The sequence below is a fragment of the Coregonus clupeaformis genome, chromosome 35 (assembly GCF_020615455.1).
Source record: "Coregonus clupeaformis isolate EN_2021a chromosome 35, ASM2061545v1, whole genome shotgun sequence".
NCBI classification, from domain to species: Eukaryota; Metazoa; Chordata; class Actinopteri; order Salmoniformes; family Salmonidae; genus Coregonus; species Coregonus clupeaformis.
In genome coordinates, this window is record NC_059226.1 from 34,355,140 (window position 1) to 34,427,228 (window position 72,089).

The 72,089-nt window shown below is 43.0% G+C and overlaps 1 protein-coding gene, 1 long non-coding RNA gene and 1 pseudogene across 2 annotated transcripts in view; 1 reads left to right on the forward strand and 2 right to left on the reverse strand.

Annotated features, from left to right (window-relative positions):
- LOC123482635 (vesicular glutamate transporter 1-like) overlaps nt 1-888 on the reverse strand; it is a 40,615-nt gene extending 39,727 nt beyond the window's left edge. Inside the window, exon 1 of the mRNA XM_045211026.1 lies at nt 587-888. Within this exon, the coding sequence (XP_045066961.1) occupies nt 587-648 (62 nt within the window). The 5' untranslated portion in view covers nt 649-888. The remainder of the gene's footprint in view (nt 1-586) is intronic.
- Nucleotides 889-7,178: 6,290 nt separating this feature from the next.
- Nucleotides 7,179-30,552, reverse strand: LOC123482577 (annotated as a pseudogene).
- Nucleotides 30,553-36,414: 5,862 nt separating this feature from the next.
- LOC123482644 lies at nt 36,415-37,347 on the forward strand. Its single transcript, XR_006657813.1, has 3 exons — nt 36,415-36,523; nt 36,987-37,109; nt 37,305-37,347. It is a non-coding gene; the product is annotated as an uncharacterized LOC123482644 (long non-coding RNA).
- The last annotated feature ends 34,742 nt before the right edge of the window (nt 37,348-72,089 follow it).

Sequence of the window (72,089 nt, forward strand, 5' to 3'; positions counted from 1 at the left end):
TATTGAGAAGTCATTGAAAATGTATGCCCTTTTTTCAATAATTGAATTGGAATTTCTGTTTAATTCCTGAATTGACTGCATTCAATTCGAATTGACCCCAACCCTGCTATAATCAATGTACACCACTACATTTCGATTGGAGTACTGCACAATGTTATACAGCCTATCCGAATTGAATTTGATAACATACACTTTCTCGATTTGTTTTAGTTTTTCTAGTTTTATGGTGATAATGTCCGCTCCATCTCTGAGTGCACACCAGATGTTGCCATTTTGTCTGTGCCCCTGAGCGCACACTGTCCAAACGAGTCCAGGTGCGCCTAGCATACAGTCCGCGTCACTGAGATCCAGTTATCGATCGTGCGCTATATTGTCTGAGAGTGCCACTTCTTTTTAGTCACTTTCTCGAACAGTTGCCCTTTTGGCCTTTGAATATCAAAAATAAAAGTTATAGGGTGGTAAGTAGTGGGAATGGGTAGCAGATGGTGATCAATTACCGCAGCCTATAGAAACATCTATTTTCAAAAAACGGTTTACATAAAAATAAGGCAAGCCATAAGCAATTGTTAAGAAGTTAAGGAGGTACCTGTGTATCTTTCCCAGATTCTTGGCTGCAACCGCCTTAAACCTGTCTGGTCGGATCTCCATCCTCGCGACTCCCCGATCCAGCCGGTGTGCTATCCCGCGCGCACTCCAGCTCTAAGCGCAGTCTCTCTCTCTCTCTCTCTCTCTCTCTCTCTCTCTCTCTCTCTCTCTCTCTCTCACTCCATTAGTCCATCCCTACCACTTCTTGCGCTCCGACACAACAGAAATTGCACAGCTTGTCATAAAATGTATATTTCTAAATACAATAGCCTACATTTAGATTTATCCTAGTCTAGCCTATAGGCAGGCCTATCTTTATCATTGTACCAATTCGGAAAGTGACTTTTTTTTTTCACAGGGTAGCATAGCCTACACTACCCACTCATAGCCTACACTACCCACTCATAGCCTACACTACCCACTCGAAACAAGATTGTTAGAGCTCTCATCAACCAAATGTAGGCCTATCTATAATTAGGGGTAGCCTAGGCCTAGTCTCTGCTAATATCAAAGCCAAGGCTGCCATTTTAAATTATTTTAATCAACGGACATGATAAAAGTAATAAACGTACTTTTGTCGTTATGTGATTAAAAAACACGATACTAAAACTTTCCATTTATTTTTGACGCGCTGCATCTTCACAAGTCTCTCCACTCAGCGCGTGCATGCCGCCATCTAGCGTTCACATTAGATGGCGACAGTGTTTATGACGCAATTATCTCTCCTTCTTCACAAAGTGTGCAGTTGTTAACTTCCCCTTCACCGATTTGAAGGAAATCACTGGTAAAATAAATATGGTGGAAACTCCCTCTAGCCTACATGCCTCCACCAATCCAATGCTTTTAGATTTGTGGGAAGTAGCCTAGTGAACGAGAGTAGGCCTACACTTCAGGGGAAGGGAGGTGTTATTGGGAAGAGTATTAGGAGCGGCCAGGGGTAGGCTGCCTAGCAGGACCATAGTCAGCAGCAGTTTAAGGGAAGTTCCACAGGTTTTCATTTTGACCTTTTTTCAGCTTCAGCCTACCCACACCTTATGCAGCCTACCCACACCTTATGCAGCCTATCCACACCTTATGCAGCCTACCCACACCTTATGCAGCCTACCCACACCTTATGCAGCCTACCCACACCTTATGCAGCCTATCCACACCTTATGCAGCCTACCCACACCTTATGCAGCCTATCCACTCCTTATGCAGCCTACCCACACCTTATGCAGCCTATCTTTGTTTGGATTTTTAAATATATGATATTTCAGTTTCTCACAAAACTGACAATGAAGTATCTATATTATATTCTACTCTATTGTTCTATTCTAAAACAGATTGCCTCTTTAACATCCAATACACTGTAAAACTCCATCATAACCTCAGAGCCTGCTCATCCACTGGACCACTGCTTTAGAATAGAATACAGTAAAATATAGTAGATATTTATTATACCTATCTCAACCCCCTTTCTCTACCTATCTCAAGACCATGATCAGTTGAGCAGATCCTTATTGGAAATGTGTTAGCGCTGGGATAGAACAAAAGCCTGAAAAGCCCTGCCCTAGGAGGAATAGAAGCCAAAGACAAACACGGAACAGTAAATCACCTATTCAAAAGTATACTTTATTTGGTATATACAGTAGAATCCTCTAATTTGACAACACATACATACTTGAGGTAAGACATCTTTCAAAACAACTCATACATTTGGACAGACAGACAGACACACGCACATGCTCACAGTTTTACATTGACATTGATTCAGTCAGAGGCATACATACATACAGTTGAAGTCGGAAGTTTACATACACCTTAGCCAAATACATTTAAACTCAGTTTTTCACAACTCCTGACATTTATCCTAGTAAAAATTCCCTGTTTTAGGTCAGTTAGGATCACCACTTTATTTTAAGAATGTGAAATGTCAGAATAATAGTAGAAATTATTATTTATTTCAGCTTTAATTTCTTTCATCACATTCCCAGTGGGTCAGAAGTTTACATACACTCAATTAGTATTTGGTAGCATTGCCTTTAAATTGTTTAACTTGGGTCAAACGTTTCGGTTGCCTTCCACAAGCTTCCCACAATAAGTTGGGTGAATTTTGGCCCATTCCTCCTGACAGAGCTGGTGTAACTGAGTCAGGTTTGTAGGCCTCCTTGCTCGCACACGCTTTTTCAGTTCTGCCCTCAAATGTTCTATATGATTGAGGTCAGGGCTTTGTGATGGCCACTCCAATACCTTGACTTTGTTGTCCTTAAGCCATTTTGCCAGAACTTTGGGAAGTATGCTTGGGGTCATTGTCCATTTGGAAGACCCATTTGCGACCAAGCTTTAACTTCCTGACTGATGTCTTGAGATGTTGCTTCAATATATCCACATAATTTTCCTTCCTCATGGTGCCATCTATTTTGTGAAGTGCACCAGTCCCTCCTGCAGCCAAGCACCCCCACATCATGATGCTGCCACCCCCGTGCTTCACGGTTGGGATGGTGTTCTTCGGCTTGCAAGCACCCCTTTTTCCTCCAAACATAACGATGGTCATTATGGCCAAACAGTTCTATTTTTGTTTCATCAGACCAGAGGACATTTCTCCAAAAAGTACGATCTTTGTCCCCATGTGCAGTTGGAAACCGTAGTCTGGCTTTTTTATGGCGGTTTTGGAGCAGTGGCTTCTTCATTGCTGAGTGGCCTTTCAGGTTATGTCGATATAGGACTTGTTTTACTGTGGATATAGATACTTTTGTACCTGTTTCCTCCAGCATCTTCACAAGGTCCTTTGCTGTTGTTCGGGGATTGATTTGCACTTTTCGCACCAAAGTATGTTCATCTCTAGGAGACAGAACGCATCTCCTTCCTGAGCGGTATGAAGGCTGCGTGGTTCCATGGTGTTTATACTTGCGTACTATTGTTTGTACAGATGAACGTGGTACCTTCAGGCATTTGGAAATTGCTCCCAATGATGAACCAGACTTGTGGAGGTCTACAATTCTTTTTCTGAGGTCTTGGCTGATTTATTTTGATTTTCCCATGATGTCAAGTGAAGAGGCACTGAGTTTGAAGGTAGGCCTTGAAATACATCCACAGGTACACCTCCAATTGACTCAAATGATGTCAATTAGCCTATCAGAAGCTTCTAAAGCCATGACATCATTTTCTGGAATTTTCCAAGCTGTTTAAAGGCACAGTCAACTTAGTGTATGTAAACTTCTGACCCACTGGAATTGTGATACAGTGAATTATAAGTGAAATAATCTGTCTGTAAACAATTGTTGGAAAAATTACTTGTGTCATGCACAAAGTAGATGTCCTAACCGACTTGCCAAAACTATAGTTTGTTAACAAGAAATTTGTGGAGTAGTTGAAAAACGAGTTTTAATGACTCCAACCTAAGTGTATGGAAACTTCCGACTTCAACTGTACATACATACATAATCACAGTTCCTAGGGAGCTAACAAGGCCAATGTGTTGTCCATGCAAACCCATCCTCAACATGGATCAAGCTAAGCTGAAACCCATCCTCAACATGGATCAAGCTTAGATGAAACCCATCCTCAACATGGATCAAGCTAAGCTGAAACCCATCCTCAACATGGATCAAGCTAAGATGAAACCCATCCTCAACATGGGTCAAGCTAAGCGCTAAGCTGAAACCCATCCTCAACATGGATCAAGCTAAGCTGAAACCCATCCTCAACATGGATCAAGCTAAGCTGAAACCCATCCTCAACATGGATCAAGCTAAGCTGAAACCCATCCTCAACATGGATCAAGCTAAGCTGAAACCCATCCTCAACATGGATCAAGCTAAGCTGAAACCCATCCTCAACATGGATCAAGCTAAGCTGAAACCCATCCTCAACATGGATCAAGCTAAGATGAAACCCATCCTCAACATGGATCAAGCTAAGATGAAACCCATCCTCAACATGGATCAAGCTAAGATGAAAGTGCAGCATAATAGCACAAGCTTTTTCACAATACACAGTAAAACATATTGCTCCTCTGCCACTGCAAGCAAACCTCTATGGCGTTGGGAAGATTGTAATAAACTCACACACAAAAACAAAGCTGCCTTGATTGTCTGGAGTGCAGAGGCTCTATGCCAATGTGGCCTCTCACGGTCTCAACAGGGTCTGTTTATTATGCACCAAACTGAAGAAAACTGACTGAAACAGGCAGGGGATACCTGAACAATAAGAAACAATTGTTTTCGTTTTCTGTTGCAAAACGTTTTGCTATGGTGTGCCCTAATGAATACGACCCAGCTTTCAGGACGTATATTTGACCCTCAGGTCTTAGTGAACCCAGGACTGTGTATCTGTCTTTCAGTCTCCCTCACTTTTTGTCATCCATTCCCCTGGAGCAGGTATGGGCAACTCCAGTCCCCTGGAGCAGGGATGGGCAACTCCAGTCCCCTGGAGCAGGGATGGGCAACTCCAGTCCTCTGGGGCCGGAATGGTGTCACACTTTTCACCCATACATAGCAAACACGGCTGATTAAACTAATTGCATTCTAAACCGAAGATCATGGGGCTGGGGCAAAAGTGTGACACCAATCAGGCCCCCGAGGACTGGAGTTGCCCATACCTGACCTGGACCAGTACAGTAATGTTTCCGGCTACACTTGACACCATAGGCCTCACCTTGTTATACCATATGAACTATCAATGAAATAAGCTTTGTAATTACCATGTAATAACAGGGTCGTAAACAAGTTCTGGAATTGTCACTACTTTTGGATTCCCTTTTTCGTATGAATTTGAATTTGTATTTTTTTCAAATACAAATTTCAAATACTATTTAAATGGAAAAGAAGTGGAAGATGACTGTAACTGGGTACATGTCTGGTATTCAATCATTACTTCTATTATTACAGTATAGTTACTAATAAGGCCTAAGTCATGTTAAGTGTTGCCATGATGATGTTTGTACAATCATTGAGAAGTCTACATCCCAGTTGTAACTGTGGAGGGTTCTGTTCTCTCTGCAGTCTCAATTGCAGATACTAGCTTTGTTTGACAGGTAAAGCACTCAGAAATCCCAGTTTATATCTATTGACATGAATGCGCAGAGCTAGGTGGTAATCTCACCAGGCAGGATCAATGAGTTAGCCAGTTGACCTGGGTAAACTCAACACTGAGAAATACAGTAACAGTTGACCTGGGTAAACTCCACACTGAGAAATACAGTAACAGTTGATTGTCTTGATCAAGGGTGCATAAACGCAGGTCCTCGACATCCACAGTCTTGCTGGGTTAGTGTTTCTCCCTGGTACTTATGGTCCATTCATGATTGGCTGACGTGTGCACACACCTAGTTTCCCAGCGACAAATCAGTCTCTGGTAACAAGGCAAGGATGAAAAAACTGTCCTTTTCACACTACTGAGCCGATCCGTTCCGAGCTGAGCTGAACTGGGCTGGCCTGGAAAGGACAACATGAAAAGAAAAGATCAGAGCCAGCACAGTATGGTTAGGATCGGAACGATAGTTTGAAAAGGAGTAGTCCGACTTGAGGACTGAAACTGTGCACCCTTGGTCTCTAGATCATAAAGGTTAAAGTTGCAGCTCATTGAAAGTATGAGTCAAAAATACAATTTCTGTTTCAAGTGTTTCTAAATTGGATATACAGTATGTCCAAAATATATTATTAGACACCTAGCTCACTGGTTCTGCCTGGCGACATGACCCCTGGTGGGGACTCAGCTATGGGGATTGTTCTCTTGCCTCAGACACAAGGCATGTTATTTTCTAAACACCCTTCACAAGTTACTGTGGCAGGATATTTGTTTATGGGTGGTCACTGGTCATACCAAGTACCACTTCACAACTTCCCCAATCTTTGCCCCAAATTCCTCTCCTTACTTTCCTGAATATATCCAATATATATTTCAAGTGGCTCTCTGGATCAGAGCCTCTACTTGTCTTATTATACAATATACAAGTTGGACTTTAAAGTCCTTGATACTCAGCCTCTTCGCTTCCCTCTAAACTCCTCACCTACATAAGTGTGTCTTTGGAGCAGAATCAAGTCACACTACAAGAAACCTAAGAATACAATTCATACATATCATTTACCTGTGAGCAGTTAGTTGAAACTGTCATCACAGTTCAAGAAATAGGATCCTGGGTGCGTTAATACGGCAGTTGAACCATAAGGCACTTGTTACAGTACTTAGCAGTATAATGATAAGTCAACTATGATAGGTCACTTATGATAGGTGACTTATGATAGGTAATTTATGATAGGTCACTTATGATAGGTCACTTATAATAGGTAATTTATGATAGGTCACTTATGATAGGTCACTAAGGATACAGGGTATTCCATTGTGCTAATGTTAGATTTCTTTGGTAATATGGATGAACGGTCATATACATAGTTATTCATTATTAAGATTCATTATCAATTAAAAGTCTGGGGATATAAGTGGAGTACTTTCCACTATTTCAGTCAAGAGACGCTCCCTCTCTCTCTCTCTCTCGCTCTCTTTCTCCCCATCTCTCTTTCTCTCTCTCTCTCTTGGACCCTCTCTAAAGTGAGGCTCTCTTTCCCACTGTCGCTCTCCTCTCTTCGTCCCTCGATTCTCAACCCCCTCTTTCACACCGTATCCTCTTCCTCTTCCTCCATATCTTCCTGTTGTGGGAGGAGTCTGTAGTGGTCAAGGCCCAGCGGTAGGAAGCTAGCCCTGGGTCGGCCATCATCCTCCACCGAGGGGGCATGCTGGGAGTTGGAGTCCAGGGCGTCGCTGGAGTTGCACTTGGTGTACCTCTCTCGGTCTATCTCCTGGCCCCCGAGCTCCCCCTCGGGGCCCATGGCACGGTTCTTCAGCCAGGAGTGAATGTAGCCAACAGGGACGGGCAGGGTGGCAGCCAGGATCAGCATGGCCAACATGGCCAGGGCCCAGCCTGGGTACTCCTGAGTTGTCTCTGATGCCTGGAGAGAGAGGAAGACATACACTCTTAGGGTTCCAAAAGGGTTCTTCGGCTGTTCCAACAGGAGAACCCTTTCTGGTTCCAGATAGAACCCTTTTTGGTTCCAGGTAGAACTCTTTAGGGTTCCATGTAGAACGCTCTGTGTTAAGGGGTTCTACAGTGGGGGAAACATGTATTTAGTCAGCCACCAATTGTGCAAGTTCTCCCACTTAAAAAGATGAGAGAGGCCTGTAATTTTCATCATAGGTACACGTCAACTATGACAGACAAATTGAGAAAAAAAAATCCAGAAAATCACATTGTAGGATTTTTTATGAATTTATTTGCAAATTATGGTGGAAAATAAGTATTTGGTCACCTACAAACAAGCAAGATTTCTGGCTCTCACAGACCTGTAACTTCTTCTTTAAGAGGCTCCTCTGTCCTCCACTCGTTACCTGTATTAATGGCACCTGTTTGAACTTGTTATCAGTATAAAAGACACCTGTCCACAACCTCAAACAGTCACACTCCAAACTCCACTATGGCCAAGACCAAAGAGCTGTCAAAGGACACCAGAAACAAAATTGTAGACCTGCACCAGGCTGGGAAGACTGAATCTGCAATAGGTAAGCAGCTTGGTTTGAAGAAATCAACTGTGGGAGCAATTATTAGGAAATGGAAGACATACAAGACCACTGATAATCTCCCTCGATCTGGGGCTCCACGCAAGATCTCACCCCCGTGGGGGTCAAAATGATCACAAGAACGGTGAGAAAAAATCCCAGAACCACACGGGGGGACCTAGTGAATGACCTGCAGAGAGCTGGGACCAAAGTAACAAAGCCTACCATCAGTAACACACTACGCCACCAGGGACTCAAATCCTGCAGTGCCAGACGTGTCCCCCTGCTTAAGCCAGTACATGTCCATGCCCGTCTGAAGTTTGCTAGAGTGCATTTGGATGATCCAGAAGAGGATTGGGAGAATGTCATATGGTCAGATGAAACCAAAATAGAACTTTTTGGTAAAAACTCAACTAGTCGTGTTTGGAGGACAAAGAATGCTGAGTTGCATCCAAAGAACACCATATCTACTGTGAAGCATGGGGGTGGAAACATCATGCTTTGGGGCTGTTTTTCTGCAAAGGGACCAGGACGACTGATCCGTATAAAGGAAAGAATGAATGGGGCCATGTATCGTGAGATTTTGAGTGAAAACCTCCTTCCATCAGCAAGGGCATTGAAGATGAAACGTGGCTGGGTCTTTCAGCATGACAATGATCCCAAACACACCGCCCGGGCAATGAAGGAGTGGCTTCGTAAGAAGCATTTCAAGGTCCTGGAGTGGCCTAGCCAGTCTCCAGATCTCAACCCCATAGAAAATATTTGGAGGGAGTTGAAAGTCAGTGTTGCCCAGCGACAGCCCCAAAACATCACTGCTCTAGAGGAGATCTGCATGGAGGAATGGGCCAAAATACCAGCAACAGTGTGTGAAAACCTTGTGAAGACTTACAGAAAACGTTTGACCTGTGTCATTGCCAACAAAGGGTATATAACAAAGTATTGAGAAACTTTTGTTATTGACCATATACTTATTTTCCACCATAATTTGCAAATACATTCATTAAAAATCCTACAATGTGATTTTCTGGATTTTTTTTTCTCATTTTGTCTATCATAGTTGACGTGTACCTATGATGAAAATTACAGGCCTCTCTCATCTTTTTAAGTGGGAGAACTTGCACAATTGGTGGCTGACTAAATACTTTTTTCCCCCACTGTATATGGAACTCAAAAGGGTTCTACTTGGAACCAAAAGGGTTCTACCTGGGCCAAAAAAGGTTATTCAAAAGGTTCTCCTATGGGGACAGTCAAATAACCCTTTTAGGTTCTAGAAAGCACCTTTTTTTCTAAGAGTGTATAAGGGGGATGAGAGTGAAAGAGAGAGAGAAAAGAAAGAAAGTGAGAAGGAGGGAGAGAGAGAGAGGTATAAGAAGAGAGTGAACAAAGAAGGTGAGTGTAATCAAGCAATTGAGAAAATTATGTACTTCAAGGAAGTTAGGAAGGAAGGAAGGTAGGAAGTTAGGAAGGAAGGAAGGTAGGAAGGTCAAAAGGAAGCCATCCATCTAGCTAGCCAGGAACAGGGACCTGGGCCATTGTAGGGGTATCTCACCGTGGTGTGGTTCCAGGCTGTGTAGGTCGGTCGTTTGAAGACCATTCGCAGTAGACTGGCCACCAGCAGTCCCACCATAGCAAACAGACACACGTACTTCCACAGGTACTTATACAGCACCGGGGGGCGCCATTTCAGCATGATCTCAATGTCATCCAAGAAGCTTGGGAGGAAAGGAGATGCTAGATGTGTCATCATCACAGATCCTGAATCTCAAACCAACCCCTATAGCCTCTAGCCCACTAGACACTTGTGGAGATGTTAGAGGATTAGATAGGTGTCCACAATATGGCAACAGTTCCACCCTGCCTATCAGCGGCTTGATTGTATTTCAGATATCCCTGAACCTGATTTAGCTTTGAGCCTTTTTGCAGATGTCTTCAATACTATTGTGGATAATCAGGCTCCCTTCAAGAAATTAAGGGTTTAAGGTAAATCGAAAGCCTGGTACAGTCCGGATGTATCAGTAGTCATTCATAAAATAGTTGATGCTTGGGTCAAGGCCAGGAACACAGGCTTAGGCCCGGACTGACAAGCTTTTAAGCAACTGAGGAATCATTGTGTAAGACAAATCAGAAAGGCTAAATATTTATCTGACGCCTGTTCATGGTTTCATGATTATCTTAGTAACAGAACTCAGGCCATCATGATTGATGGGGTTAAGTCTGAACGTCTTGAAGTACATAAAGGTGTACCACAGGGGTCGATTTTGCAACCTGTTCTCTTCACTATTTATATAAACACCATTGGTCAATCTGTAGAAAAATTGTAACTTAATCTATATGAAGATGTTACTATGTACAATCTGGGGCGGCGGGTAGCTTAGTGGGTAAGAGCATTGTGCCAGTAACTGAAAGGTCGCTGGTTCTAATCCCCGAGCCGACTAGGTGAAAAATGTTACTATGTAACAATCTGTTCCTACACTGTATAACACTGTACTTTCACAGAAATAATTTCCACCATATTGTATGAAAGTCCCGCCTACTTTCTGGATCATGTCCCACAATGTTTTTGAATGGCCTTCAAGATTATATGATCAAATTCATCAAAACGCGGTCATTTAAAATGTATGTAATATTATATTCGTATTTGTGGATTAATTTACTTCTACCCAATGCCTTCTATGAAGGTTTTCAATTACGAAAAAGAAAATGCAATCGAAAACCTTCATGAAAGGCAACAGCTAGAAGTAAATTAAAGCATGAATACGTATATAATTTTACATACACTAAGTGTACAAAACATTAGGAACACCGTCCTAATATTGAGTTGCACCCCCTTTTGCCTTCAGAACAGCCTCAATTTGTCAGGGCATGGACAAGCATTTCACAGGAATACTGGCCCATTTTGACTCCAATACTTCCTACAGTTGTGTCAAGTTGGCTGGATGTCCTTTGGGTGGTAGATCATTCTTGATACATCCGGGAAACTGTTGAACGTGAAAAACCCAGCAGAGTTGCAATTCTTGACACACTCAAACCGGTACGCCTGGCACCTACTACAATACCGCGTTCAAAGGCACTTAAATATTTTGTCTTGCCCATTCACCCTCTGAATGGCACACATACACAATTCATGTCTCAATTGTCTCAAAGCTTAAAAATCATTCTTTAAACTGTCTCCTCCCCTTCATCTACACTGACTGCAGTGGATATAATAAGTGACATCAATAAGGGATCATAGCTTTCACCTGGATTCACCTGGTCAGTCTATGACATGTAAAGAGCAGGTATCCTTAATGTTTTGTACACTCAGTGTATATCTTAAATGACCGCGTTTTGATGAATTTGATTATATAATCTTGAAGGCCATTCAAAAACAGCGTGGGACATGATCCAGGAAGTAGGCAGGACTTTCATAGCGTATTACACAGGGACATCGCAAATATTTGTGACATAGAAAAGAAAACATGAATAAATTATCCAAAGAAAGGAGTACTGTACATCATTGGTATTATACTAATACATTGGTATTGGCAAACCCGTTTGGACGCCTTACCGGTCAGCTCCGTACACCCAGGCCACAGCGAATGTCTCAAAGACCACCACGATGATCAGGGGCATTGTGGCAGAGTAGTCATCGAACATCGTAACAAAGTAGTTCCCAGAGCGCTGGGTAAACAAAAGTCCGATCACAAAGCCCAGAACACAGCTGCACACTGAACCATAATGACAAAGAACACAGCTACTTAGTGACTCACTGAACCATAATGACAAAGAACACAGTTATTTAGTGACTCACTGAACCATAATGACAAAGAACACAGCTATTTAGTGACACACTGAACCATAATGACAAAGAACACAGTTATTTAGTGACTCACTGAACCATAATGACAAAGAACACAGCTATTTAGTGACTCACTGAACGATAATGACAAAGAACACAGCTATTTAGTGACACACTAAACCATAATGACAAAGAACACAGCTCTTTAGTAACTCACTGAACCATAATGACAAAGAACACAGCTATTTAGTGACTCACTTAACCATAATGACAAAGAACACAGCTATTTAGTGACTCACTGAACCATAATGACAAAGAACACAGCTATTTAGTGACACACTGAACCATATTGACAAAGAACACAGCTATTTAGGTGTATTTGTGTATTCGTGCATTCGTGTGTGTGAATGTTTGTGTATTACCAGTGAGCATGGTCCTGTGGCGTCCCAGCAGGCTGAAGTTGTCCATGAGGGGGGTGAGGATTCCCTGCATGGTGCCGAACATGGTGCTCATGCCCAGGTTGAGCAGCATGAGGAAGAAGAGCGTGGTCCAGAAGGGGCTGGCAGGGAACTGGGCCATGGCCTCTGTGAAGGCAATGAACGCCAGGCCCGTCCCTTCCACACCCTGGGTGTCAGAGAGAGAGGGACAAGAGGGACAAACACTTTATTCTATGTGGAGTATGTTGATATTTGTAACCTGTATTCTGTGGAGTATGTTGATATTTGTAACCCGTATTCTATGTGGCGTATGTTGATATTTGTAACCTGTATTCTATGTGGAGTATGTTGATATTTGCAACCTGTATTCTATGTGGAGTATGTTGATATTTGTAACCTGTATTCTATGTGGAGTATGTTGATATTTGTAACCTGTATTCTATGTGGAGTATGTTGATTTTTGCAACCTGTATTCTATGTGGAGTATGTTGATATTTGTAACCTGTATTCTATGTGGAGTATGTTGATATTTGTAACCTGTATTCTTTGAATGTTTAAGCAATAAGGCCCGAGGAGGTTTGGTATATGGCCAATATACGTGAAAGGACTGTTCTTAAAACACGACACAACGCGGAGTGCCTGGACACAGCCCTTAGCCGTGGTATATTGGCCATATACCACAAACCCCCGAGGTGCCTTGCTATTATAAACTGGTTACCAATGTAACTAGAGCAGTAAAAATAAATGTATTTTCATACCCGTGGTATACGGTCTGATATACCATGGTTGTCAGCCAATCAGCATTCAGGACTTGAACCACCCAGTTTATAATGATATTTGTATCCTGCCTTTCTTAATAAAGTATTGAAATGAAGAGGGTTTGAGCGAGATATGTGTTAGAGAGGGGGGGTTACAATGGAATAGAGAAAGGGAGAGAGGGAGAGAGAGAGAGGGAGGGAGGGAGGGAGGGAAAGAGGAAGGGAGGGAGGGAGAGTAAGGAAGGAGGGAGAGTAAGGAGGGAGAGAGAGAGAGAGAGAGAGAGAGAGAGAGAGAGAGAGAGAGAGAGAGAGAGAGAGAGAGAGGGAGGGAGGAAGGAAGGAGGGAGGGAAAGAGGGATGGAGGGGGGGGCAAGGTGTTAACAGGAGGTTTTAAGGGGTGAAGAAAGAGAGGGAATACAAGGTAGGGGAAACAGTTAGAGGGAGGTAAAGACAGCTCCTTATAAATAACTTAATAAAAAATACAAAGGACTCCTTTCTCCATTCTCTCTGAAAACAGGATTTGAACCACAAGCCCCCTAAAACCTAATATGACCCTCACCTTGCTCATCTCCTCATCCAGGTCACAGTCGGTGATGTTTGTCCCCACCTGGGAGCCGTAGTGATGGTACCACTCTCTTTATTCAGGTATGGTGACGGAGGCAGGATCAGACATGTTGAACCATGACCACCAGTGATGGTTGGTTCCATGTGTGGCCATGTCGTTTAACAGCCCCAGATTTCTGAAGGGTTGGAGGTGACGTAGCGTGAGCTTAGAATTGTAAGGTTCCTTCTGCAAAAAGTTGATTCTGAGATAATTGGCTTTAAAGTTACCAACCCTTATTGTTTTGAATGGTGTGAGCAATTTTTATCTCATATCCTTATTAACTTAACAACATGAGCTGGGGTATTTAGAGTACTACAGTGGCTTGCGAAAGCATTCACCCCCCTTGGCATTTTTCCTATTTTGTTGCCTTACAACCTGGAATTAAAATGGATTTTTTGGGGGTTTGTATAATTTGATTTACACAACATGCCTACCACTTTGAAGATGCAATATATTTTTTATTGTGAAACAAACAAGAAATAAGACAAAAAAACAGAAAACTTGAGCATGCATAACTATTCACCCCCCCAAGTCAATACTTTGTAGAGCCACCTTTTGCAGCAATTACAACTCTCTTGGGGTATGTCTCTATAAGCTTGGCACATCTAGCCACTGGGATTTTTGCCCATTCTTCAAGGCAAAACTGCTCCAGCTCCTTGAAGTTGGATGGGTTCCACTGGTGTACAGCAATCTTTAAGTCATACCACAGATTCTGGCTTTGACTAGGCCATTCCAAGACATTTAAATGTTTCCCCTTAAACCACTCAAGATTTGCTTTAGCAGTATGCTTAGGGTCATTGTCCTACTGGAAGGTGAACCTCCGTCCCAGTCTCAAATCTCTGGAAGGCTGAAACAGGTTTTCCTCAAGAATTTCCCTGTATTTAGCGCCATCCATCATTCCTTCAATTCTGACCAGTTTCCCAGTCCCTGCCAATGAAAAACATCCCCACAGCATGATGCTGCCACCACCATGCTTCACTGTGGGAATGGTGTTCTCGGGGTGATGAGAGGTGTTGGGTTTGTGCCAGACATAGCGTTTTCCTTGATGGCCAAAAAGCTCAATTTTAGTCTCATCTGACCAGAGTACCTTCTTCCATATGTTTGGGGAGTCTCCCACATGCCTTTTGGCAAACACCAAACATGTTTACTTATTATTTTCTTTAAGCAATGGCTTTTTTCTGGCCACTCTTCCGTAAAGCCCAGCTCTGTGGAGAGTACGGCTTAAAGTGGTCCTATGGACAGATACTCCAATCTCCGCTGTGGAGCTTTGCAGCTCCTTCAGGGTTATCTTTGGTCTCCTTGTTGGCTCTTTGATTAATGCCCCCCTTGCCTGGTCCGTGAGTTTTCTCTTAGCAGGTTTGTTGTGGTGCCATATTCTTTCCATTTTTTTATAATGGATTTAATGGTGCTCCGTGGGATGTTCAAAGTTTTAGATATTTTTTTTATAACCCAACCCTGATCTGTACTTCTCCACAACGTTGTCCCTGACCTGTTTGGAGAGCTCCTTGGTCTTCATGGTGCCGCTTGCATGGTGGTGCCTCTTGCTTAGTGGTGTTGCAGACTCTGGGGCCTTTCAGAACAGGTGTATATATACTGAGATCATGTGACAGTTCATGTGACACTTAGATTGCACACAAGTGGACTTTATTTAACTAATTATGTGACTTCTGAAGGTAATTGGTTGCACCAGATCTTATTTAGGGGCTTCATAGCAAAGGGGGTGAATACATATGAACGCACCACCTTTCCGTAATTAATTTTTTTGAATTTTTTTAAACAAGTTATTTTTTTCATTTCACTTCACCAATTTTGACTATTTTGTGTATGTCCATTACATGAAATCCAAATAAAAATCCATTTAAATTACAGGTTGTAATGCAACAAAATAGGAAAAACGCCAAGGGGGATGAATACTTTTGCAAGGCACTGTATATAGGTAGAGAACATTGAACAGAACAAGGCTAGGTCAATAACTCCATTTGGGCAAAATTGCAGATAGAATATTATAATTCCAAGCTCTCAATATCGCAATTCCCTTCAGGTACATTGGTAACATTTTATTTGAAGGTATGCTTACACTCTTAGAAAAAAAGGTTCCAAAAAGGTTATTTGGCTGGACCCATAGGAGAACCCTTTTTGGTTCTAGGTAGAACCCCTTTTTTGGTTCCAGGTAGATCACTTTTGAGTTCCATGTAGAACCCTCTGCAGAAAGGCTTCTAAATGGAACCCTAAAAGGTTATTTCTACCTGCAACCAAATATAGTTATTCAAAGGGTTCTCCTATGGGGACAGCCGAAGAACCCTTTAAGGTTCTAGATAGCACCTTTTTTTCTAAGAGTGTACATATGGACATGTCTTGGATATGTCTCCATAATAATGCCATGATATATAAAGGGATAGTTGATCCAAAATTACAAAATTACATATTGCTTTCATTAACCTGTAAGCAGTCTATGGACAATGCAAGACAACAATCCATGTTTTGGTTTTGTTTACCTGGCCACTGTCTCCAAATGCCATTTTTATTAGCATTTTTCGCACTTCATATCCAAATCATGTTAAAGTAACTTAATTGAGGTACACCAGAGTTTCCCAACTCTGGTTCCTCCAGTACCCCCAACAGAACATATTGTTATTGTGGCCCTGGACATGCACACCTGATTCTACTTGTCAATAATCATTAAGCCCTTGACATGTTGAATTAGGGGTTTTTGTCCAGGGCTACAACAAACATGTGTTCTGTTTGGGGTACTGGAGGACCGAGTTGGGAAACACTGACCTACACAATCAATTGTCGACAGTTTAGGATGATCTGGACATGAGGCATGAAAAATGCTAATACAGGAGATATAGACTTGCATTGGTTTTGTGCCACAAATGCTGAAATATAACAAAACCGTTTGACATAGAAACAACAGATTTTCGGCGGGTTTCTTAAAATAATGTTTATTAATTATGAAATTATGAAAAATATTAAAAACATTCCACCCATGAGGCCACTAGGTCATTTGACTGCAGGAAAGGGCAACGGAAAGCAATATGTGATTTTGTAAATTGGGTTAATTATCTTTTTAAAGAAAAGGAGATTCAACACTATTGAGATGCCAACGCAAACACATTTTAAATTAGAGGGCCTTATTTCAGTGAAGTAAGTTATCCCTTTAAACTGGGCTGAAACCTTCCCCAGCATGAGTCAAGGAGTGTTACATCAACATAAGACGTGCAGCAGACATTACACATAACTTCTCAGTTACATGATCTACACTCTCTCTCTCTCACACTGTCTCTCACACTGTCTCTCACACTGTCTCTCTCTCACTTACACACACACCATCCCCCCTTGACTCCATACTTACTGGGTGACGCAGTTCAGGGCAATGTTCTTGGCCCTGAAGCCCAGCACTACAAACACCACCAGTGATGCGAGCACAGAGGTCATGAAGTTGATGCAAGAGACCATGAGCGCGTCGCGGTGGCAGTTGTTGTGGATGGGGTTGTAGGAAGAGTAAGCGATCACAGAGCCGTAGCCCAGGCCGAGGGCAAAGAACACCTGTGTGGCTGCCTGCCGCCACACCTGCACCTCAGCCCAAATTTCTATCTGAGACAGAGACAGAGACAGAGAGAGACTTTTGACTTTTTGTCTTTCTTTAATGGTACATCCTCATTTCATTAAAACCTCACCCACCCCCCACCCCCTCCTAAAATAAAATAAACAAATTACCAATATCCCCTGTACTGCATACTCACCTTTTCCTCTACCCCACGATACAAAAACAACACCACACATCACAATAACCCAAACCTCACCACCTCTACAACCGTATATCCAGACCATCTTTCCCAGTTATACAGACAGCCCCCCCAACACACCATATCTCTTGAAACATCTCCACACTTTTTATCATTTTATAAAACTCAAATTCCACCCTAAGGCGCGCAGAGACCATCCCATTAAATAATAGTAAAGGGTCTGTTATCCCTCCACCTTTGACCCTGTTCCTCCTTATTATCCAAATAGCTAACTTTGACTGAGCAAACAGAAAATTCAACAACACACAATTTTCCTTTTCCTTATTTGAATACCTGTACCCCATCAAATCAAATCAAATGTTATTGGTCACATGCACCGAATACAACAGGTGCAGACATTACAGTGAAATGCTTAACCAACAGTGCATTTATTTTTAACAAAAAAAGTAAAAATAAAACAACAACAAAAAAAGTGTTGAGAAAAAAAGAGCAGAAGTAAAATAAAATAACAGTAGGGAGGCTATATATACAGGGGGGTACCGGTGCAGAGTCAATGTGCGGGGGCACCGGCTAGTTGAGATAGTTGAAGTAATATGTACATGTGGGTAGAGTTAAAGTGACTATGCATAAATAATTAACAGAGTAGCAGCAGCGTAAAAAGGATGGGGTGGGGGGGGCAGTGCAAATAGTCCGGGTAGCCATGATTAGCTGTTCAGGAGTCTTATGGCTTGGGGGTAGAAGCTGTTGAGAAGTCTTTTGGACCTAGACTTGGCACTCCGGTACCGCTTGCCGTGCGGTAGAAGGGAGAACAGTCTATGACTAGGGTGGCTGGAGTCTTTGACAATTTTGAGGGCCTTCCTCTGACACCGCCTAGTATAGAGGTCCTGGATGGCAGGAAGCTTGGCCCCAGGGATGTACTGGGCCGTACGCACTACCCTCTGTAGTGCCTTGCGGTCGGAGGCCAAGCAGTTGCCATACCAGGCGGTGATGCAACCAGTCAGGATGCTCTCGATGGTGCAGCTGTAGAATTTTTTGAGGATCTGAGGACCCATGCCAAATCTTTTCAGTCTCCTGAGGGGGAATAGGCTTTGTCGTGCCCTCTTCACGACTGTCTTGGTGTGTTTGGAACATGATAGTTCGTTGGTGATGTGGACACCAAGGAACTTGAAGCTCTCAACCTGTTCCACTACAGCCCCGTCAATGAGAATGGGGGCGTGCTCAGTCCTCTTTTTTTTTCCTGTAGTCCACAATCATCTCCTTTGTCTTGGTCACGTTGAGGGAGAGGTTGTTGTCCTGGCACCACACGGCCAGGTCTCTGACCTCCTCCCTATAGGCTGTCTCATCGTTGTCGGTGATCAGGCCTACCACTGTTGTGTCGTCGGCAAACTTAATGATGGTGTTGGAGTCGTGCCTGGCCATGCAGTCATGGGTGAACAGAGAGTACAGGAGGGGACTGAGCACGCAACCCTGAGGGGCCCCCGTGTTGAGGATCAGTGTGGCAGATGTGTTGTTACCTACCCTTACCACCTGGGGGCGGCCCGTCAGGAAGTCCAGGATCCAGTTGCAGAGGGAGGTGTTTAGTCCCAGGATCCTTAGCTTAGTGATGAGCTTAGAGGGCACTATGGTGTTGAATGCTGAGCTGTAGTCAATGAATAGCATTCTCACGTAGGTGTTCCTCTTGTCCAGGTGGGAAAGGGCAGTGTGGAGTGCAATAGAGATTGCATCATCTGTGGATCTGTTGGGGCGGTATGCAAATTGGAGTGGGTCTAGGGTTTCTGGGATAATGCTGTTGATGTGAGCCATGACCAGCCTTTCAAAGCACTTCATGGCTACAGACGTCAGTGCTACGGGTCGGTAGTCATTTAGGCAGGTTATCTTAGAGTCCTTGGGCACGGGGACTATGGTGGTCTGCTTGAAACATGTTGGTATTACAGACTCAGTCAGGGACATGTTGAAAATGTCAGTGAAGACATTTGCCAGTTGGTCAGCACATGCTCGGAGTCCACGTCCTGGTAATCCGTCTGGCCCTGCGGCCTTGTGAATGTTGACCTGCTTAAAAGTCTTACTCACATTGGCTACGGAGAGCGTGATCACATAGTCATCCGGAACAGCTGGTGCTCTCATGCATGCTTCAGTGTTGCTTGCCTCGAAGCGAGCATAGAAGTGGTTTAGCTCGTCTGGTAGGCTTGTGTCACTGGGCAGCTCACGGCTGTGCTTCCCTTTGTAGTCTGTAATAGTTTTCAAGCCCTGCCACATCCGACGAGCGTCAGAGCCAGTGTAGTACGATTCAATCTTAGCCCTGTATTGACTCTTTGCCTGTTTGATGGTTCGTCGGAGGGCATAGCGGGATTTCTTATAAGCGTCCGGGTTAGAGTCCCGTTCCTTGAAAGCGGCAGCTCTACCCTTTAGCTCAGTGCGGATGTTTCCTGTAATCCATGGCTTCTGGTTGGGGTATGTACGTACGGTCACTGTGGGGACGACATCATCAATGCACTTATTGATGAAGCCAGTGACTGATGTGGTGTACTCCTCAATGCTGTCTGAAGAATCCCGGAACATGTTCCAGTCTGTGCTAGCAAAACAGTCCTGTAGCTTAGCATCTGCGTCATCTGACCACTTTTTTATTAACCGAGTCACTGGTGCTTCCTGCTTTAGTTTTTGCTTATAAGCAGGAATCAGGAGGATAGAGTTATGGTCAGATTTGCCAAATGGAGGGCGAGGGAGAGCTTTGTATGCGTCTCTGTGTGTGGAGTAAAGGTGGTCTAGAGTTTTTTTCCTCTGGTTGCACATTTAACATGCTGGTAGAAATTAGGTAGAACGGATTTAAGTTTCCCTGCATTAAAGTCCCCGGCCACTAGGAGCGCTGCATCTGGATGAGCGTTTTCCTGTTGATTTATGGCCTTGTACAACTCATTCAGTGCAATCTTAATGCCAGCATTGGTTTGTGGTGGTAAATAGACAGCTATGAAAAATATAGATGAAAACTCTCTTGGTAAATAGTGTGGTCTACAGCTTATCATAAGATACTCTACCTCAGGCGAGCAAAACCTCGAGACTTCCTTAGTATTTGATTTTGTGCACCAGCTGTTGTTTACAAATATACACAGACCGCCACCCCTTTCTTACCGGAGTCAGCCGTTCTATCCTGCCGATGTAGCGTATAGCCCGCTAGCTGTATGTTATCATTGTCGTCTTTCAGCCACGACTCGGTGAAACATAGGATATTACAGTTTTTAATGTCCCGTTGGTAGGATAACCGTAATCTTAGGTCATCTAATTTGTTATCCAATGATTGAAGATTGGCTAATAGGATTGATGGAAGAGGCAGTTTACTCGCTCGCCGTCGGATCCTTACAAGGCACCCCGATCTACGTCCACGATATCTCAGTCTCTTCCTCACGCGAATGACGGGGATTTGGGCCTTGTCGGGTGTCTGTATGATATCCTTCGCGGCCGCCTCGTTGAAGAAAAAATCTTAGTCCAATACGAGGTGAGTAATCGCTGTCCTGATATCCAGAAGCTCTTTTTGGTTATAAGAGACGATGGCAGAAACATTATGTACAAAATAAATTACAAATAACGCGGAAAAACACACATAATAGTACAAATGGTTAGAGGGCTGTAAAACGGCAGCCATCTTCTCCGGCGATGTTCTTCATCCCGACAGTAAAACCCACCCCCAACCTCTCACACAGACATTCCAACTGAGACATTAAAGGCATTAACCTGGCGCACACAGAAAACACATGAATCACAGTTTCACTCATGACACAGAAAGGACACCCCTGTCCGACTCCCAGTTCAACCCGTGCTAACCAGCTGTTAGTGGCCAGGGCTCCATGTAAAACCCTCTACTGGAGGTCCCCTGACCTCTTTGGTACTGGGAGTTCATAGAGCCCCCTCCATCTAAAACCCACCATATTCTCCGCCCCACATGCCCCCTGCCACTGATGTGCCTTCACTCCTGTTAGGCTCATAATGTTCCTTACCTTAATACAGAGGTTGTAGAGGGCTTTACCTCCCAACCCCACAAGTCCTCCAGACCCCCTTGCCAGTCCCCAGTCTCTGCCGTCACGTGCAGTGACGGAAACATTGGTGGCCCCTCCCCCCTTGGCTGCTCAAACACCCCCCTTACCGGCTCAGACAGTGCCTCCTGGACTTCCCCCAGGAATCTCTCCAGCAGCCTAAGAGATGTTAGTCTTGTTTGTTTTGCTAGGACTTCTGGGGTTTTCCATCCATCCTCTCCCAGCAGTCGCAGGTCACCCAGTCTTAGTAATCCCGCTGCCATCAGTCGCCTCTTCAGGGTGGCTGACTGAACCAATCTCAAAAGGATGACTGGGTTGTGGAAGATAGACTCCTCCCATACCCACAGCCCAGGCTCCACACCCCCTTCTCATGTGGGCCTTAGTAGCTGCCAGGCCCTCAGCACCGCAGAGTAAAAATCAGAGAGTCCTGCTGTACTCAGCCCCTCCAGCCTCATGAGGAATAGCTGCCGATCCAACCCTAATCTGCCAGCTCTCCTCAGCAGCGCGCATGCTGGCTCCCTGCATCCGACATCAGTATGGTACAGCAGTCTCTGTGCCGCCTTTAGTCAGAATGCAGCCACCCTGCTCTCCAGTTCCACCAGGCCCTGTCCTCCTTCATTTACGGACATATACAACACTGCCACCCTCAGCCAGTGATGGCCCGACCAGAAAAAATCCACCAGCTTGCGGGCGAGCCGGCGGGGGGTTGAGGACAGCCAGTTTATGCCACAGGGAAGATGCCACCAGGTTGTTGATTATCAGCACCCTCCCTCTATATGACACTTGGGACAGGAGCCACCTCCACCTGGCCAGTCTTGACACCACTGCCTGTGACAGCCCCTCCCAGTTCTTCCTGACCCACCTCTCCGAGCCCAGGTACACCCCCAATATTTTAAGCCCTTCACAACCCCACTGCAACCCCCCTGGAAGCAGAGGAGGGGCCCTATCCCCCAATGCCCCTCATAACAGAGCTTTGCTCTTTCCCCAGTTTACCTTAGCTGACGAAGCTCCCTCGTACACCTTCAGACTATTCTCTAGTGCCTGCATATCCTGACCATCCCTGACCATCACAGAAACGTAATCTGCATACGCTGACACTGCTATGCCTGTCCAGCACACTCCCTGAAGTCTCCTGCGTAGCAGGCCCAAAAAAGGCTCAATGGCTAGTGTATATAACTGCCCTGATAGAGGGCATCCTTGTCTAATGCCCTGCCTCACCCAGACTGGCCTACTGAGCCCCCCTCCCACCTTAACCATACATGATGCCCCAGCATACAACATCTTCACATAGGCCAAAAACCTTTCCCCAAACCCAAACACAGACATCACATTAAACAGATACTCATGGTCCACTCTATCAAAAGCCTTCTCTTGATCTAAAGAGACCAGACCAAAGTTCACATTAGAACTTCTCGACATGTCCAACATGTCCCTGATTAAGAACAAGTTGTCCGTGATTAAGCGCCCTGGTACGCAATATGTCTGGTCCTTGTGTACTATAGAGTCCAGATGGGACTTTAGTCTGTTAGCGAGGACCTTGGCAAATATCTTGTAGTCCGCACAGAGCAATGCCACAGCCCTCCAGTTCATAAGTTCACACAAGTCCCCTTTTTTGGGCAGGAGAGTCAGAGCCGCCCGCCGGCAGCTCATCGGCAACTCTCCTACCCCGACGCATTCACGCAACACGCAAAAGAAGTCCAGTTATAAAACTCCACTGGGAGTCCATCGACCCCCGGTGCACGGCCGGGGGACATCTGGGTTACGGCCTCTGCCAGTTCATGGGACAACAGGGGAATGTCCATTTCATCCCTCTGTACTAGAGAGAGCTTAGGGAGTTCGGCAAACAAAACCTGAGCACACATAGGATCACACAGTTATGCCTTATACAATTCAGTATAAAACTCCACAGTCCGCTCCTGCATCTCCCCCACCACAGAGGTCACCCGCCCATCCGAAAGCCGTAGACAATGCATACCCTTGGCTTCACCGCTCTGTCTTTCCAAACCAAAGAAGAAGGAGCTGGGAGCATCCATCTCCTTGAGCATGGAGAACCTAGCTCTTACAAGTGCTCCCTTTGCTTTAACCTGGAAAAAACTGCCCAGGTCCCTACGCAGTTCAGCTAGATTAACCTGGATGCCTACATTGCCTTGCCCCACCAGCTCTACCTCCATCTCACTAATACTATGCTCAAGTTCCCCCAATACTCTCCTAGCCTCTGAGGATGAGAGAGCTGTATATTGTTGGCAGAAAAGCCGAATTTGGACTTTTCCCACATCCCACCATTGACTCAGAGATTCATACTCCTCTCTTCGCTGCCCCCACCTTTCCCAAAAAGTCTGGAAACCTGAGCAAAAAGTGGCATCTTGTAAGAGCTTTACATTAAACTTCCAATAGGATGACTGCCGAGGCCCTGGTGAAATAGACAGCCGAGCCATGGTTATGTGATGATCCGAAAAACCCATCGGGAGAATGGTAGCGCCCAACAGCCCATTGCTCTGATTCCTGGACATGTACAATCGATCAAGCCGGGCTGCACTCACCCTAGCCCCAAATACCTTCACCCATGTATATTGTCTTGTGTTGGGATGTCTAGTTCTCCAAACATCAACTAGGTCAACTTGATTAATAATGTCCCTTAACACCCCCACTGAGCCTGAATGAGGCTCCTCCCCATTTCTGTCTTTCGTAAAATCCATCGTACAGTTCCAGTCCCCGCCGACCACCAGCGTCTCCTCAGGCGCTACCTGTGAGAGTTCCTTTCTAAGACACCCAAATAGAAGCCCCCTCTCTCTCCCTGTGTTGGGCGCATACACATTTATAAAGACAAAACCCCTGTTGTAAATTTCTGCCTTTACTACAAGCAGTCTACCCGTACACACCTCTTTGAGGAGCACATTTTTACAGACAGACCCGGTACAAAAAGGACTGCCACCCCTGCACTAACATTTGTCCCATGGCTCAGCACACTTGCCCCTTTCCACCAGAGCCCCCAATCAACTTCATTCACCACATCGCTATGCGTCTCCTGCAGAAACAACATTTGTAATTTTTTTTGTTTTACATATTCACCCAACACACTCCTCTTTCCCGCATCTCTGGCGCCATTAATATTAAGCGAGCCTACCCAAAGAGTCTCCATAAGAAGTGGGAGAAAAGCCAGCAAAGGAAGAGACCAATAGCAAAGCTCAAAAAGCTCCAGTGCCAGAAAGAAAACTTTCATTTAAACAGTGTCTGAAGGTAGACCTTTACGCACAGTTGTGACCCACTTCCTCAACCTAAACCGTTTCCTGGGTGAGAGGACACCATGCCCCTCATTTTTCATAGCATGTTGCACTGATCTTACAAACTTTCCTGGATCGCAAAAAAAAGCCTCAAGATTAACTTTTTTCCCCTTAGTCTCCTTCAGGAACCTTGACAGTTCCGTCACCGTGTACTTTGACCCGTCTGACTGACTGGCTGTCAGCTCTGGACCCATTGAGGAGGAGTCTGAAAAGAAATCCTCCTCATCGGCTTCTTCCTCAGACTCACCTTCCGCCTCCTCATCTCCATCTCCCAACGTGACCACCTGCCCTTCCTCTCTAGTCAGGGCCTCCCCCCCAGAACCAGGCAAAGGTTCCTTGGTGCCTTTCACCACACCAGCCTCTCCCCTCCCACCTCCTTTCTTCTCCCCCCTTTTCTTCTTCCGCTTGACACCCTCCTCCACCCCTCCTAGTCGCTTACCCTTCCCCACTATACTCTCCTCATCCACTAGCATAACCTGACTAGGCCCAGCCTCATCTACATCACCATCCATAACCTGACTAGGCCCAGCCTCATCTACACCACCCTCCATAACACGACTAGACCCAGCCTCATCTACACCACCATCCATAACATGACTAGACCCAGCCTCATCTACACCACCATCTATAGCATGACTAGACCCAGCCTCATCTACACCACCATCTATAGCATGACAAGACCCAGCCTCAGCTACACCACCATCCATCACACAACTAGACCCAGCCTCACCTACACTACCATCTGTCGCATGACTAGGCCCAGCCTCTGCTGCCTGTGTCTCATGGCCCCCTGCACGTTGACCTCGATTTCCCCCACTGGTGCTTGAACCCTCACCTTGTCTACGGCCTTTATGTGGGCACGCAAAGCTCTTATGCCCCAAATCCCCACACTCAAAGCACTGTAGACTATCTGTACTGGCAAAACCTGTGTAGAGCCCCTCCCCATGCCTCACTTTAAAGTGCACAATTAACTATTGCTCATTGTTGTTCAGAAACATGAAAACCTGCCGACAGTACACGAAAACCACTAGCAAACTTACCAAAACGACTCAACTCCTTCCTGATTTGACCATCCGTAATAAACTGAGGCAAATTTGCAACTACCACCCTGGTCGAAGGGGTAGAAAGAGGAGAAATTGGCACCAACACACCCCTTACAAATATTCCACTTGAAATGAGCCTACCCACCAAATTTGCTCTTTTCATGAACACAACCACAGCTTTGTTCATTCTGGATGCGGAATGTATAAATTCAGCTCCTACCTGTTCGCCGACCGCGAGCAGAACCTCCTCCACCTTAATTCCATTATCGGGAACACACCTGAATCCATGCCGTAACGACAGCGTCTCCTCCGCGCTAGGCTGCGAAGCCATCGCTCACACCTCACTGTTCAAAACCCCAGGAAACTAAACCTCTGTCCTCTTCCTCTCTAACTTTGAAAATAAAAAACAGTGGGTACCACTAAAACAAGTGCATTAACCCTCCACCATAGAAAATAGAAAACAAGGATAGAAACAAGAAATTAGTTAGAACAAGCCCTCCACACCAAACACTCAAACTCCAAAAAACTCCCAGCATGCACTGAGAGAGCGAGAGAGAAGAGAGAGAGAGAGATACAGCATAAGACTGAATTCTATTCTATTTCATTCTGTCAATTCAGGAAGTGAATTGAAATTCTGGTCCTCTCTGGTCCTCTTCTCTAGAGTGCTTAATTCTTGTTTTTGTTGTTTTAAAGTGTCTTTGTACATCTTGGAGATTCTACTTGTAATTAAAAGCGCTATATAAATTAAATCTAATATAATAATAATAATAATTATTATTATTATTGTACTTACTTTAGGGTAGAACATGTAGGCGATTCCCTCTATGGCTCCATCCAGCATCAAGCCTCTGATGAGGAAAATGAACAGCACAGCATAGGGGAAGACTGAGGAGAAATACATCACCTATGGAGAAGATCATTACAATTCAAATTTAGGAACCATTACACGTTTTCATCTAGATTCTAAAATAATGTCTATGGATTTGGGAGGGGTTTTATTTCTCTAGCCACATTCCTCAGCTGTATACTGGGACAGGTGGTGGGTCTGCCGTTTTGTTGTTTTTTGAATCTCAGAATGTATCTTTAACTTTACCTATAGGGAGATATAGGGATGGGTTCATGGACACAGACTAAGTCCCTTAAGACTATATTGGATTAAATCAATATTCATGAAATTACATTCTACATTCTCTTTTAAAACTATACATTAAAAAAAAACATTTAACAAGACTAGGCCAACGAAAGAGGACATAGGCATAACATTGAACAATTTAAATGTAACATTTAAAAACACTTTGCTTTTGCCTACAACAGAATTCAGCCGCTTTCTTTCACAGCTAGCGTGTTAACTACTAGCCTACCAGAATCATGGTTAGTGGTGGCTGGGGGCAACACTACTTAGGGTCAAGGAGGGTGGTGACTCCTTATATTGTTTGTAACATGCTATATGTTGTGAAAAAGATTAACTGAGAGCGTCCTTACCTTGGCAGAGGACTTGATGCCTTTGATCATGGCTAGACAGACGATGGCCCAGGCAGCCAGCAGACAGCCTGTCATGATGGGGTTAAACTCGCCAGACTCATCATTGGAGTCTGTGATGTCTAGAGCCTTCCGGAACCAGAAGTATGAGGTAGGGGAGCTACCTGAGCATTCCTTTACTGACAGACAGAGAAAGACAGGCAGAGAGAGAGAGAGAGAGAGAGAGAGAGAGAGAGAGAGAGAGAGAGAGAGAGAGAGAGAGCGCGGGAGGGAGGAAGGTAGGAAGGAAGGAAGGAAGGAAGGAAGGAAGGAAGGAAGGAAGGAAGGAAGGAAGGAAGGAAGGAAGGAAGGAAGGAAGGAAGGAAGGAAGGAAGGAAGGAAGGAAGGAAGGAAGGAAGGAAGGAAGGAAGAGAAGGAAGAGCGAGCGAGCGTGAGATTTATAGAGTTTACATACACAAACTTGTAGAATACAATGTGTCCATTAGACATCTAAACACAAAAATAAGGAGAAGCATGATATGTACCCTACCCTACCTAGCACACACACACACATTACACACACACACACACACACACACACACACACACACACACACACACACACACACACACACACACACACACACACACACACACAGTCTTGTACAACTAACCTTGTGGGGACAAAATGCTATACTACACACACACAGAGCTAGTGAATACCAGTGTTATTGGTGGTTATGTCGATGGGACACTGCTCCCAGGGTAGAAGATACTGGAAGGTGTTGCCCATGTAGAAGAGACTCCATGCGATGATGACATTGTAGTAGAGAGCCACAAAGAAACACACCTGAGGAAGGAAGGCAAGTGTTAATGGAGTTTTTAACACATGCTAGCTGCACCTGTAGACTTCCATTCATTGCGTTAGTTGGCAATGGCTCGCGAAACTACATTCAACTTCCTTCAAACTGCACGCAGGGACATCAAATCATAAACTCCTATGACTCTGGTTATGTATTTGCCAAAATATCGCACTATCCCTTTAAATATTGTTATAGCAGCTCCCTGAGACCAACACTGAAAGAATGAGTATGAATAGGGTGTCAGTGTTAACCAATAGGGTGTCAGTGTTAACCAATAGGGTGTCAGTGTTAACCAATAGGGTGACAGTGTTAACCAATAGGGTGTCAGTGTTAACCAATAGGGTGTCAGTGTTAACCAATAGGGTGTCAGTGTTAACCAATAGGGTGTCAGTGTTAACCAATAGGGTGTCAGTGTTAACCAATAGGGCATCAGTGTTAACCAATAGGGTGACAGTGCATACACCATACCAACACAGGAGAGAGAGGAGTGTGCAACTACTTCTCTCACATTACAGAGAGATCGTTCCCCTAACCACACACACACACACACACACACGCACAAACCTCTAGCCTTCTCGAGCCACACAGGTGTCCGAGTCAGTTTGTTTTGCATCTCTGTTTACCAGACATAAGGTGAATAAATAGAAAGTGTTCATTCAGACAAACATTGATAATGGAGTTAACTCCCACTCTAACTATGCTGTTTATAAGACCTCCTGCATGGTTAAACCTAGTTGACTGATTCTGACAGCTAGACTACACCAGTCTATCTCTGCAAAGTGTTCTGCTGTTCTTCTTTGCCTCAGGGCTTAATGTCAGGTTCCAAACACGTCCACAGTCATTGGCGCAGGACCTGTTAACAACACTAAGAGACAGGGATGTAGCTCAGTTGGTAGAGCATGGCGTTTGCAACGCCAGGGTTGTGGGTTCGTTTCCCACGGGGGGCCAGTATGAAAAATAAAATAAATAAATCATGTATGCACTCACTAACTGTAAGTCGCCCTGGATAAGAGCGTCTGCTAAAATTACTTAAATGTAAATATTCACACTGTTGACTGATTTTCCTGGATAAGTGATCCATACAAAATGTCCTGTTCTGGGAGAATTATTTTGGGGCATTACTATGCTGTTTCTGTAGTATTTTTGTTTCCCGCTACAAACGTATAGTTCTTATGGTTACTTCATTGAACTTCATTCAAATATGCATTCTACATGCATGGAGCTGTTTTTGACTTATCCTGGAAATCCAGTGAATGCCTTCACCACAGATCTATAGCCTCAACATTAGGCCTTAACTGTCACCCTAGTGACAATGTTTGGCTCCCAAAACATTTATGTCAGGCCAGGGAACAGCCTATGTTCTCTGACCTGGATTTGTCCAGTGTTTTTAATTCCTGAGAACGTTCCTTTTGAAAACATTCTAGGAACAGTCTAGCAACATTGTGACAAATCAAGGGGCATGGCGGGAGGTTCCTTGGATGTTGAATAATGACATGAAGTCAAAATGTTCCTTTGGACATCGTCCAAATGTTTCTCATGACAAGCAGAATAAATAAATAAATAAAAATGTCACCACAACCAAACAACCGAATGGTAACCAAATGAAAGCAGTCCCAACCAAACAACCGAATGGTAACCAAATGAAAGCAGTCCCAACCAAACAACCGAATGGTAACCAAATGAAAGCAGTCCCAACCAAACAACCGAATGGTAACCAAATGAAAGCAGTCCCTTGTGTATGGTAGGAATGTGTGATGCTAGTTAATTGAGAAACTAGTCCCTGTATGCGTCCCAAATGGCACCCTATTCCCTATAAAGTGCAGCACTACTTTTGACCAGGTCCTATTGGGGCTCTGCTGCTCTGGTTGAAAGTAGTGCACTACAGATCTGCTGTCTTCATTTCAACACTCTGTTGTTGCAGAGAATTTTCCTGCACAGCAGGAAATGTTAATTTTAGTGTATTCAAGGTTTAAAAAGGCTTCTAAGGTTTGTAATTTCAACTTTAAAATCTACATAATAATTGAAATTTCTTGTTGCTGCAGGATTATTTTCCTGCTGTGAGAATCAGGCTCAAATTAAGTACATCCTGTAGGAAATAGGGTGACATTTGGGACCCAACCCCTGTTGTGCTCACCATGCAGCTAGAGTAGCCGATACCGGCCAGCTTGGGGGAGATGTGCTTCCACACACCGATGCTGCCCTGACGGATACACTGGCCCGCAGCCAGCTCCATGAAGAACAGGGGAACCCCCACCACCACCAACAGCATGACATAGAGCACCATGAACGCGCCTGTCAAGAGAGAGAGAGAGAGAAGAAGGCAGAGAGTTAAAGGGGAAATCCGCAGTTCACTGTTTCGGTAAACAGCTGAGGGATGGGGTAGGAGAAATGTAACCACTCTCAAAGACAGAGCTATGATGCAAGGACTGACAATCCATGAGATTCAAAAATATATAGTTTTAACCATATTTGAAGGCCATACAATGTTTGTTTACAATTGCATTGTTTACAAACAAAGGAGCAAAACAAGCTTATACATGGAACCCAAAGGGTTATTCTCTGGGTACAGCCGAAGAACCCTTTTGGAACCTTTTTTTCTAAGAGTGTATGTAAAGTTGCCTTATGGAATTTGAAATAAACCATTCTCTAACTCTCTCTCGCGCCTCTCCTCTCTCCTCTCCTCTCCTCTCCTCTCCTTTATTTCTTTCATCACATTCCCAGTGGGTCAGAAGTTTACATACACTCAATTAGTATTTGGTAGCATTGCCTTTAAATTGTTTAACTTGGGTAGAACGTTTAGGGTAGCCTTCCACAAGCTTCCCACAATAAGTTGGGTGAATTTTGTCCCATTCCTCCTGACAGAGCTGGTGTAACTGAGTCAGGTTTGTAGGCCTCCTTGCTCACACACGCGTTTTCAGTTCAGCCCACAAATGTAGGTCAGGGCTTTGTGATGGCCACTCCAATACCTTGACTTTGTTGTCCTTAAGCCATTTTGCCACATCTTTGGAAGTATGCTTGGGGTCGTTGTCCATTTGGAAGACCCATTTGCGACCAAGCTTTAACTTCCTGACTGATGTCTTGAGATGTTGCTTCAATATATCCACATCATTTTCCTTCCTCATGATGCCATCTATTTAGTGAAGTGCACCAGTCCCTCCTGCAGCAATGCACCCCCACAGCATGATGCTTCCACCCCGTGCTTCACGGTTGGGATAATTATCTTTGGCTTGCAAGGAACCCCCTTTTTCCTCCAAACATAACGGTCATTATGGCCAAACAGTTCTCATTTTGTTTCATCAGACAAGAGGACATTTCTCCAAAAAGTACGATCTTTGTCCCCATGTGCAGTTGCAAACCGTAGTCTGGCTTTTTTATGGCGGTATTGGAGCAGTGGCTTCTTCCTTGCTGAGCAGCCTTTCAGGTTATGTCAGTATAGGACTTGTTTTACTGTGGATATAGATACTTTTGTACCTGTTTCCTCCAGCATCTTCACAAGGTCCTTTGCTGTTGTTCTGGGATTGATTTGCACTTTTCGCACCGAAGTACGTTCATCTCTAGGAGACAGAACGTGTCTCCTTCCTGAGCGGTATGACGGTTGCGTGGTCCCATGGTGTTTATACTTGCGTACTATTGTTTTACAGAAGAACGTGGTACCTTTAGGCGTTTGGAAATTGCTCCCAAGGATGAACCAGACTTGTGGAGGTCTACAATTTTTTTGGCTGATTTATTTTGATTTTCCCATGATGTCAAGCAAAGAGGCACTGAGTTTGAAGGTAGGCCTTGAAATACATCCACAGGTACACCTCCAATTGACTCAAATGATGTCAATTAGCCTATCAGAAGCTTCTAAAGCCATGACATAATTTTCCTGAATTTTCCAAGCTGTTTAAAGGCACAGTCAACTTAGTGTATGTAAACGTCTGACCAACTGGAATTGTGATACAGTGAATTATAAGTGAAATAATCTGTCTGTAAACAATTGTTGGAAAAATTACTTGTGTCATGCACAAAGTAGATGTCCTAACCGACTTGCCAAAACTATAGTTTGTTAACAAGAAATTTGTGGAGTGTTTGAAAAACAAGTTTTAATGACTCCAACCTAAGTGTATGTAAACTTACGACTTCAACTGTACATTTTAGTAATTTGGCAGACATTCTTACAGTTAGTGCATTCATCTAGGTACATTCATCTAGGTACATTATAGGACGCTTATAAGAAATCCCGCTATGCCCTCCGACGAACCATCAAACAGGCAAAGAGTCAATACAGGACTAAGATTGAATCGTACAACACCGGCTCTGACGCTTGTCGGATGTGGCAGGGCTTGAAAACTATTACAGACTACAAAGGGAAGCACAGCCACGAGCTGGCCAGTTACACAAGCCTACCAGACGAGGTAAACCACTTCTATGCTCGCTTCGAGGCAAGCAACACTGAAGCATGCATGAGAGCACCAGCTGTTCCGGATGACTATGTGATCACGCTCTCCGTAGCCGATGTGAGTAAGACTTTTAAGCAGGTTAACATTCACAAGGCCAGACGGATTACAAGAACGTGTACTCCGAGCATGTGCTGACCAACTGGCAAGTGTCTTCACTGACATTTTCAACATGTCCCTGACTGAGTCTGTAATACCAACATGTTTCAAGCAGACCACCATAGTCCCCGTGCTCAAGGACTCTAAGATAACCTGCCTAAATGACTTCCGACCCATAGCACTGACGGCTGTAGCCATGAAGTGCATTGAAAGGCTGGTCATGGCTCACATCAACACCATTATCCCAGAAACCCATGCCCACTCCAATTTGCATACCGCCCCAACAGATCCACAGATTATGCAATCTCTATTGCACTCCACACTGCCCTTTTCCACCTGGACAAGAGGAACACCTACGTGAGAATGCTATTCATTGACTACAGCTCAGCGTTCAACACAATAGTGCCCTCAAAGCTCATCACTAAGATAAGGATCCTGGGACTAAACACCTCCCTCTGCAACTGGATCCTGGACTTCCTGACGGGCCACCCCCAGGTGGTAAGGGTAGGTAACAACACATCTGCCATGCTGATCCTCAACACGGGGGCCCCTCTGGGGTGCGTCCTCAGTCCCCTCCTGTACTCCCTGTTCACCCATGACTGCATGGCCAGGCACGACTCCGACATCATCATTAAGTTTGCTGACGACACAACAGTGGTAGGCCTGATCACCGACAACGATGAGACAGCCTATACATTCACCTAGGTACATTCAGCTAGGTGCATTCATCTAGGTACATTCATCTAGGTACAACATTCACAACATTCTTCATTCTAAGGCACTGCATCGCAGTGCTAGCTGTGCCACTTGAGATCCTGGTTCGAATCCAGGCTCTGTCGTAGCCGGCCGCGACCGGGAGACCCATGAGGCGCCGCACAATTGGCCCAGCGTCGTCCAGGGTAGGGGAGGGAATGGCCGGCAGGGATGTAGCTCAGTTGGTAGACCATGGCGTTTGCAACGCCAGGGTTGTGGGTTTGATTCCCACGGGGGGCCAGTATGAAAACTAAAAAATGTATGTATGCACTCACTAACTGTAAGTCGCTCTGGATAAGAGCGTCTGCTAAATGAGTTAAATGTACATTCATCTAGGTACAATCAGCTAGGTACATTCATCTAGGTACATTCAGCTTGGTACATTCATCTAGGTACATTCAGCTTGGTGCATTCATCTAGGTAGTCATAGTTACAGTCAAACGTTCCTCAATACAGTAGCTATCAGCAGAGTCAGTGCTAGTAAGAGAGGACAGGTGTAGACTAGACTATAGGTTGTATACTGGTCCAGTGTCTGTTTGTTTGTAGTTGTCGTCGTCAGTGCTGTTTTTTGGAGGGTCCATTTTGTTGTTGAGATTCACATGTTGATGTTTCTCATTTCAATGTACAGGTATTGAATGGGGCAGTCCTAAACAGGTTAGACTATAGTACTGCAGTTGCAGGGGAATTTTAAAATCCTGTCCCAACTATGTAACATGTTTAGAACCACTGCATCGAACCGTCAGGTTGACTGTAGACTACTTGATTGAACATGCGACAAAAACTTTCGAACAAGAGAGGTGATAAGGATGGCAATGGGTATTCTCTCTCTCTCTCTCTCTCTCTCTCTCTCTCTCTCTCTCTCTCTCTCTCTCTCTCTCTCTCTCTCTCTCTCTCTCTCTCTCTCTCTCTCTCTCTCTCTCTCTCTCTCTCTCTCTCTCTCTCTCTCTCTCTCTCTCTCTCTCTCTCTCTACCTCTCTCTCTCTACCTCTCTCTCTCTACCTCTCTCTCTACCTCTTCACCCCCAACCCTCCGCCCCCCATAGTGGTTAAGTGTCCAGAGTCGTTTTGGCCTACTGGTCAGTGAAACACTGTGTCTGTGAGAGAGAACATGGAGTCCCAGAGAGCCACACACACCAAAGTGTTATATTAAATAAATACACACCCAACACTTGATTTGTAAAAAAACTAACTGTGTAAAAAAACAATGCTCAGATTTGGTCATAATAACCCCCCACGCCCCGGTCAACAACTCTATGCAGTTGTATGAATGTATTTGTAAGTGAGAGAAATATTAGTAAAATAAATAATATTACATAACGTTTTGTTTGGCACTGTGTTCCCTATATAGTGCACTACCTTTGATCAGAGCACTATGGGCCAAACAAACACTACAGGTACAATAAATTGAAATGGAAATTATATGCTAATTACATTCACCAGTGTATTATAATCCTGTGTTGAAGGATTTATTGCAACCATATAATGTGTTATTATAAGACATGAACGGAAACTTTACTAGCATGTGGTTGCTTACCTTCTTCTAGTTCAATATTCAAAGTGCATCGCAGCCAGATCCATCCACAGAGTGAATGTCAGTGATCTACAGACAATGGCACTGTGAAAACCCTACACTGTTTTAAATACTCTTTATTGTGTTGCAGTAAGTAACGTATTGCCAACCTCAACAGAACCCTTGTACATGTTCAGATTTGACAAGGCACTTGACACAGACACACAGACAAAGACAGACAGACTCAAATGTGTGTACGATTTTCTGTTGTCTAAGAATATTTCACAGTCCATTTTCTTTTCAGTGCATGGAAATGTCTCTTTTTACTTCCAACCCAACTCTACTTTTTGCCAGACTTAAAAAACGAGGGGTTTCTTTCTATCCTTAATAAACTAATTGCCAAAATGAGTTTGTATACTCACTCTTCAAGTCACCTTGGGAACAGCATTGTTGGGACTAGACTCGGATCTTTGTCGGTTTATAAAAAGGTTGCTGGCCTACTTCTTTCTCTGATTAGGTCCTAAAAAAAGCTTTCAAAACATTGTCTCGCATTCAAACAGCGCATGAGTACAACAACATAACAAGGGGTACAATAACGTTCTCAATGATGTTATTAAACATACCATTGTGTGCCCTCTACTTCGCGCTGTGCACTTGGGGGAGTTCTCGCTGTCTGTCTTGGGCCGTTACCCCAGCAGAACGAGAAGCTTCTCTTCTATAAAATACGTCTGGTTTGACGCAAATAATAACGAAGGGTTCTCTGGAGCGCCCAACTTGATCATTGGTATTCGGAAAGCCTATACAAAACTTTACAGACGCCACGTTGTAGCAGTGAAAGAAGCATGATGCAGAGCTGCCAACTCTCACGCTTTCGCCGTGTGACACACGTTTTTGCCTGTTTTCACACGCACTCACGCCACACATCCAATTTCTCACGCAAAAAAAATCTGCAGAGACTCGTTCGTTCCTTTTTCAAACTCCCCGACGGTAGATGGCGCTGATGAGCGCCACTGAACCATATGCGCTGCACCCCGAAGTTAGCGACAGAAGAATAGATACTATTGCCGCGAAAGACAACAGGAGAAGAAACGGTCACTACCTCAAGAAGTCTGATAAGAAGCTGAGCTGAGACTAGGAATGTAACAATGAAATGTCGTCCAATTGAGTACTCACTCTCTTAAACTTTAAATCTTGAAATAAATTATTTGTTTGTGCGTGTGAACTTGATTTAGTGTGGTGAATGTATTCCAAAGAATTTAACATAAATACAGGAAATGTGTGCAATAGAAGTATACCTGCTGTTCTTCTAAGCCACCGTACCAACTTTCACTTCTTTCAACTTGCTGCTTCAGAGAGAGCAGTCATCAATATTTTTGTTACATGATGAGGTGGGATTGGATTTTGCTGGGTTTTTTTCCATTCTGTGTTTCTTGCTGATATCTGCAGGGATCCTCTAAAACAGGTTGCACCTACTATTTTTGTAAATGTCTGTTATAGATGGTGAAATTCGAACGCAAGCTATGTTCCAAGTTTATGGTTCCAGCAGCTCTGCAGTGCCATGAGGAGCCTTGTGAAATTGCCTTTAAAGAAAAGGCAAACCATTTACCAGGTTAGTATTTGACTATTATTATGATCAAACACTGTGATATGTGATATTTAGCCTTGTACCTTATACCGATATGCTGTATCTGTGACAGGAAGAAAGTTGAACATTGGGTTCACAACCAGGGCTAAATTTAACAGATCACTCGACGAGGGTGACATCACACCACAGCAGGGATGGGGAGGAATGGGGAGAGATGGGGAGGGAGGGGGAGGGGGTGAAAGGAGGTGGTATAGGGAAGTAACGTCTGGGGGTTGAAGAGCTGTTAAGGAGGAAAAGTAATGGGAGTGTTGGGGTGAAACATGATGGGAGTGTTGGGGTGAAACGTGATGGGAGTGTTGGGGTGAAACGTGATGGGAGTGTTGGGGTGAAACGTGATGGGAGTGTTGGGGTGAAACGTGATGGGAGTGTTGGGGTGAAACGTGACGGTAGTGTTGGGGTGAAAAGCTGTGTTGTGTTTTCTGACAAGTGCTGTGGACTATGCACTTAAGAAGCTGCCACTGGAAGAGCCACTGATCAAGCACGCACAATTTGTAGATGTACGGCAGAGGGCTGAAAGTGACATCGAAGATGTCCTGTACTTTGTTGAAAGGTTAGTTTTTTTTCTCTAATTATTGTCCATCATCTTAGCTAAAATACCCTGTGTTTTATGATGAGGTGTGTTCACTCCTAAATTGCACATGAGATATTCTTATGTGGCTTCTCCTCAAAGATGTGTATGAACTGCTGCTGGTTGATGACTATATACCTAAAACGTAACAACTTGTAACTCTACTTTCATAAATAGGTTTCCCCATCTCCTCCCATACCATGGGCCAGAGGAGCATGACCTTCTGGGTGAGGAGTTTCTAAATTATCAGACCATGCCAATGATATCCCTGCAGGACCAAACTGAAATGGAAAGCTTCTGGGCTGAAATGGCAACCCGGAAGCATAAGGTAATTTTTTTTTTCTTTTTTGTCTTTCCTTTTGGCAGGTGTGGCTTGGCTACATATGTTGCTTAAAATTGTTGCATGCATATGTGTCATGCATGTTGCAAATTATGCATGTTTTTATCTGAACTTTGTTAATGGATCAACCTACAGTATACTTACAGTATTAATCAATCAAAAATCAAGGTATGTTTTTCCATTGTGTTTTGGTGCATTTTCCATAGGTGACAGGAGCCAAAGAATTCGAGAGGCTTGCTGCCGTCGTCAAGCTTGTCCTGGTGTTGCCCCATGTAAACGCAGATGCTGAGAGGGTGTTTTCAGTTGTGGGACTGAACAAAACCAAGAGAAGAAACAGCCTAGCATTGGATGGCACCCTGTCCTCAATAATGACCATAAAGATGGCCAATCTGGAGCCCTGCTTCAAATGGGAGCCCCCCTCCGATATCATCAAGGTCTCCAAGAAGGCCACAGGCCAGTATAACCATGCCGACAGATCATAGACAAGAGGCTCATTTGAGATGAGCCCGGTCTGCGCAGAATCGATCACCGGCGATCACCGCCCAATGCATGCTGGTTAGATTTGTGTCCGACTTGATCCCGACTTTCTCTGACGTCATGCACACGTGGGCAACGATAACCTCATGAGATCAAGGCGGCCGCAGTTCTGAGGCGCAGGCAGTGCAATTGCTTTTCACCGACTGAAGGACCCAGGCGGACCCAGGACAAAATCTCACTCCAAGGTTATTTGAAAAGTTGGCAGGTATGATGATGTGTCGATCTTGCCAAGAAATCAAGAAGACCAACTCCCTTCGTATTTTGATTGGCTCTGGTTTCCCTTCACAGTCCCTCCTGCAATGCCCCATTGCATATAGCTGCATATCTATAATATTACAAAATATTACACGGGGCAAATATCAGTGGTTCGCTTGAGATTTGTTTCTTTAGATAGCTGCATGTTGACCAAAGTGTTTGAATTACATGCTACAAAGTTGCAACAAATTAAATATATTGATATAAAGTGTGGGGATCTATTTTCTTGTAACTGGATGTGATGCCTAGCTTAGAAAGAATGCATTAATGATTAAACATAATAGGTTTGTACTGTACTGATATAAATTGTTTCACATAACAAGCTGTGATTCATGTGATGAGCTGTTAGGGAGTAGGGGGAGATAAGAACTTGTGTCTCAAATGTCTCACATACACTAACACTGCCTCTTTGTGATCTGTGAACCGTCCAAGGACGAAGGTACAAAGAGTACAGGGGAATGGTGTCTATGGGTGCTGACTCTACAGGTTGTGATGATAACAACTTATGCCTGGCAACAGTGTGCAACGGTAAAGCGCCAAGGGGCTGGGACCAGCCTGTGCGCCAACGATTGGCTGAGTAAGTCTAAACCACGCTCAGTCTCTACTCTGATTGGCCAGCAGGGGGCGGGAACTATCTCTGTCAGAGTATTTGAAGAAGAACTTAGAACAATGGATCAGTTCTCTGAGTGCCCTGCGTGGTATTTCAGTGGACCCGTATATACGAACATCATATTTACCATTGAAGTGGTTTGCATTAATTAAAATACTAGTATATTTTAGAAGACGTGTATTGACCTCTTTTGTTCCTAATACCAGATTTGAATTGACGCAACTTAACAATTGGTGACCACCGACTGTGATCTGGTAGAAGGGACTTCGCTGGGTATTGTCCGGCCCATTGGACATCTCTGTCATTGAACGGTGTGTTTCACAAAGAGTCCGGACTACTAAAACAGGTAAGCAGACACCTATTGTTACATAATTAAAGTTCTGCACATTGGCTTTATCCAAATTAATTTTGTGAAACACCTGTTTGATGTAAGTGAACTAAATTATGAATTATTATGAGTAAATAAGAAATATTGTCGCTATTGTGATATGCAAATGTATGGTAAATGTGAGTGTTAAAACCATGGTATTATAGAGTATTGTTCACCGGCACGTACCAGAGGGCTAGGTACGGCTAGGATCGGGAATAATACTGAAATCCCCAGGCTAGGACCACCATGGTGGGAACTGGGGGTACAGGGAATTATTGGCTTAAAAGTGTTGCGCTATTGACACGTATCAGAAGGCTAGATACGGCTAGGATCGTAGGGGCATTTCAATTTTAGTCGACTCCAGGCTAGGATCACAAGTGGTGAGAACTGGAGGCGTGGGGGAATTATTGGTTAAAAGTGTTGCGCTATTGACACGTATCAGAAGGCTAGATACGGCTAGGATCATAGGGGCACTTCAATTTTAGTCGACTCCAGGCTAGGATCACAAGTGGTGAGAACTGGAGGCGTAGGGAATTATTGGTTAAAAGTGTTGCGCTATTGACACGTATCAGAAGGCTAGATACGGCTAGGATCATAGGGGCACTTCAATTTTAGTCGACTCCAGGCTAGGATCACAAGTGGTGAGAACTGGAGGCGTAGGGAATTATTGGTTAAAAGTGTTGCACTATTGACACGTATCAGAAGGCTAGATACGGCTAGGATCATAGGGGCACTTCAATTTTAGTCGACTCCAGGCTAGGATCACAAGTGGTGAGAACTGGAGGCGTAGGGAATTATTGGTTAAAAGTGTTGCACTATTGACACGTATCAGAAGGCTAGATACGGCTAGGATCATAGGGGCACTTAAATTTTAGATAGTGTTGCACTACTGACACGTATCAGAGGGCTAGATACGGCTAGGATCAGAGGGGCACTTTAAAGTATAGGGTGTCGTATGAATGAGGGTGTGAATGATCCCAGACTAAATAAAATAGTGAATACGGGTTATTAAAATTAATAAACCTGTATACCTTGATAGAAAACTAATTAGGAATTAAAGACGTCTGTGGCTGTCCAAACTGTATAATTTGTGAATACCTATTGGGTTTGTGGTTGCTTAAACCGTATAACCCATTAATAACAATTGGGAACATAAAGGTAAAATAATGAATAACTAGTATGACTAAACTGAAACGTTTGAACTGATATAACTGAACTGTAACGTTTGATGTTTGACATAGCATAATACTGGTTTTAAATAATTATGTTGAAGCAATTTGGTTTAGTATTTGATTTAACGTTTGATGTTTAACATAGCATAATACTGGTTTTAAATAATTATGTTGAGGCAATTTGGTTTATTATTTGATTTAACGTTTGATGTTTGACCCTGCAAAATATTGGTTAAATAATTAGACTGAAATAATTTGGTTTATCGTTGAAATATAAATATGCACCGACTTTAACTAATTAGGTGGGAATAATTTGATTTAAATAAATAGACTAACGTACTTTAAATAACGTCAGAATATTGGAAACGCTAAAACGAAAAGCAGACAAAGCCTGTTCCGACTGGACACAGGAGGGGAGGGGCTGGAGACAGCGAGAGTGTGGCTATTGGAGAGTCAGGAAGGACTAGGGGGTGATTTGTGTCGATTGAGAATTGGCTAAAAACACCACGAAGCGATTGTTTGATACCTATTAATTTCTAACGATATATACGTATGAACTTGCTCACCCGAACGTAGACCTACATCATGGGTGAGAAAGTAGAGAATATTTACATTTGCATTTTTGGTCATTTGGCAGACGCTCTGGTCCAGAGCGACTTATGGGAGCGATTGGGGTTGAGTGCCTTGCTCAGGGGCACATCTGCAGATTTTTCACCTGGTCGGCTCGGGGATTGGAACCGGCGACCTCTCGGTTGTTGGCGCGGCGCTATTGGTCACTAAGCTGCCTGCCGCCCCATATGAGTTTAAGGTTGTGCCGTTGTTTGATCATGTGATAAGGTTTAATGGGTAATCGGACCATAACTAATGTGGTTATGGAAGTAATGTATAAACAGTGGAGAGCCAATAGGGGGCTCCATTGAACTATTATGGTTTATTTGGCATTTCAATGGCATAAGGTGAAATCTGTATGTATGAGGGGAATTCGATTATGTATTATTATAGTATTATGGACACTCCGTAATAAATAAACTTAACCAAACAAGACGTTACTACAGCAATAGAGGATGGTTAATGTTGTTACGTTAGTTTTTAAACCCGATGATAGAGGTAAATGCAGAACGCTGTTAGAGAGTGTGTTTTATTTTTTGCTACTAGGGTGTTTGAGATGAAAGGGCTGGCTATTCGGGAGTGATGACGTGGCTGGTTGTGCGACATGGAATTGGTTGTTTGGCGTACTTTGAAAGCATCGCGGAATGTGTGGGGTGACTGGCAATGTATGGAGAGGGTCCCTGGTTCGAACACAGGTAGGGACAGTGGGTAAAGCTTTCGCATTGGGGCTATAGACCTAGATTACTATGTGGATTGTGAAAGGTTGAATTAGATAGCTTAAGTAGAAGTATTCTAGAAAGTTCTATGAAAATATGTTACAAGGTCCCCGCGCCTTCCCCGTAGTTCAAAAATGATAGGGATATGAATTAAATATGTGCTGGTAAATTATAGCAAGTATTTGTTTTATTAATAAGGGCCTAATCAGAGAGAACAGTTAAAGAAATTGAATAGCGAACTGAAATGGCGATAGAGCTGTGAAATTGAGTTGAGGACAAAGGAGAGTAATTTATGGCTCTGGTTAGCGGGAGAAATAAATAATAGAGACAGTCAAGCGAGTTGGTGTCACGCCCTGGCTCTGGGGACTGAAATGTTGAGCCAGGGTGTGTAGTTTCTGTGTTATATTTTCTATGTTGATGTTCTAGATCGTTTAGATCTATGTTGGCCAGGGTGGTTCCCAATCAGAGGCAGCTGTATCTCGTTGTCTCTGATTGGGGACCATACTTAGGCAGCCTGTTTGGCACTAGTCGGTGTGGGATCTTGTTCCGTAAAGGTTTGTTTTGTGTAACCTAGGACTTCACGTATTGTTTGTTTGTTGTTTTGTGTCGTGTTAAGTACTTAATAAAATGTACGCTTATCACGCTGTGCCTTGGTCCGTATCTTCCGTTAACGATCGTGACAGTTGGGTTGAGCTGTGGGATTTCAAGTGGAGGTCTGAATGCTTGACTGGAAGGCAGTGCTTTGATAAATTCTAATTGTTATTACTTTATTCGATAGGTTGCTTAACACCAGTGGTGTATACAAATAAGTTGGTAAATTGTAGAACAATAATTTATTTTCATTACGGGGACCAGGGGATGCAAGTGGCTTTGGCTGTTGTGCTGGGGGAATAGTGCCAGCCTTTGGTGGGTTCTGGATTTGTTAAATAAACAAACTTATATTTTAAACTAAAGTGATGCAATAGGCTACAATTATAACATTATCAGAAAAAGGGCACAATATAATGTGTAATAGTTATTACAATTATTATTGATAGTTATTACAGTTATTATCATTCAGTAATGATAGAAGGATAGTAGAGGAAAGGCAAGGGATTAAATCTCATTTAGGGAAAGAAGAAGAGTGGTCCTCTGTAGCTCAGCTGGTAGAGCACGGCGCTTGTAACGCCAAGGTAGTGGGTTCGATCCCCGGGACCACCCATACACAAAAATGTATGCACGCATGACTGTAAGTCGCTTTGGATAAAAGCGTCTGCTAAATGGCATATTATTATTATTATTATTATTATTATTATTATTATTATTTATTATTATTATTATTATTATTATGAAGATATATTAGGGAGAAAATACCATTAACTGAGGGAACATTTGATGTAACCGTGATTGTATTGGCTAAAAAATGAAATGACATTTACAGGGGGGACAGGAACAATAGAAGAGGAGACAGATTTTCCTAGGGGGTTGATCAAATAATTGATAATGGATCATTTGAGATGAGATCACATGTAGCAGAGTTAGGGTAATCAATTAAATAATCATAATCATACTCGGGGAATTTTGAGTGGTTTTATGGATTAGTTATGAAGAATTAGATTGATACAAACAATTATTGATGGGTTAGGACTGGGGAAATCTGTATCATGTTTTGTGTGTACTACCATCTTTAGATTATAACCAGGAGAAAGAGATTAGCTCATCTCATTGGAATGTTGCCCAGGGCTAGGGGGAGCAGTAGTGAAGTTAGGCAGTATTTAGGTCATAAAAGTGAGCTACCAAATTAAGTGAGGCCTGGCTATTTGTGGTTGTTGTTTTTCAAATTGGGTTTTTCAAACAAAAAACAACACACCTAGTATGATGTTTATAAAGCCTTGTTGTTTCAATTTTGGGGGGTTTTCAGCAGGTTAAGGGTGATAGGTCTTAGAGGAGCACGCACAGTGAATTTTATGGAGTTTTTCGGTTTTGGCTGAGTTTGGGGTATATATGATTTCTTATGAGAATGAATGTCATGAGGACTTAATGAACACTTGGGATAAGTAACATTTATGAAATATTTAGAATAATGGTAATGTTTGGTATACTATGGGATGGAACAGTTCGTTGAATAATTTCAATTGCCTCTGAACTCTGTTTTAAACTTCTGGTGTTAATTAATCATCCACACTGGTAAATTCTAAAGGCATGAGAGGAGGACTTTAAGATAGTTTATTTTACTAAGTTGAGGGTAATTTATAATACTGTGAAAAGTGTGAAGAAGATTATAATTTGGTAATAATATATTTGATTTGAACCATAAAATAACAGAAGAGAGAGAGAGAGAGAGCTTTCCCTGAATGAGGGATACCTGTTGCTAGTCAATTGTACTAATCTTGGATTACTGTTACGGGATATAAGTAAATTGAGGTATTATCAAATGTTGTCATTTAAATTTCATTTTTAGTATGCTTTAAAAAACAACAAGTTGGTATTTGAAACTAAATTAATGCAATGAGCTGCAGTAATCAGAGGAAGGCACAATCTAATGCGAAACAGCTATAACCTAGATCATTTATTTAGTAATGAGATCAGGAAGGGAGGAGCAATAAAGAAGCAAGGGACAGTCAAAAAAAAATAAAAAAATAAAAAATAAGGGATGGCAATTGGATGATGAATTACCAATATTACCTAAGTGATTGTTTAGGTAGGTGGTAATATTGACACATGGACAAATCATGTGTCAAAAGGAGGATGGTAGGATTAAATAATAAATATATACGAAGGAGAGGACAAAATACAAAAAAAACCAACAACAACAAGAATAGAAATTGAGAGCTGAACATGTATGTGTGAAGATAGTTTATTAACCACACCCGTATGTCAGAGGTTTTGTGCCCCACAGGTGAACTAAAGGAGAAGGACAGGTGTAGTATTGTGAAAGTAGGGAATTACCAGAAATGGCAGTGCGACCTATATAAGGGTAAGTACTGTCTGAAAGTCCGAATCACGCTAAAACAGGTAAGGCTACCGATGAGGGTTTGTGGTATATTGGATTTGACCGCAAATGTTGTGAAGATCCATTAGTGGCTTTCCGGGTAGAGATCAACCCAGTGGATGTTACAGTCCTGACCAGTGAAATATCTCCTTCAACTGAGGTGAGTGAGACTGGGGCTGTGGTGAAGATAGTGCAAACTATAGATCTGAAGGAAGTAGTGGAGGTGGAAACTGGGTATAGGGATCCGAACCTATGGTTGGAATGGATACAATATACGGCAAGAACTATGTCCCAAGAGGACTGTTATGCCTGTGGGACAGCTAAACCTAGACTGACCACTACTCCGTTCCCCTTGACGGGCCTTAATTCTCCGTCAGGTTTATCTTGCATGGTTAAATTGTTCAAGTCACCTGGGAATGGGATGAAGGAGTCTTGTATTGATTTGCACTATCTGTATCCCCCGGTAACGAAGTCCCCCCGACCTAGATTACCTCCGTTTGAAGTCTCAGGGGAATCTTATTATTGTTTTTCTAGGACTGACAAGATAGGATACGGTGTAGGGCATCTTAGCTCCTGCTCCCACACTGAGAATGTCACAACTAAAGGGACCATGACCAATCTCTCCTCTTTGTTGCAACCAGAGGATTTTAGGAACCAAAATCAGGGCCGTGCTGACATCTGGTGGTTGTGTGGTGGTAACAGATTATGGTCTAATCTACATGCAAATTGGACCGGAACCTGTGCGTTGGCCCAGCTGGTAATGCCTTTCACTCTCATCAAACGATCCAACATGTCAAAAACTGGTGGGTTGTCACGTAGAAGGAGAGACCTCCTCCCAGGATCCTTTGATGAGAGGGTGTATATCGATGGGATAGGAGTACCTCGAGGGGTTCCAGAAGAATTCAAAGCTAGGAATCAAATTGCAGCTGGTTTTGAATCAAGTATTTTCTGGTGGTCGACAATTAATAAGAATGTGGATTGGATAAACTACATCTACTATAACCAACAGAGGTTTATTAATCACACACATGATGCAATAAAGGGATTGGCTGAGCAGACAGCGGCAACTAGTTTAATGGCATGGCAGAATAGGATAGCTTTGGATATGCTTTTGGCTGAACGGGGCGGGGTTTGTGTTTTGTTTGGATCTATGTGCTGTACTTTCATCCCGAATAATACAGCACCTGACGGGTCAGTGACCAAGGCTCTCCAGGGACTCACTACGCTGGCAAAGGAACTGGCTGAGAACTCTGGCATTGACAACTCACTAACTGGTTGGTTCGATAATATGTTTGGAAAATGGAAACAGATTGTGGCAACAGTGGTGGGGGCAGTTCTGGTGGGAATGTTCAGTTTGGTGTTATGTGGAAGCTGTTTAATCCCGTGTGTGCGAGGTCTTGTGTTAAGGTCCTTGGAAAAGGCAGTGTCACTGCAGATGGTGAGATGTGGACCCGTTCCAAACTCAGACCGATGGAATGATGACCTATATCCTCCTGCTTTGGTGAATGATGCGGAAGATTTAGATCCTGAGGAACCTCAATTGAATGAGACTATTTTTAATGTCTAGTGTATTATCTATTTAATGAAGATCGTAACGAAAATCCTAACCAGAAGTGTTATGATTGGAAGAGAAAAAATTGATAGTATGCCAGACAATTTTATTTTTTGTAATGTGTTATGTACTGGTGATTAATTCCATATGTAAATCAACTTATATGCTTCAATATGTGTGTATTTCATTTTATAACCATGTATGTTTTAGGGGTATGTGTGTAATATGTAGTCAAAGGGTGGATTGATAGCAGAATTTAGAAGTGACTAAATATTACATTCTGAAAATTCTGTGAAATGTGCTGGAATCATAAAACTGTATACTAGTAGTGTGTGTGCGTAGGACAAAGTTAAGATTAGGACATTGTGTTACTGTTTAGCAATATGAGTAGGAGGTCGGCTAGACAATGAAGGGAAAGGAGAACTGTCTACAGACAACTTGTGATAACGGTGAAACTAATAAGTGGAAGTGGGCCCCCAACTCAAGGAGGGGGAGAACCATTGGGCTTGGAGGAGATTAGGGAACAGGTTGCAGAATATGACAATGATTTGTTATGTGTATAATGAGAAAATACAGCCCGCCTAAAGCGGGGTGGGATTCTTTTACTGATGACGTATGTGTATAAAAATGAATGTGCGCCCATTTCAAGGGTAGAGCGCTCTCATTAATAAATATGCTGACCATTGCAGGATTGAGTCTTTGTTTAATTTATTTAAACTAAGAGATTTACAACCTTTTTGGGAATTATTCAGAGATTTAAGAAGTAGTTGACATCAATCATTGAGATAACAAAATTATTGTGACAGAAACCCAACACTTCTCATTAACATCTACACAGAGCTCTACATAACAGAGGGTGGAACAGGAGAGGTCAATAATGAACATGAGCTGAGATAGATTGAGACAACAACCAGGAAACAAGCAAGACCAGAAACTGCAATCAAATGTAACGACATCTTCAAACCCTTAACTGGACAAGACAAACTTATCAGAACTGTGCTGACAAAGGGAGTCGCTGGCATTGGAAAAACAGTTTCTGTGCAGAAGTTCATTCTGGACTGGGCTGAAGGAAAAGCAAATCAGGATGTCCAATTTGTATTTTCATTCCCTTTTCGGGAGCTGAATTTGATGAAAGGGGAAAAACACACTTTGATTGAACTTCTCAATCACTTCTCAATGGAAACCAAAGAATCAAGAATCTCAAACTACGACAAGTACAAAGTTCTGTTCATATTTGATGGTCTGGATGAGTGCCAACTGCCCTAGACTTCCAGAAGAACAAGATCTGTTGTGACGTCACAAAGTCAACCTCAGTGGATGTTCTGCTGACAAATCTCATCAAGGGAAATCTGCTTCCCTCTGCTCTCTTCTGGATAACTACTAGACCTGCAGCAGCCAATAAGATCCCTTCAGTGTGTGTTGACCAGGTGACAGAGGTACGAGGGTTCAATGACCCACAGAAGGAAGAGTATTTCAGGAAGAGATTCAGTGATGAGGACATGGCCAGCCGAATCATCTCACATATAAAGACATCAAGGAGTCTCCACATCATGTGCCACATTCCAGTCTTCTGTTTGATTTCTGCAATAGTCCTAGAACACATGCTGAAACATAAGAGAGAATAGATGCCCTAGACTCTGATTGAGATGTACACACACCTTGTGGTGTTTCATACCAAACATAAACATGAAAAGTATCTTGGGAAAGAAGAGACAGGTCCACACTGGAATAAAGAGAGCATTCTGTCACTGGGAAAACTGGCTTTTCAACAGCATGTGAAAGGCAATCTGATTTTCTATGAAGAAGACCTGAAAGAGGCTGGCATTGATGTCAATGAAGCCTCAGTGTACTCAGGATTGTGCACACAAAGAGGAATGTGGGCTGTACCAGGACAAGGTGTACTGCTTCGTGCATCTGAGCATTCAGGAGTTTCTGGCTGCTGTATATGTGTTCCTTTCATTCATCAACAACAATGAGAATCTAGTTGCCAATCCTCAATCAACGTCCAGCAACTTCTTTGCGCTGTTCAGAGACAAGCCTGAAGTTACTTTCTACAAGAGAGCTGTGGATAAAGCCTTACAAAGTGAGACAGGAAACTTGGACCTTTTCCTCCACTTCCTTCTGGGCCTGTCACTGGAGTCCAATCAGAAGCACTTACGAGGTCTACTGACAAAGACAGGCAGCTCACAGAGCCATGAAGAAACAGTCAAGTACATCAAGAAGAAGATCAGGGAGAATCCCTCTCCAGAGAGGTGTATCAATCTGTTCCACTGTCTGAATGAACTGAATGACCATTCTCTAGTGGAGGAGATCCAAAGCTACCTGAGCTCAGGAAGTCTCTCAGAAGCCAAACTGTCACCTGCACAGTGGTCAGCTCTGGTCTTTGCGTTGCTGACTTCAGAAAAGGAGCTGGATGTGTTTGACCTGAAGAAATACTCAAGATCAGAGGAAGGTCTTCTGAGGCTGCTGCCAGTGGTAAAATCCTCTAGATCTGCTCTGTGAGTACATAAAATGACATTTAAGTACTAATCATCAGGAAGAAATATTCCGTTTGGAGAAAAATATATATTATTGAAAAACATATTGAATCAATGCATTGATGTTCACATTAGAATAACAATATGACCATACACTTCTAGGAGACAGAAGATTAATATATTTGTTGTTTGAGAGAATTAACCAAATGCATCTGCCATTGTCCTTCTACACTACTGGTGTTAAATTAACAGTGTGTTTGTGACATCATGATGATCTCTCTGTCAGGCTGTCAGGCTGTGGAGTCACAGAGAAAGGCTGTGGTTCTCTGGTCTCAGCTCTGAAGTCAAATCCCTCAAACCTGAGAGAGCTGGATCTGAGTAACAATAACCTGAAGGATTCAGGAGTGAAGCTGCTCTCTGCTGGACTGGGGAATCCCCACTGTAAACTGGAGACTCTGAGGTCAGTATTTCTGTAGTTGGTCAACAAGTGATAACTGTTCACCAGATCCACATGTGTTTACCAGGCACACATAGTCCACACCATATGTTTGGACAGTGAAGCTAACAGTTTTAATTGTTGCGCTATGCTCCAGCATTTTGGATTTAATATAGAATGTTTCATATTAGGCGACAGTACAGAATCTCACCTTTTATTTGAGGGTATTCACACATATCTGTTTCACCATTTAGAAATACATTTTGAATTGTGAATAATGATGATTGAAAAAGTAAAAAGAAATAAAGATCATACCCCCAAAATGCCAACCTCTCCTGTTATTGGTAATGGTGAAAGGTTAGCATGTTTTGTTTTAGCCTCTGTAACTTTCTCACTCATTATTATTCATAATTCATTCATGATTTACTTAATCTTGGCATCTTTATTAATTTAGTTATGTTTAGAAACATGTTATCTACTCACTTAGAAAGACAATTATTCCAGTCATCATCCACCATTCAGTTATTATTTGGCAAAACATAACCCAAAACACAACCAAAATATACTGCAAATGCATCAATGTCACGTCATATGAAACATTTGATCTCAAATCTAAAATGCTGGAGTATAGAGCCAAATCTAAAATGGCTTCACAGCCAAAATAGATATGGTGTGGACTGTATACTCAATACAATCTAAATCGGATACCTCACTGTCTGTCTTTTGACTGATAATGCTTTTTAAACTGGTCTGGTCAGTCTACTCAAATATTTGTACTATATATTTTTCTCTCTACAAGCAGTACTTTGATAATTTTACATTTTTAATAATGATACATCAATTTATGAATAGATACAGCAGGTTTCAGGACACTGATATATCTGAAAATGTGTAAAAAAATATTGCCACTATTTTCACCACCAAAGAATAGCAGTGTAATTTGAAATGATTTTACTCTTTGCAGCCTGTCATGGTGTCTAGTCACATAGGAAGGCTGTGCTTCTCTGGTCTCAGCTTTGAGGTCAAACCCCACACTTTGTTTGTGCACGGTAACAGTGTAAACAGGGAAAGCTAAGCGTAACATTTTAATACAACCTGTCTGTCATTGTATTTCTTCTGTGTTGGCAGACTTACTGGCTGTGAACTCACAGACACATCCTGTGAAGTGTTCGCCTCAGCTCTCAGTTCAAACCCCTCACACCTGAGAGAGGTGGATCTGAGTAACAATGACCTGAAGGATTCAGGAGTGAAGTTGCTCTCTGCTGTACTGGGGAATCCCCACTGTAAACTTGAGACTCTGAGGTCAGTATTCCTGTAGTTGGTCAACAAGTGAGAACTGTTCACTAGATCCACATGTGTTTACCAGGCACACATAGTCCAAACCATATGTGTTTGGACAGTGAAGCTTACAGTTTTAAATTTGGCGCTATGCTCTAGCATTTTTGATTTGAGATTGTTTCATATTAGGCTACAGTACATAATGTCAGCTTTTATTTGAGGGTATTTTCATACATATCTGTTTTACCGTTTAGAAATGAAAGCACTTCTTATATCTAGTTCTCCCATTTGAAGAGGTCATAATTATTAGGACAAATTCACTGATAATGCATTTAAAAAGTCTAAAGTTTAGTATTTGGTCCCATATTCCTTACCTGCAGTGATTACATCAAGCTTGTGAATCTACAAACTTGTTGAATGCGTTTGCTGTTTGTCTTGGTTGTGTTTTAGATAACGTTTTTCCCAATAGTAACTGAATGGTGAGTAATGTCCTGCTTCATTTTGGAGTCACTTCATTTGTATTGTCAGTAAGAATAGAAGATGTTTCCAAACACTTCTACATTCATGTGGATGCTACCATGATTATGAATAATCATGAATGAATCGTGAATGATGATGAATGAGAACGTTACAGAGGCACAAGGATCATACCCCCTCTGTTATTGGTAATGGTGAGAGGTTAGCATGTTTTGTTGTAGCCTATGTAACTTTCTCACTCATTATTATTCATGCTTCTTTCATGATTTGTATTACTCGTTGCATCATTAGGATTCATTTAATGTTTTTTAGAAACATGTTATCTGCTCACTTAGACAGAAGATTAATCCAGTCATCATCCACCATTCAGTTACTATTGGGCAACATAACCCATAACACAACCAAAACACAACCCAAAACACAACCAAAACAAGCTTGATGTAGTCATTATGTGCAATATGGGACCAAATACTAAACGTTGACTATGTTAATGCATTATAAGTGAATTGGTCAGAATACTTCATCAAATGGGGGGACTACATACATGAAGTGCTTCCATTTTTTTAAACGGTGAAACATATACAGTGGGGAGAACAAGTATTTGATACACTGCCGATTTTGCAGGTTCTCCTACTTACAAAGCATGTAGAGGTCTGTAATAGGTACACTTCAACTGTGAGAGACGGAATCTAAAACAAAAATCCAGAAAATCACATTGTATGATTTTTAAGTAATTAATTTGCATTTTATTACATGACATAAGTATTTGATCACCTACCAACCAGTAAGAATTCCGGCTCTCACAGACTTGTTAGTTTTTCTTTAAGAAGCCCTCCTGTTCTCCACTCATTACCTGTATTAACTGCACCTGTTTGAACTCGTTACCTGTATAAAAGACACCTGTCCACACACTCAATCAAACAGACTCCAACCTCTCCACAATGGCCAAGACCAGAGAGCTGTGTAAGGACAGGGATGAAATTGTAGACCTGCACAAGGCTGGGATGGGCTACAGGACAATAGGCAAGCAGCTTGGTGAGAAGGCAACAACTGTTGGCGCAATTATTAGAAAATGGAAGAAGTTCAAGATGACGGTCAATCACCCTCGGTCTGGGGCTCCATGCAAGACCTCACCTCGTGGGTCATCAATGATCATGAGGAAGGTGAGGGATCAGCCCAGAACTACACGGCAGGACCTGGTCAATGACCTGAAGAGAGCTGGGACCACAGTCTCAAAGAAAACCATTAGTAACACACTATGCCGTCATGGATTAAAATCCTGCAGCCCGCAAGGTCCCCCTGCTCAAGCCAGCGCATGTCCAGGCCCGTCTGAAGTTTTCCAATGACCATCTGGATGATCCAGAGCAGGAATGGGAGAAGGTCATGTGGTCTGATGAGACAAAAATAGAGTTTTTTGGTCTAAACTCCACTTGCCATGTTTGGAGGAAGAAGAAGTATGAGTACAACCCCAAGAACACCATCCCAACCGTGAAGCATGGAGGTGGAAACATCATTCTTTGGGGATGCTTTTCTGCAAAGGGGACAGGACAACTGCACCATATTGAGGGGAGGATGGATGGGGCCATGTATCGCGAGATCAAGCCAACATTTTTACATTTACATCATTTAGCAGACGCTCTTATCCAGAGCAACTTACAGTTAGTGAGTGCATACATTATTTATTTATTTATTTATTATACTGGCCCCTCGTGGGAATCGAACCCACAACCCTGTCGTTGCAAACACCATTCTCTACCAACTGAGCTAGCTACATCCCTGCCGCCCCATAGGTCTCCCGGTCGCAGCCAGCTACGACAGAGCCTGGATTCGAACCAGGATCTCTAGTGGCACAGCTAGCACTGCGATGCAGTGCCTTAGACCACTGCGCCACTCTGGAACCAACAACCTCCTTCCCTCAGTAAAAGCATTGAAGATGGGTCGTGGCTGGGTCTTCCAGCATGACAACGTTCCGAAACACACAGCCAGGGCAACTAAGGAGTGGCTCCGTAAGAAGCATCTCAAGGTCCTGGAGTTGCCTAGCCAGTCTCCAGACCTGAACCCAATAGAACATCTTTGGAGGGAGCTGAAAGTCCGTATTTCCCAGCGACAGCCCCGAAACCTGAAGGATCTGGAGAAGGTCTGTATGGAGGAGTGGGTCAAAATCCCTGCAGCAGTGTGTGCAAACCTGGTCAAGACCTACAGGAAACGTATGATCTCTGTAATTGCAAACAAAGGTTTTTGTACCAAATATTAAGTTCTGCTTTTCTGATGTATCAAATACTTATGTCATGCAATAAAATGCAAATTAATTACTTAAAAATCATACGATGTGATTTTCTGGATTTTTTGATATATTATATATCGATAACAGTCACTTATTAAATCATTACCTCATCAGTCTCATTATGAACGTCACATAATCCTTGAACCTGCAAGAACCCTAACCTTATTGATGAATCAGCAATACACAAATTGGCTTCATTATTTATTTACTAACTAACTAAATAATAAACCAGAATACACACACGCGGTATAGGTTATTGAGTTCTAACGTAATACAATGAAAACAGGTCCCTAGTGGACTGGACTAACAATAACATGACTGCTTGGTTAGGGGAAAGGGAGGGGTCAATAGAAAGAGAGTGAAAGGGAGAGACAAAGAGATTCAAACTATCGTTGTTACATTTGGAAACTACGCTCACAGTAATCATAATACTTAGCACCCTAACCACCGTTCATTCGGATAAGAAATGCAATGTATATATTTACGCGTAGCTGTCCTTGATCGTCGTCTCTCTGTTGAACCACTTTCTCAAAACGGTTTGAGTGTCCTGTCCCACTTCGGTGTGACTCGGCTTGTCCTTGAATGGAGTGTTCGTTAGAATAGATACTTCAGATGTACCAACGGTTGTCTGAGATGGGATTGTCCTTCCCAACTCGTGTCTTTAGTGAAAGTTTTAGACTGCTTTACATGCCAGCTGCAGACTGGTAATGCTACGGTCTAGTGAGTTTCTTCTTCTTGTGTAGAGATTGAGAGTTTCAGAGTTTCTCACCATTTAAAAAGTGTGGATTACCGTCTCACGTTTTCTGGTCTTTCTGGTCTAACCATTTTAAGCTGTGTAGCCACCGCTCCACGCTTCCTGGTCTGAAGGATGATTTGTTTTTCAAGGATTTTTATCCTCGGGTAAAAAGGGGCGTTCCATTACGCCGACCCAATGTCTGTGCTCACTTGGGCGTGGTTACTGACTGGCAAAAGTTTCTATGAAAAACAATTATCTCATTTAGAAGGCTAAAATCATATTGCAATCTTCACAAATTTATTCTCATACTTAATCATATATTTTATATAACATTTAGATGCAAACCTGATAACTGAAATGTGAACACATTCAGAGATACAGTTATTTAGTAATACCATCCTTAATGACATCACAAAACAATAAACAATATGACATGATTATTCTTTAGATCCCCACCGACCATTCCAAACATTTGGATCTTAACAATAATGTTCCAATGTCCAATGTTTCGATGTTTGAGTTTTTAGGCAGCAAGAGTCTCTCTGTAACAAAGATATTTCTTTATTCCAATACTAGAGACCAAAAGGAGTCCTTTTCTGCAAACTATTTATGACCGGCTGTAAAGTCATAAAACCGTCCAAACTCCCCCTTCTCCTCTCCTGTGGGAGTGAAGGGGGGTCTGGCTATCTGTCAGGCATTTGCCAAGCTGATCTGGCACCTTTGATCCTCACCAAGGAGAGAGTCATGACATATCCTATACTAGTTCTACACAGGGACAACATAATGATGAGTTACTCAGGATGTGTCCCAATGGCACCCTATTCCCTTTAAAGTGTACTACATTTGACTCAGGAGCTTGACGTAGTCACCTCATACAAGTACTTGGGAGTATGGCTACACGATACACTGTCCTTTTCTCAGCACATATCAAAGCTGAAGGCTAAGGTTAAATCTAGACTTGGTTTCCTCTATCGTAATTGCTCCTCTTTCGTCCAAGCTGCCAAACAAACCCAGATTCAGATGACCATCCTACCTATGCTAGATTACGGAGAATCTATACTCCTCTGTAAACTGTTCATCTCTGTATACCCATCGCAAAACCCACTGGTTGATGCTTATTTATAAACGCTCTTAGGCCTCACTCCCCCTTATCTGAGATACCTACTGCAGCCCTCATCATCCACATACAACACCCGTTCTGCCAGTCACATTCTGTTAAAGGTCCCCAAAGCACACTCATCCCTGGGTCACTCCTCTTTCAGTTCGCTGCAGCTAACAACTGGAAGGAGCTGCAAAAAACACTCAAACTGGACAGTTTTATCTCCATCTCTTCATTCAAAGACTCAATCATGAACACTCTTACTGACAGTTGTGGCTGCTTTGCGTGATGTATTGTTGTCTATACCTTCTTGCCTTTGTGCTGTTGTCTGTGCCCAATAATGTTTGTACCATGTTTTGTGTTGCTACCATGTTGTGCTGTTGCCATGTTGTGTTGATACCATGTTGTTGTCATTTTTTGTTGCTGCCATAATATGTTGTTGTCTTAGGTCTCTTTTTATGTAGTGTTGTGGTGTCTCTCTTGTCGTGTTGTGTGTTTTGTCCTATATTCTTATTTCTAATCCCAGCTCCCATCCCCGCAGGAGGCCTTTTGCCTTTTGGTAGGCCGTCATTGCAAATAAAATGAAATTTGTAGAGTTTCTCACGTTCTTCTCTGCAGATCCTCTCAAGCTCTGTCAGTTTGGATGGGTAGTGTCGCTGCACAGCTATTCTCAGGTCTCTCCAGGGATGTTCGATCGGATTCAAGTCTGGGCTCTGGCTGGCCCACTCAAGGACATTCAGGGACTTGTCCCGAATTCACTCCTGCGTTGTATTGGCTGTGTACTTAGGGTTGTTGTCCTGTTGGAAGGTGAGCCTTCCACCCAGTCTGAGGTCCTGAGTGCTTTAGAGCAGGTTTTCATCAAGGATCTCTCTTAACTTTGCTCTGTTCATCTTTCCCTCGATCCTGACTAGTCTACCAGTCCCTGCCACTGAAAAACATTCCCACAGCATGATGCTGCCACCACCATGCTTTACCATAGGGATGGTGCCAGCTTTCCTCCAGACGTGACGCTTGGCATTCAGGCCAAAGAGTTCAATCTTGGTTTCATCAGACCAGAGAATCTTGTTTCTCATGGTCTGAAAGTCCTTTAGGTGCATTTTGTAGAACTGCAAGTGGGCTGTCATGTGCCTTTTACTGAGGAGTGGCTACCGTCTGTGCCTCGACAATATCCTGTATCGTAGCTCCACGGACAATTTCTTCGACCTCATTTGTTGGTTTTGCATGTCAGAGCAAAAACCAAGCCGGCCGCCCGGCCAAACTTAGCAATCGGGGGAGAAGAGCCTTGGTCAGGGAGGTGACCAAGAACCCGATGGTCAATCTAAAAGAGCTCCTGCCCGGTCAACTGTAAGTGCTGTTATTGTGAAATGGAAACGTCTAGGACATGGGTTTCCATGGCCGAGCAGCCGCACACAAGCATAAGATCACCATGCGTAATGCCAAGCATCGGCTGGAGTGGTGTAAAGCTCACCGCCATTGGACTCTGAAGCAGTGGAAGCGATTTCTCTGAAGTGATGAATCATGCTTCACCATCTGGCAGTCCGACGGACGAATCTGTGTTTGGCGGACGCCAGGAGAACGCTACCTTCCCCAATGCATAGTGCCAACTGTACATTTTGGTGGAGGAGGAATAATGGTCTGGGGCTGTTTTTCATGGTTCAGGCTAGATCCCTTAGTTCCAGTGAAGAGAAGTCTTAACACTACAGCATACAATGACATTCTAGATGATTCTGTGCTTCCAAATATGTGGCAACAGTTTGGGGAAGGCCCTTTCCAGTTTCAGCATGACAATGCCGCCATGCACAAAGTGAGGTCCATACAGAAATTGTTTGTCAAGATCGGAGTGAAAGAACTTGACAGGCCTGCACAGAGCCCTGACCTTTTGGTCATGTGGTGTAGTACCATCTATGGCTGCAAATATTGAGTTGGCTTATTCTAATACTTACCCAATACAAATGTACTAAATCACAGATTTGGCACATCATTGTGCACGTTAGGCTATACATCATGAAATATATTGAGACAAATTACAGACCATAGTCTACAAGTAGCAAAATAGAACGAAATTGTTTGAACATTAAATGTATTTGAATATGATTTAAATAGTCCTATAGCCTACTGTTTATATTTTAATTCAACATACTCTGACTATTGAATGTCTGATGACAACCTAACTTTATGTGACCCCTCTTTCTTCAGCCAGCTTTGTTCTTACTTTAACTAGGCTAGTACTGATATTGAAACAAGACGGGTTCTATCAGGTGGTCTATATACAGTGAGGGAAAAAGTATTTGATCCCCTGCTGATATTGTATGTTTGCCCACTGACAAAGACATGATCAGTCTATAATTTTAATAGTAGGTTTATTTGAACAGTGAGAGACAGAATTAAAAAAAGAAATCCAGAAAAACGCATGTCAAAAATGTTAGAAATTGATTTGCATTTTAATGAGGGAAATATATAATTGACACCTCTGCAAAACATGACTTAGTACTTGGTGGCAAAACCCTTGTTGGCAATCACAGAGGTCAGACGTTTCTTGTAGTTGGCCACCAGGTTAGCACACATCTCAGGAGGGATGTTGTCCCACTCCTCTTTGCAGATATTCTCCAAATCATTAAGGTTTCGAGGCTGACGTTTGGCAACTCGAACCTTCAGCTCCCTCCACAGATTTTCTATGGGATTAAGGTCTGGAGACTGGCTAGGCCACTCCAGGACCTTAATGTGCTTCTTCTTGAGCCACTCCTTTGTTGCCTTGGCCGTGTGTTTTGGGTCATTGTCATGCTGGAATACTCATCCACGACCCATTTTCAATGCCCTGGCTGAGGGAAGGAGGTTCTCACCCAAGATTTGACGGTACATGGCCCGTCCATCGTCCCTTTGATGCGGTGAAGTTGTCCTGTCCCCTTAGTAGAAAAACACCCCAAAGCATAATGTTTCCACCTCCATGTTTGACGGTGGGGATGGTGTTCTTGGGGTCATAGGCAGCATTCCTCCTCCTCCAAACATGGCGAGTTGAGTTGATGCCAAAGAGCTCCATTTTGGTCTCATCTGACCACAACACTTTCACCCAATTCTCCTCTGAATCATTCAGGTGTTCATTGGCAAACTTCAGACGGGCATGTACAGTATATGTGCTTTCTTGAGCAGGGGGACCTTACGGGCACTGCAGGATTTCAGTCCTTCACGGCGTAGTGTGTTACCAATTGTTTTCTTGGTGACTATGGTCCCAGCTGCCTTGAGATCATTGACAAGATCCTCCCGTGTAGTTCTGGGCTGATTCATCACCGTTCTCATGATCATTGCCACTCCACGAGGTGAGATCTTGCATGGAGCCCCAGGCCGAGGGAGATTGACAGTTATTTTGTGTTTCTTCCATTTGCGAATAATCGCACCAACTGTTGTCACCTTCTCACCAAGCTGCTTGGCGATGGTCTTGTAGCCCATTCCAGCCTTGTGTAGGTCTATAATCTTGTCCCTGACATCCTTGGAGAGCTCTTTGGTCTTGGCTATGGTGGAGAGTTTGGAATCTGATTGATTGATTGCTTCTGTGGACAGGTGTCTTTTATACAGGTAACAAGCTGAGATTAGGAGCACTCACTTTAAGAGTGTGCTCCTAATCTCAGCTCGTTACCTGTATAAAAGACACCTGGGAGCCAGAAATCTTTCTGATTGAGAGGTGGTCAAATACTTATTTCCCTCATTAAAATGCAAATCAATTTATAACATTTTTGACATGTGTTTTTCTGGATTTTTTTGTTGTTATTCTGTCTCTCACTGTTCAAATAAACCTACCATTAAAATTATAGACTGATAATTTCTTTGTCAGTGGGCAAACGTACAAAATCAGCAGGGGATCAAATACTTTTTTCCCTCACTGTATATAGTGGCAGTAGTAGTGGCTAGTATTGATAGAGAGATAAGACCTGGGTTCTATCAGGTGGTCTATATATATGGTGGTAGTAGTAGTGGCTGGTCCTGATAGAGAGATAAGACCTGGGTTCTATCAGGGGGTCTATATATGTAGTGTCAGTAGTAGTAGGCAGGGGGTGTATATGGTCGCATATAGGCCTTCAGGACACTGTATGTGTATCACCATGAGTCAGCATGTCCATGAACGATACAGGGGGATGATATACCATACGACTGGATTTGTACCAAGGATAGAATAATGTGGTGCCTCCACCTAACAAGCATAAACACTTGAAAGGTTACAACTAGCTTATTAGGAAACTATATGATATGACCACACAATGAAATGTTTTATCAAAGTTAGTGGAATTTATTAAAACTAAAGATAATGGTCCAAAATAGATTAAAATGTAAAAGTTAAAAACTTAAGGACATTTATCACAAAGGACACAATGAACCACCAGGCAACCATAGAATAATTTTGGACCTATAAAACCTTGAGATGAACTGTAAACCAGAATAATATTAAATCCTCAAAATGAGTGGTCAGTTTATTGGGTACCAGTGTTTCAGCTGCAGTCATTTAACTTTGGCACTGCCTCACTACAAAATCATTGCTGCCACGCTTCTCTGTTTTAAGCGTGTTAACCCTCACAAGGCTGCCGGCCCAGACGGCATCCCTAGCTGCGTCCTCAGAGCATACGCAGACCAGCTGGCTGGAGTGTTTACTCTCTATCCCAGTCTGTTGTCCCCACATGCTTCAAGATGTCCACCATTGTTCCTGTACCCAAGAAAACAAAGGTAACTGACTTCTGTCATCATGAAGTGCTTTGAGAGACTAGTCAAGGATCATATCACCTCTACCTTACCTGACACCCTAGACCCACTTCAATTTGCTTACCGCCCCAATAGATCCACAGACGATGCAATCGCAATTGTACTGCACATTGCCCTATCCCATCTGGACAAGAGGAATACCTATGTAAGAATGCTGTTCACACAAGGATGAGTGCTCAGCCCCCTCCTGTACTCCCTGTTCACCCATGACTGCGTGGCCACGCACGCCTCCAACTCAATCATCAAGTTTGCAGACGACACAACAGTAGTAAGCCTGATTACCAAAAATGATGAGACAGCCTACAGGGAGGAGGTGAGGGCCCTGGGAGTGTGGTGCCAGGAAAATAACCTCTCACCCAATGTCAACAAAACAAAGGAGCTGATCATAGACTTCAGGAAACAGCAGAGGGATTACCCCCCTATCCTCATTGACGGGACCGCAGTGGAGAATGTGGGGTTCTATTTTCTCATAATTGGATCTGTATGTGATGAATAGCTTAGAAGGAATGCATTAATGATAAGCATAGGTTTGTACTATACTGATAAAAATTGTTTCATATAACAGGCTGTGATTCATGTGAGGAACGTTAGGGGGTAGGATGAGATAAGAACTTGTGTCTCAAAATACTAGACTACACTGCTTCTTTGTGATCTGTGAACCGTCCAAGGACATGGGTACTGCAAAAAAGTGCTCTCTACAGGTTGTTATGATAACAACTTATGCCTGGCAACAGTGTGCAACAAGGGAGCGCCAAGGAGCTGGGACCAGCCGGTGCGCCAACGGATTGGCTGAGTAAGTCTAAACCACGCTCAGTCTCTACTCTGATTGGCCAGCAGGGAGTGGGAAATGTCTCTGTCAGAGTATTTGAAGAAGAACCTGTAACAATGGATTAGTTCTCTGAGTGCCCTGCGTGGTATTTCAGTGGACCCGTATATACGAACGTTCATACTTATCATACATTTTGCATATAATAAATTTAGCTTGGATCGAAGATCTCTTGATTCTTATTCCAATACCAGATTTGAATTACGCAATTTCTAACAATTGGTGACCTCCGACTGTGATCTGGTAGCGGAACTTCGTTGGAATTCGCCCAGCCAATTGGACATCACTGTCGTTGGACGGTGTGTTTCACAAAGTGACCGGTCTTCTAAAAAAAAGGTAAGCAGACACCTATTGTTATATAACTAAAGTTCTGCATATTGGCTATATCCAAATTATTTTTGTGAAACACCTGTTTGATGTAAGTGAACTCTATTATGAAATCATATTGATAAAATTCTAGTTTACATGTCTCAATGACAATGCAAAATGTTTGATAAATGTGAAGGTTAAACGCCATGGCATATTGAGTATTGTTCCACTGAAGAGAGGTTCGGGGAAAATACTGAAATCCCTAGACTAGGTACCACTGGAGGTGGGCTAGGGATATAGGGAATTATTGGATAAAAGTGTGTACGCTATTTGTCGCTATATTTCATAACAATCTATTGTCATTGTATCAGTTTAGACTGGTTATAATTGGGAACATAGATTACATCTATTGTCATTGTATCCGTTTAGACTGGTTATAATTGGGAACATAGATTACATCTATTGTCATTGTATCAGTTTGGACTGGTTATAATTGGGAACATAGATTAAATATAGCTGGGATCATAGGACGACACTTCTAAAAACTTAGAAGACAGTATAAATCGCCATTTGTCGTTGTACTTAGGTATTGACCGGGACAACTGGGAACATGGGTAATACTGCAAACGAGTAGAGAGTATAAACTTATTGTCTTTGCACCAATAGGGTGCAAATAGGAACATAAGAGAGATACTGCAAACGAGTAGAGAGTATAAACTTATTGTCTTTGCACCAATAGGGTGCAAATAGGAACATAAGAGAACAGGGTAGACTGTGAAAGGGGTAAGGGCGTGGCTACATACCTATTGTTGGTACTATAAATAGTTAGACAGTGCGAGTGTTGTATGCATGAGAGTGTGAATGATAAACCTGCATACCTTGATAGAAAACTAATTGGGAATTAAAAACGTCTGTGCCTGTCCAAACTGTATAATTTGGGAATAACTGTTGGGTTTGTGGTTGCTTAAACCATATAACCCATTAATAACAATTGGGAACATAAAGCTAAAGTGATGAATTGTGTGACTGAACTGAAATGTTTCAGCTGATATGATTGAACTGTGGCGTTTGATGTTTGACATAGCATAATACTGGTTTAAGGTGCTTGGGTTGAGGCTTTTTGGTTGATTATTTGATGTAACGTTTGATGTTTGACCCTGCAAAATACTGGTTAAACAATTAGACTGAAATAATTCGGTTTATCGTTGAAATATAAATATGCACCAACTTTAACTATTTAGGTGGGAATGATTTGATTTAAATAAATAGACTAAAGTACCTTAAATAACGGCAGAATATTGGAAACACTAACACGAAACACAGCTCCTCAAAAGAGCCTACTCCCAGAGGAGAGGAAGAGAGAGTTGCAAGGGGAGGGGCTGGAAACAGCGAGAGTGTGGCTTTTGAAGAGTCAGGAGAGAAAAGGGGGGTGATTTAGATTGATACAAACAATTATTGATGGGTTAAGACTGGGGATATCTGTATCATGTTTTGTGTGTACTACCATCTTTAGATTATAATCAGGAGAAAGAGATTAGCTCATCTCATTGGAATGTTGCCCAGGGCTAGTGGGGAGCAGTAGTGAAGTTAAGCAGTATTTAGGTCATAAAAGTGAGCTACCAAATTAAGTGAGGCCTGGCTATTTGTGGTTGTTGTTTTTCAAATTGGGTTTTCAACAGGTCAAGGGTGATAGGTCTTAGAGGAGCACGCACAGTGAATTTTATGGAGTTTTTTAGGTTTTGGCTGAGTTTGGGGTATATATGATTTCTTATGAGAATGAATGTCATGAGGACTTAATGAACACTTGGGATTACTAACATTTATGAAATATTTAGGATAATGGTAATGTTTAGTATACTATGGGATGGCAATTGGATAATGAATTACCAATATTACCTAAGTGATTGTTTAGGTAGGTGGTAATATTGACACATGGGCAAATCATGTGTCAAAAGGGGAGTGGTAGGATTAAATAATAAATATATACGAAGGAGAGGACAAAATACTTTAAAAAAAAACAATAATAGAAATTGAGAGCTGAACATGTATGTGTGAAGATAGTTTATTAACCACACCCGTATGTCAGAGGTTTTGTGCCCCACAGGTGAACTAAAGGAGAAGGTGACCCACTCTATCTAACCAGGAGACTGGGTGTGGATCCAGTCCCTAAAAGAAGAAAAACTGGAAGCAGGCCTGTTGGGAAGGGCCCTACCAAGTCCTATTAGATCCACCTGGGTTCATGTCACACACTGCAAAAAGGTAAACCAAGTTACACCTGACGAACAAACACAGAGTTAGGAGAAAGAACCGATCACCACTAGGGCTCGGGGGTTGGCTCCTTAACGAAGATTCCCTTACCCTGTCTGATCATCCCTGTGTGAGTTCGATAGAAGGTAAAGCAATGGGTTGGCCTCTGGCGTCTGACATGTTCTCAGGGCGAGGGTGGGGATTCACAGGTCTCCCGACGGTAGGTAGCTGTCTGATTGTGGGGGCCATATTCCTAACACACTCAAACCCTCCTGATCAGCCAGAAGTAGTAGTTAACCTAACACAAGTTGATAAAATAATACCTGAGCACAGTCTACGAAGGCATAGGAGACAGCTAGACGTAGGGAAAGGGGAAGTAATAGGGACTTTAGGGAAGGACATCACCATATGTATGTCACCATGTACATCCTGGGACTATGTAGTTGCTCATACCAAGCGGGGGGATATGTCAATCTCCATACACAGTTTAGGGACAGGTGTAGTATTGTGAAAGTAGGGAATTACCAGAAAATGGCAGTGCGACCCATATAAGGGTAGGTACTGTCTGAAAGTCTGAATTACGCTAAAACAGGTTACAGACCTGAACAAGTGAGATATCCTCTTCAACTGGGGCACCCTATAGAGTAAACCTCTCTGAGGGAGGTAGTGAGACCGGGGCTGTGGTGAAGATAGTGCAAACTATAGACCTGAAGAAAGTAGTACAGATGGAAGCGGGGTATAGAAATCTTAACCTGTGGTTGGAATGGGTTCAGTATACGGCAAGAACTATGTCTAAAGAGGACTGTTATCCCTGTTGGACAGCCAAACCAAGGTTAACAACTACTCCGTTCCCCTTGACAGGCTTTGACTCTCTGTCAGGTTTATCCTCCATTATTAAATTGTTCAAGTCACCTGGGAATGTGGTGAAGGAGTCTTGTAGTAACTTGCACTATCTGTATCCCCCGATAACAAAGTCACCCCGACCTAGGTTGCCTCCGTTTGAAGTCACAGGGGATTCTTATTGTTTTTCTAGGACTAATAAGATAGGATACAGGGTGGGGCATCTTAGCTCCTGCTCCCACACAGAGAATATCACAACTAAAGAGACCATGACTAATCTCTCCTCTTTGTTGCAGCCAGAGGATTTTAGGAACCAAAACCAGGCCTGTGCTGACATCTGATGGTTGTGTGGTGATAACTGATTGTGAACTCACCTACATACGCAAACAATCAAACGTGTCAGAGACTGGTGAGTTGTCACGTAGAAAGTGGGACCTCCTCCCGGGATCCTTTGATGAAAGGATATATATTGATGGGATAGGAGTACCTCGAGGGGTTCCAGAAGAATTCAAAGCTAGGAATCAGATCGCAGCTGGGTTTGAATCAAGTATTTTCTGGTGGTCAACAATTAATAAAAACGTAGATTGGATGAATTATATTTACTATAACCAGCAAAGATTTATAAACCACACTCGTGATGCAATAAAGGGATTAGCTGAGTAGACAGCGGCAACTAGCTTAATGGCATGGCATAATAGAATAGCTTTAGATATGCTTTTGGCTGAGCGGGACGGGGTTTGTGTTCTGTTTGGATATATGTGCTTTACTTTCATCTCCAACAATACAGCACCGGACGGGTCCGTGACATAAGCGCTTCAGGGACTCACCACGCTGACGAACGAACTGGCTGAGAACTCTGGTATTGATAGTTCCCTAAACGGTTGGTTTGATAACATATTTGGTAAATGGAAAACTATTGTTGTAACTATTCTGGGTGAAGTTATAGCTTCTATGGGTATACTTGTTCTTTGTGGATGTTGTCTTATTCCCTGTGTCTGAGGTTTGGTGAAAAAAGGAGATGGAGAAGGTGGTTTCCCAACAGATGGTGAGATACGGCCCAATCCCGGACTCCGACCTAAGGAATGAAGGATATGACCTACCAGGCTTGGTGGAGTGACACTCTAGAGGGTGTCTAAAGGGGGCCAAAATGTACTTCCCTGTTTGTGTTTTATGTTTTAATAATCTTGTGTTTTGTGTTCTATTAATCCTGTGTTTTATGCTTTATTAATCAAGTTAACCATTGTGATTATTTTTTCCTCCTGATGTGAAGGTAAAGGATTCCTGGGTGGCTGGTAGCCAACTCAGTACATGTTAGGTGTAGGGGAGGATGGAAGGTTTTTAACATTTATTTTCTTTTATAATAAAATTTGAGTGTGAATCAATTTGTGTTATGCTGTTATCCTCATGCTTACTTATGTGTTGTTCAACTATGTTATTTGGAGTGACACCATAATGGGTGTCAAAAGGGGGAATCCAAATTTCCCTGAAATTTCTTATTTTGGGTTTTCTTATTTTGGGTTCACACCCAGTGGGTGTGAAAAGGGGGATTGTGGGGTTCTATTTTCTCATAATTGGATCTGTATGTGATGAATAGCTTAGAAGGAATGCATTAATGATAAGCATAGGTTTGTACTATACTGATATAAATTGTTTTCACATAACAGGCTGTGATTCATGTGAGGAACGTTAGGGGTAGGATGAGATAAGAACTCAAAATACTAGACTACACTGCTTCTTTGTGATCTGTGAACCGTCCAAGGACATGGGTACTGCAAAAAAGTGCTGACTCTACAGGTTGTTATGATAACAACTTATGCCTGGCAACAGTGTGCAACAAGGGAGCGCCAAGGGGCTGGGACCAGCCGGTGCGCCAACGGATTGGCTGAGTAAGTCTAAACCACACTCAGTCTCTACTCTGATTGGCCAGCAGGGAGTGGGAAATATCTCTGTCAGAGTATTTGAAGAAGAACCTGTAACAATGGATTAGTTCTCTGAGTGCCCTGCGTGGTATTTCAGTGGACCCGTATATACGAACGTTCATACTTATCATACATACATTTTGCATATAATAAATGTAGCTTGGATTGAAGATCTCTTGATTCTTATTCCAATACCAGATTTGAATTACGCAATTTCTAACAAGAAGGTGGAAAGCTTCAAGTTCCTCGGCATCCAAATCACTGACAAACTGAAATGGTCCACCCTCTTCAACCTCAGGAGGCTGAAGAAATTTGGCTTGGCACCTAAAACCCTCACAAACTTTTACAGATGCACAATTGAGAGCATCCAGTCATGCTGTATCACCGCCTGGTACGGTAACTGCATCGCCCGCAACCACAGGGCTCTCCAGAGGGTGGTGCAGTCTGCCCAACACATCACCGGGGTCACACTGCCTGCCCTCCAGGACACATACAACACCCGATGTCACAGGAAGGCCAAAAAGATCATCAAGGACAACAACCACCCAAGCCACTGCCTGTTCACCCCACTATCCTCCAGAAGGTGAGGTCAGTACAGATGCATCAAATCTGGGACCGAGAGACTGAAAAACAGCTTCTATCTGCCATCAGACTGTTAAATAGCCATCACTAGCACATTAAAGGCTGCTGGCCAAATACATAGACTTGCAATCACTGGCCACTTTAATAATGGAACACTAGTCACTTTAATAATGTTTACATATTTTGCATTACTCATCTCATATGTACAGTATATACTGTATTCTATCATATTCTACTGAATCTTAGTCTATGCCGCTCTGACATTGTTAGTCCAAATATTTATATATTCTTAATTCCATTCCTTTACTTTAGATTGTGTGTATTGTTAGATATTACTTGTTAGATATTACTGCACTGTTGGAGCTAGAAACACAAGCATTTCGCTACACCTGCAATAACATCTGCTAAACAAGTGTATGTGACAAATAACATTTTATTTGATTTTTGAAGTAGAATTGCATGAAATGCATTTATAAAATGTCAAATTTTCCCCAGACCCTAGGCTACTAAAAATGTGTGCAACTTCTGTAAATGCCTCTACTCTACTGCTCTATGACACCAGGAAATGCAATGATATGCATGCAATGGTTTGTTATAAAGATGTTTTTTTTTTCTAATGCGTTCCGTTACCTAATAACTCCCCAGGTCACCCCACTCTAGCGCTCACCTTTTGTTCCGGCACCTCGCAATTTACAAATGAAGCACTGGTCAGATCCTATATCTACCTTCCTTTAACCCTACTCTCCATCTACCTTCCATTAAAAATAGTCTCCTTCTATCCTCCTTTAACCCTACTCTCCATCGACCTTCCGTTAAAACTAGTCTCCCAAGATTTACTGTCAGGGCCCAGGTCTGGCTGAATCTGTGCAGAAGATCTAGGTGCTGCTGTAGGCCCTCCTTGGTTGGTGACAGAAGCACCAGATCATCAGCAAACAGTACACATTTGACTTCAGATTCTAGTAGGGTGAGGCCTGGGTGCTGTGGACTGTTCTAGTGCCCTCGCCAATTCGTTCATATATATGTTGAAGAGGGTGGGGCTTAAGCTGCATCCCTGTCTAACACCATGGCCTCTCTCTCTCTCTCTCTCTCTCTCTCTCTCTCTCTCTCTCTCTCTCTCTCTCTCTCTCTCTCTCTCTCTCTCTCTCTCTCTCTCTCTCTCTCTCTCTCTCTCTCTCTCTCTCTCTCTCTCTCTCTCTCTGTCTGTCTGGACACATTCCCTGTCACATTTCTCTGCCTCATGGATTTAGCCTCAAATATGAAAGACAGGGAATGGTAACACTTTACAATAAGGATACATTAACATTAGTTAATGCATTAGTTAACCTGAATAAATAATGAATTATTATATCTACTAAGCATTTATTAATTGTATGCATGTTTAGCTGGTAGAGTGGCCAGAGTGAATAGCTACACTGTTTGTATCGGCCATATTCCCAGTTACCTTGCCATGGTTAAATGTGATGGTTCGCGCTTTCAGTTTTGCGCAAATACTGCCATCTAGCCACGGTTTCTGTTTAGGGTAGGTTTTAATAGTCACATGGGTATAACATCTCCTATACACTTCCTGATAAACTCAGTCACTGTATAAGTGTATTCGTCTATGTTGTCCTCGGAGGCTACCCGGAACATATCCCAGTCTGCGTGATCAAAACAATCTAGAAGCGTGGATTCCGATTGGTCAGACCAGCGTTGAATTGTCCAATTCTACTTACCGGTAATTTTACATGACTGGAGACTTTGGCAGAATCTTTTTTAATAACGCACAAATGATCGAAATGGCAGGCAACTTTGACACTGACAAACTGACAATCTAAGATGAATAAAAATGACCTTGTCTTGAATCCATCAATAGCCTAGGGCTAGGTGTGTGGAGACACATATTGTAGGCTACAATATGAGGAGGAAATTATAGTCCTAAAAATGTTGTCCAGTTTCACTGACTCACCCAATGATGCCCAGCTCACTTGCTGATAATGGCCAAAAGCCTATCCCTCTCTATCTCTTTTGTAAAACAATATTTGGAAGTTGATCAAATATTTTGGTAGCCTACAGCATAGAATCTTCTCTTTTCAGCAGGCGCCATTTGCTTTCCAACCTGTGTTTTCCCTCGATTGTATTTGAAACATTGCGAAAGACCTGTTTTGTCTGCCAACCCAGTCTCTCATAGTACATAATTAATGAGAGACTGGGTTGCTTCACTGGATGGATGGTAACTTTAGTGGTTAACCCCTCTGTGTCCAAGGACCTAACTTTTTTATATTATTTTTGGGGCGTCCCAAGGCTTTTATTGTTTGTAAAACTTTAGTGGAGAGCAAGATGTTAGGTAGCTATATACAGTACCTTCAGAAATGATTTACACCCCTTGATTTTTTCCACATTTTTTTGTTTTCGATCATTAGCTAGATTCCAAATGTAATATTTTAACTAGTCAGCATCTATTGATACATTTTATGTCCCAAAAAACGTGTGTGTACTTCTTACAGAAACCCCTTCATGTCACAATCCACACTCCCAAACTTTCCCTGGTTGACACAACTTTTGCTCAAGTAAAAATGTAATCTGTCTCATCACAATTTAATTCACTCCCCCCCAGAGAAATATTGAGGTAGGGTGCTGATTTACCCCAAGTTACCCTACAATTGACCCATGTTAAATTTAGCCCCACCCTCCGCTATACACTCATGGCGAATTGCAGAGTGGTAACGTTTTTAACCAGGACTTTGCTAAAAACCTTAGGTTTAAAACGGTGCAGTTTGTGCATATTTAGGAATTGAGAAATAAATAAAGTAGGAATGGAAAGCTGGGATCACCCTCGTTTTAACATAGGCCATTTAAACTGCTGTTTTCCCTGCAATTGCAAGTATTGTTGTGCATTGACTGCTTGTCAGAATGCAGGTTTCCCTCCCTATGTCTCTCGTAACTTGAATACGCCTTGAGAGGAATATTTATCTTGCATAGAACACACAACAACAAGCCGACTAGGTAAACAGATCAACTATTCTACTATGGGGTTGGCAGATTTTTCTATTCAGAAGAGGAAAAGTAAATGTGGACTGTTCTAGCATTTTCAAAGTGTGCCTCGACATGAATATTTTTGGAGCGTGGCAGCAATTATTTTGCAGTGAGGCAGCGCCACAGTTAAATGACCGCAGCTCAAACACTGGTACCCAGTAAACTGACCACTGAGTGTCAGTCATATTCTAATCCTTTTCTCATTTTGTGGTTTACAGTTCATCTCAGGGTTTTATAGGTCTAGTATTATTCTGGTTTACAGTTCATCTCAGGGTTTTATAGGTCCAGTATTATTCTGGTTTACAGTTCATCTCAGGGTTTTATAGGTCCAGTATTATTCTGGTTTACAGTTCATCTCAGGGTTTTATAGGTCCAGTATTATTCTGGTTTACAGTTCATCTCAGGGTTTTATAGGTCCAGTATTATTCTGGTTTACATTTCATCTCAGGGTTTTATAGGTCCAGTATTATTCTGGTTTACAGTTAATCTCAGGGTTTTATAGGTCCAGTATTATTCTGTGGAAGTCTGGTGGTTCATTGTGTCCTTTGTGATAATTGCAATGTCCTTAAGTTTTTAACTTTTACATGCTAATCTATTTTGGACCATTATCTTTAATAAATAAATTCCACTAACTTGGATAAAAAATGTTATTGTGTGGTTGTATCATATAGTTTCCTAATAAGCTAGTTGTAACCTTTCAAGTGTTTATGCTTGTTAGGTGGAGGCACCACATTATTCTATCCATGGTACAAATCCAGTCGTATGGTATATCTTCCCCCTGTATCGTTCATGGACATGCTGACTCATGGTGATACACATACAGTGTCCTGAAGGCCTACATGCGACCATATACACCCCCCTGCCTACTACTACTGCCACTTTATATATAGACCACTTGATAGAACCCAGGTCTTATCTCTCTATCAGGACCAGCCACTACTACTACCACTATATATATAGACCACCTGATAGAACCCAAGTCTTGTTTCAATATCAGTACTAGCCTAGTTAAAGTCAGAACAAACCTGGCTGAAGAAAGAGGGGTCACATAAAGTTAGGTCGTCATCAGACATTCAATAGTCAGAGTAGGTTGAATTAAAATATAAACTGTAGGCTATAGGACTATTTCAATCATATTGAAATACATTTAATCTTCAAACAATTGAGTTATATTTTGCTACTTGTAGACTATGGTCTGTAATATGTCTCAATATATTTCATGATGTGTAGCCTAACGTGCGCAGTGATGTGCCAAATCTGTGATTTAGTGCATTTGTATTGGGTAAGCATTAGAATAAGCCACCTAAATATTTGCAGGGAGTTGCAAACGGTACGTTACCTCATTAACCCTCCTCAGGACTTTAAACGACCCCACAAATTGCGGGCTCAGCTTCCGGCAGGGCAAGCGGAGGGACAGGTTCCGGGTGGAGAGCCAGACCCGGTCGCCTGGAGAGAAAACAGGTGCCTCACTGCGTTGTCGGTTGGCCGGTTCCTTGTGCCGACGCACGGCCCGCTGGAGACGAGTGTGCGCAGTGTTCCAGATCTCCTCAGCGCGCCGAAACCACTTGTCCACCGCAGGGGCCTCGGTCTGGCTCGAATGCCAAGGTGCCAGGGCCGGCTGATACTCCAAGGAGTGAGGTTAGTGGAGGAGTGGCGGAGGGAATTCTATGCGTACTCTTCACAAGGTAGAAAATCCTCCCACTCCCCTGGCCGGTCCTGACAGTAACACCTCAGAAACCTGCCCACTTCCTGATTGACCCTCTCCACCTGCCTATTAGCTTGAGGACAGTACGCAGATGAGAAACTAACCGTGACGCTTTCCATACGTGTGAGGTGAACTGAGGACCACGGTCTTACACAATGTCCTCCGGGATCCCGTAGTGCCGGAAGACTTGCGTAGAAAGAGCCTCCGCGGTTTGCATGGATGACAGGAGCCCAAATTGAGGAAGGAGGCGACAAGCTTTGGAAAACCGGTCCACAACTACGAGAACGGTGGTGTTGGGGAAGGTCAGTGACAAAGTCCACTGAGAGGTGAGACCAGGGTCATTGTGGAACCGACATGGGAAAGAGCTTTCCATAAGGGAGGTGTCTGGGTGTCTTAGACTGGGCACAGATGGAGCAGGAAGAGACGTAAACCCGGAGTTCCCTAGCCAAGGTGGGCCACCAGTACTTCTCAGTCAGGCAGGCGATGGTACGGCCTATCCCAGGATGACCCGACACAGGCGCCATGTGCGCCCAGGAAATGAGGCGGTCCCGCACACCCGTGGGCACGTAGGCGCAGTTCTCCGGGCACTGTGCAGGTGCGGGTTCCGTATGCAGGGCCTGCTGTATGTCGGCATCCACATCCCACACCACTAGCGTGATGATACGGAACAGAGGGATGATGGGAGCAGGGGAATTCCCTTGCTTGTCACCTCCTCGCCTATTAGTGGATAGAGGGCAGGTTGGGGAGAAATTACCCCTTTGTCCACCATAGGAGCAGAGGCCCAGATTCCTCCTTCTCCTACGCTCTGCCTCGGGCAAACGTGCAGAGCACACCTCCTTCGGCTCTGGCCACGGAGC